Source organism: Stegodyphus dumicola, chromosome X1 (assembly GCF_044657685.1).
Source record: "Stegodyphus dumicola isolate Sdum_Otavi_A_Nest chromosome X1, ASM4465768v1".
NCBI lineage: Eukaryota > Metazoa > Arthropoda > Arachnida > Araneae > Eresidae > Stegodyphus > Stegodyphus dumicola.
The window spans coordinates 22,373,340-22,436,851 of record NC_140780.1 but is presented as its reverse complement, the minus strand read 5'-3'; the positions used below and the strand labels follow the sequence as shown (position 1 = coordinate 22,436,851).

General features: G+C 33.2%; 2 protein-coding genes and 1 non-coding gene across 5 annotated transcripts; all 3 read left to right on the top strand.

The window, feature by feature from the left end:
- Positions 1-6,983: 6,983 nt before the first annotated feature.
- On the top strand, positions 6,984-7,056 carry TRNAT-CGU (transfer RNA threonine (anticodon CGU)). The gene has a single exon. It is a non-coding gene; the product is annotated as a tRNA-Thr (tRNA).
- A 10,105-nt stretch (positions 7,057-17,161) lies between these two features.
- On the top strand, positions 17,162-17,953 carry LOC146993102 (uncharacterized). The gene has a single exon (XM_085807705.1). It carries the CDS (start codon positions 17,162-17,164, stop codon positions 17,951-17,953), a length of 792 nt encoding a protein of 263 aa, XP_085663831.1.
- A 7,446-nt stretch (positions 17,954-25,399) lies between these two features.
- Positions 25,400-62,245, top strand: LOC118198319 (steroid receptor RNA activator 1-like). Of its 3 annotated transcripts, none has more exons than XM_035369969.2 (6): positions 25,400-25,559; positions 38,054-38,194; positions 38,868-39,082; positions 46,013-46,112; positions 56,505-56,566; positions 61,960-62,245. In XM_035369969.2, exons 1-6 carry the CDS (start codon positions 25,541-25,543, stop codon positions 62,029-62,031), a joined length of 609 nt encoding a protein of 202 aa, XP_035225860.2. In that variant the 5' UTR covers positions 25,400-25,540; the 3' UTR covers positions 62,032-62,245. The 3 variants fall into 3 exon arrangements, with proteins under 3 accessions (XP_035225860.2, XP_035225859.2, XP_035225861.2); XM_035369968.2 differs by having other exon boundaries at positions 25,401-25,559; positions 56,505-56,575; XM_035369970.2 differs by lacking the exon at positions 25,400-25,559 and adding an exon at positions 26,289-26,309 and having other exon boundaries at positions 56,505-56,575.
- Positions 62,246-63,512: the final 1,267 nt, after the last annotated feature.

Genomic DNA, 63,512 nt, shown 5'->3' with positions numbered 1-63,512 from the left:
ACTTTGTTTCCTTTGGAGATGGTATATGGAAAGTTTCTTATTATAAAATATTATGAATATTATGAATAGTTTATATATTATGAATTATTAGTTTATATAGTATATTATTAGTTAATATTAGTTTATATATATATCGGTTTTTGTCTTGGGCAGTTCTTAAAAATTAGATAGCGCGCGAGAAAATGTTAGACTATGAATTTAGAATCCCACATATACACACACATATATATAACAGCGTGTGTGTGTGAGTCTGTGTGCTTGTGTGTATGTGAATTATTCATTTTAATTTTAATTAATTAATTAAATTAGTAATTTTAATTAAAATTTAACCAATTACAACATTTCAAATTTATAACGGCTCCCAAGAATCTCCTATTCATTTTTTTTTTAAATTTCCATTTTTTATTCTAGAAATAGCGATAATTTTATAATAAATATTTCTGATGTGCGTCTTCTTCAAATTAATCCCTGTTAAAAAGGTTCTTATATAACACAAACGATGCAAATACTTACATTACATTAGGAATGGAAATTAAATCTTTTATCCAATCATTATCAAATCAAAATTTTTAAATAACCAATAGCAATTACGCGATACGATTCCCCTCTATTGTCTAACAACCCAATTTCCCTGTTCTTAGCAACCCAGGATCCTCGATTTTCTTATGCTTACATTTGTCCAGCTGTAAAGCATTTTCTCCCTGCTTGCTGCATGCTCTTCATGGTGTAATAACAGGAATAAGTCAGCCGCTTATTATGTTCATTTTTCTAGGAACCGAAACAAATATTTACTACTCAATAGAGAAACCACCGTTTATTAAACTCAACTCAGCCGCTGCTTCTTAAGCTCAGATTGCCAAAAGACTGCTACTTCAGAGCTAGAATATGTTATTTATAAAATCTTTTCGTAGTTTGTTCATTTAACGAATTGAGAACAGTGAATTTATTGTTCAGGTATGAAGTACTTCAATAAAACGGATTTGCTTGAAACGTTTCTACTCCTTCCGTAGTGCCTGTACCTGTGAGACACTGTTTTCACAATTCTTTGTCCGCAATGGACTTCAGAGAGGCAGAATTTCATTTTGTTGTGATTAACAAAAACAGTCCTCTACAGACATTGCAATTGAATAAGAGAGCTCCTTCTCGAATACCAGCTGATATGAGGTGGAAATGAAACTTCTCTATCCCATCTTTTAAATTTCTACATTCAAAATTTTCTCTTTCAGATAGATACATTATATTCACAGAGTTATTAAAAAAATTCATGAAATGCTCCTGAGCATTGCCATATGTTAAAAGCCTTTGAATGGAAAGCGGTAATGGCATGAAGAAAAAGCAAGGAAAGCATTGGTCATGCTTGTAAACATGGAGGGAAAGATGGTTTGAACGGATAAAGGTTAATATTTCTGCTGGCTAGAGAAATAAATTTTGAAATTTGAATACATCATTGGAAATGTAAATTTTAATTTGCTTTGCTTAACTTGTAATATATGGAAATGCTAAACGAAAAGGAACGGCCAAATGGCCTGAAAGAAGAGAGTAAATTGTTAAAAGATGTTAATGTTCTTGGTAATTGCAGCCAGAGGAAAACCACACTTAAATTGGGGATTTCCCAAACAGCAGTGTGCAGTTTATTTAAACTGGGAATTATAATCAATGAAGAACTAGTAAAAAAAAGTGCAGATGTCTCGAGCGAAAAAAAAAAAAAAAAAAAAAAAAAAAAAAGAAACATTAAATCGAAAGATGTTGAAATTGCTTTTCTAGAAAGGTTTCAAGTTATAAAGCTAAAAAATGTTTCTATTTCTAGGTCTTTTTCCACTAATTTCCTAAATGCTAGAACATAATTTTATATCAACTCTCATATGGCCCATACATTGGAGAAAAAGAAGCCTAACGTTGCTTGTGAAAAACTGGAGGGTGAGAAAGCAGAAGCGGATCATCATGCAACTGAAAACTGGATACAAGACGTTTTACTTGGACTGCTAAATTGATACAAGCCACACGACATTTATAATAAGATGAAACTGGACTACATTGCACAGCATTACTAGAATACACATTAATATTTAAAAGTGAAATAGCAGTTGGTTTAAGAAACTGAATGAATAAGCTACTGTGTTATTAATATGCAATCTGGACCCTACAATTAAGAAGACAGCACTGATGATCGGCAAAAGCAGAAACCTCGATGTTTGAAACGAATCAAGAATTTGTTTCTAATTTACGATAGCAATAAGAACTCAGAGATGATAAATAGTAATTTTACTGATTTTGTTTTGAAATGGGACAATGAATTGAAAAATGAAAAAAAATTAGCTTTACTAGTTAGGTAACTGTATAGTACACAAACCTTTGATCTCTTTCTGAAAAACATTAATTGTTTCTTCATGCAGATACATCTTCTAACATTCAGCCTTTAAATTTAGGATATTATAAAAGTTTTCAAATGTCATTACAGAAAGATGTGTAGTGAATGATGAACAGAACTGGATTTTGTTAACATGCAAGCACTTTGAAGGAAATAAGTAAGTCGATATTTCTTCTAGAGGCTATACGTATTACATTCAATGCAGGGAGTTAATCTATTAAAAATAAGTTAAAAACTGTTTTCCAAAATTTGGCTTTATATAGAAGAACCCTCATAAGAACTACAAACTATAGCTATTGTTTCAGACATCAGTGAGGAAAGATATGAAAATTGATTTTTAGAATATGTGTCAGTTCACAAAAATACAGAGATAACGTGTGTAAAAATTGACTAGGAAAATGATAAAAGAACTGCAGAAACTGACAACAAAAGAGATACAGAAAAAAATGATGTCATGTCATCATGAATCAAATCTAGAAAAGCACTGTAAATTCTAAGAAAAATTCTTTAACTGAAAGGTGCTGATCAAAAAAGCTGTTAAAAGTTCTACGAAATTGAGAATACAGTTGAAAAACAGTTATTGAAAATATGAAACAAATACAGGTATAATAGCTGTTTGTAAGAGAGAAAATTATATCAAGAACCTAATTTTAAAAATATTTTTATTTAAAAAAAATAATAATAGTGAATTCAAAAACTGCATAAATAGTTTAATTTTAGTATTAAATTTATAATTTTTGAATTAATTAATGAATTAGTTGAAAGTTATTATTTTATAAAGTTTAATAAATTCAAATACTTCTGGAACGCAAGTGATAGCGGTGGGTATTGTATACGATAACCCAACTACATGAGCGAAAATCGAAATAAAACTAATCAGTATTTCCCTCGTAACTTTCAACTTACTGGAGACAAAATGCGCCTTTTAATGCTCCATAGCTAATCAATAATATTCTATAATATTCAATACAATAAATTCAGTAATTAATAACATTCAAAGTGAGGAGAAAGTAATGTGATGCAGATTTCTTTACCAGATGTTTTTCAAAACCGTTTTCTTACCCCACTCGGTTTTCGCTCTTGTAATCACACGTGGTAAGCAGATACAGAATATTACTAATATTATAGCTTAAAGGCTATACAACCAATTGTTCAGGGGCGTAGCTAGAGGGGGGCAAGGGGGGCATCTGTCCCCGGGCGCAGGATCCAAGGGGCGCCAAACTGATGGTACGGCATTTTAAAATTAAATGTTTTCCATCCTTGGCAAGCAGTAGGGGGCGCGAAATCTTCAGTTGTCCCTGGGAGCTGAAAACCCTAGCTACGACTCTGCAATTGTTGAAAGCCAGATTAGGTGAAACATTAAGGGCATGATCTGTTTTGAGTAAACTCTCTGTTCTTCTAGGAGTCACTAATGTAATCCTAGGTTATTGTGTCATTAAAATATTGTGTCACTGAAATATTGTGTCACTGAAAATAAAGTAACATGAAATGATTCTGAATGTTCAGGAAAAGTAAAACTTTACGAAGCTTAATTTTGAAAAGAAAAAACAATGAGGGCAACGAAACACGTTTTGAGTCACTAAGTCTAACATTAAAACAAAGACATTGATAAGAAGAGCATTTTCCTTCATTTCAAACTGCATCTCTATTAATGTCTCATGTTTAGACTTTCATGGATTTCTTACTGAGACACATTACTATAGCTAAGAGATTTACAAAGGTACGGGAGTTTCATTGAGAAAGCTGAAAAGACCTATTTTTAGTAAACGTTTTGGTACTGAACGTTGGTATAATGTACTACATTGATCAATTTCATAGTATGTAAGATTTTCTGCTCAGAGTGAGTTTATCCTCAAAACAAAGAAGCTTTACTTATTCTTGCTGTACTTTAAAATAAGCCAGTATAATAGATAAATTTTCCTTCGCAACTTCTTTTCGCAAAAGAGCCCTTATTCAAACTCAGAGATCGCTTACTAATAAAACATTTATGAGGTATTTTCTCCCTCCTTTCCGCATACCTTCGTGGTGTAACTGAAAGCACGCTCGACACTTATTCGGAAAGTCCGGAGTTTGAATGGCAAAGGCATGGCACATTTGTCACTTTCCTTAATTGATATAACCTAATGACTCTACCCATTGCTTAACAACATCCATTTTTTTTCCTCTGATACTATTATAAAAAACATTTTCAGTTATTATAGAAAGCAAAATGCTTGTCCGTGGATGGAAAAATAGGAAAGTTTTATGCAAATCTGTACTTTTCTACTGATGAGTTCAACCTCGAACAGAACTTTTTACAAGGTTTAAAATAAATGAAAATCATAGCTTTACCCTAGTTTTGATAATTATGTCTTAAATTAAACAAGAAATTAATATTTAAAATGCTATGAAAGAGCATTTTTTTCCTAAGAGTAAAATATTTTTAAAAATTCAAAATCTACCATAATTAAGAAAAGAACACATATATTACCTTCTGCAACTTTTCCTGTTATAAGCTTACCAAAATGTTATTTTTGAATTGCGTCTACATATAACTTTTGGTTTTTCCAGAGGTCATACTGAGCCGGTTTCTCATCTGTTTTTCTAGGAATAAAAAGTTTTTTTGTTATGTGTTACATACCGGTAATACACTCAGACATAATCTGGAGTTCATTATGTTCTGAAAAGAGAAACTTCCGTTTCAAATTGGAACTCTAATCCTGTTATCTTTCTTGTAAAACCTAGGCAATAATACACCTCACCGTAAAAGTGGATTAATAATATTTGAGTACTGGGTGTTGCTTTGAAGTTTTTTGCATTAGCATTCTGTCTGCAGTTGCCATTGTACATGGAAAGCATACTCAAACAGCTGCTTGAAACACTGGAAACACAAAAATGAGTAAGCAAAACAGATAAGAGCTGAATACAGTGTTAAAGGCAGTATTTTTCTGAATATAAAGTACCATCTGTAAAGAAAAGTAATTATAGCATTAAGTCTGAAAGCAGAAATGAAATGAAAAATGTTTTATTGGGGTTGAAAAAAATCTTATTTCATGCTGTATGAAATATACTAAATAAGTCAGCAGGTCAAATTGCTGTTTTCTCTCAAGAATGTATCTTACCATTCATCATACATTATATTTTTTGCTTAAGCTGTGTGATATACAGCTATGATTTCAATGATTTACTTTCATTCTTCGGGTAAATTTGTTCAAACTGTGTAGATTTCATGACGTTAAATATTACTTGTCAAGCAAGAACATTTACATATGAAAGTGAAAGAATACTGGAGCTTCTTAAGCAGTATCAACAAACAAAAACTTAAACCTTTTATGTTTTTTGTTATAATTCACTTGTTGACATATAGAATATAATGACTAATTACTTATTGTAAGTATCATGGTCGGTGGCAGGCATTTTACCGCCCGTTGAAATCGCGCTATCTCTGAGCGTTTTAAATTCAGTTGCTAAATTCTACTGCTCAGTGCTTCCTTTAAATTATAAATTTTTTCTTTCTCTAAATTTGCTGTTCAGGGCTTCTCCAAATTTTAAATATTTTGCCGCCCTTAAATTCTTTCGGTGTGGCTGCATTGTTTACACCGGCTACGACGTTCAATAAGATTACTCCATATTTTAGTCTCAAAACAGCTGGCCTTTTTCTGCATAAATTTCGTATAGGCAGCTAAACTGATATGTGATTTTGTGCCTTACTTACGGGGAATCCGAATTAAATTTTGGATTATTTAATTTACATTTGGATGAGCATGTTAACTACACCTGTTATAAAGTCATAGCATTTTTAGCAACTTCAAAATTTTCTTTGTAATTCAAGATGAAAAATCCTTTTCTCTAAAACTTCTTAACTCAGGCTTTCTCTGAATACTTCACTAACTTTGAAGCTTTACAAGTAGAAAACTTCTTCTAGTTCAGTTGTTAAAAATAAGAAGCACTCGTACTCTCATTCGTAAAATTTATATTTTCGTAAATTAAACAGATGCTCTAAGAATCACCAAAGGTGTATTACTTGTGACTTCAGTCTTTTTTCGTCACATGAAAAAATGTCTGGCCTAATATCACTTTAAAGAAAATAATAATGAAAGTTACAAGATCTGCTGATGAATAATAAACCGAAATTCATTTTTTCTTTCAACATAGTTCCCATATTTAAATATAAATCGTTAATTTTCATATCGCACCTATTTAAAGCTCTAAATAATTATTATTCCTATCGTTACTCCTGTATACTCGTGCAAAACGTTAGCTCACTAAATATTAAGAGTGTGCTGAAAAGTCGTCCTATCTAACTTCTCAGTTACTCAGAAAAAAAAAAAAAAAGTGAAAATTATTTATTTAAGCATATAAGGTATTTCTCCCTCCTTTTTAGCATGCCTTCATTGTATAGTGGTCAACACGCTCAACGCGTATTCGAGAGGTGCATGGTTCGAGTCCCGGTGAGGGCATCGCTCATTTTCACCTTTCCTGCTTCGAAGTAACCTAATGTCTCTACAGTGGCGCCCGAACTAAAAGGTGGTGAATGATGATACTTCACCACCAGGATTTGGCGACTGGGTCCCCTAAAACCCCAGTCACCCTTTAAAAGGGGGTATATAAGGTATTTTTTGTGCCTTCTTAGCATGCCTTCGTAGTGTAGTGGTCAGCACGCTCGACGCGTATTCGAGAGGTCCGTGGTTCGAGTCCCGGCGAGGGCTTTGCTCATTTTTCATCTTTCCTGCTTCGAAATAACGTAATGTCTCTACAAACCCGAGAGTTTTATGGTTTAAGACCTTCTATAATAACTGAAAATGTTTCTTAGGAGAAAACATGGATGCTGTTATCTGTATATTAGAAATCTGCACAGGTAAACTCATAACTACAAATGCATAAAACTGCAATAAGCTGTTTGCCTTTAAAGATACAGAAAATTGGAAAATAATCGATTTGTGGCAATCGGAAATCAGAACGAAAAAAAAAAATTATATTAAATGGCGTTTTAAAGCAAAGAAAAAAGGTAATAATAATTTTTAGGATTTTGGTTTCCAGTTTAAAATTTATTTATTTATTAATCCCATCAAGAACGAAAATAGTTTTCACACACATGCAGTGATCAGATTGCCCGTTCAAGAGGCTGTACTGGCTGTGCTGGCTTATTCTATTTTGAATAAATTGCCGCTGATGTCAGTTTCCTCCTCTTATGAACCGTGTTAAAATGCTTCTTAGGAAAACGTCAGTTACCTCACTGGCGAACGATGTAAAAATGCCCCTTAGATAGAGATCTGTATCTCCTGCTTCAGAAAAGTTTTGCAAACATTTTCTTGTCACCGCCATTGTTTCTTTGACTTTTTATTCCAGCGGTTTGATCACAGAACCATAGTACAATGACAGAACTAGAGTGAAGAACGGTAGATCTTTAATCTAGGTCTCCCATTTAAATGCATCCATTTTCTGTTCTACTACTTTAGCAACATAAAGAAGCGTATTAACATGATCTAAATCGGCATCAATATGAACCTCTTTTTTGTTTTATTTAGTTAGCTCTATGGCATCCTCTTCTGTTCTAATCACATTTACTTTCATCTTAAGCAGCCTGCAATTAAATGCCGTTCTTTTTTAAAACATTTTTACTATTTATTCACATTCGCTCCTTTCATGTATTTGATTACGGCATCAAAGAAATTATGTTAATAATTTGAGCTACTTTTTAAGCAGAATTAATAAGTTCTAACACATCAGACATTATACTATGCCGTTATTAAAATTTAAGTGTTTTAATTATTCAGAGATCCACATTTTGTTATTTATTTGCTGTATTAACAGGTAGAAATAATCATTTTCCATCACTCCATAATATTTTCAGATGTAACGGAGCTTTGCCCAAAATTAACGCCACTTTCCTGGTTTGTTTTAAATTTTTAATTAAAACTCCCAGACAAATCAGCGAAAACAAAATTCTTCGTTGAGGGCTTTACGAGTTACAAATATTTCCAGAACAGATATCGTATACTGACATGCTGACACTTTTTATATAGTATTTCAATTATGTAGGACTGCTGGTTCATGGTGGGTTTTCTTTTTTTTTTTTCCCTGACACATTAGCACGTAGTTTCCATCGTTATACTTTTTTAATTTAATGTTTAAGTGAATCTTCGAATGTTACTGATTACAAACTTAACGAAAGATAATAAAGATCCTTCTCATTAAGTTATAAATATTCTTGAAATCCGAGTCTTTTACTAACAATGACAATTTTTATAATTATTGAGTCATAACATTCCCTCTGACGGAATCATTTTCATCTCACAAATCTTCATAAACAATATTTTATTTTGGATACAAAATTCTCTAAGCAATATCTGCTGCCGATTTTCTGATTTGAAATCTCTGAACGTATCTAGTAACTTTTCTTGAAAATCTATAACATTGATAAAAAAAATTTCAGGATATGATGCCTATTAAATCAAGCCAAAAATGAATCAATAATTTCTTTAAACAGCTATAATATTTCATTGTTTGGAAGAAGCCAAAACGTTTCTTCTTCTTCTTTTCAACACCAACTAAGTTCTGTTATTTCGTAGAGCAAATACGTTTTACTTATGATTTCTGAATATTTTTCTTAATGCTTAATCTTCCACTTATGAATAGAAATTATACTCATGTTTATATCATAAATCATAAAACTGTTACCTCTCGGTATTAACATAATGAATAAGTAAACTATCTCCTGAATAGTTTTGTAAACATATTTTTTCTTACATATCTCAGGTTATTAATAATAATACGTATTAGATAAAAAAAATTACCCCGAATTAGAACTTGAAATATTCTGCCTTGTTATTTCGTCTGTCAGTCACCTTATAAGGTACTTCTCCCGCCTTCTTAGCGTGCCTTCGTGGTGTAGTGGTCTTCATTATGGGCGCGTATTCCAGAGGTCCGTGGTTCGATTCCCGGCGAAGGTGTTGCTCATTTTTCATGACTTCTGCTTCCAAAAATGTACCTAATGTCTCTACAGTGGCGCTCGAACTAAAAGGGTGGTGGATGATGATTCTCCACACCCAGGATTTGGGCGATTGGGTCCCCTAAAACTCCAGTCGCCCTTTAAAAGGGGGAGTATATAAGGTATTTCTCCCGCCTTCTTAGCGTGCCTTCGTGATGTAATGGTGTGCATGCTGGGCGCTTATTTCAGAGGTTCGTGGTTCGAGTCCCGGCAAAGGTGTTGCTCATTTTTCATGACTCCTGCTTCCAAAAAAATACCTAATGTCTCTACAACCTGACATGGAAAATTATTGGTTTTTATTTATTTGATAATGGCAGAACACGACAGGGCGAACTGCCTAAGGGCAAGGATACTTTAGTGAAGGACTTTATAAGGGAAGCTAGCTCGTAATCTCGTTACGTATGGGAAAAACCATGACACGATGCGCATAGATAGTTCCTACACATACTGGTATTTCAGTCCGGGTTCGAACCAGAGTCGAACTGATCAACGGCCGTGCCACTCTGTCAGTGGTATGAAATGGTCCCCAAGCGATAAAAGTAGTTTTGTCTACTTTGTAAAGGGGCTTTAAAAACATTGAGCAGAGTGCAAAATCCCTGAAATTTCAATGATAATATAAATCTATCGACATATGCAGTGAATGTTATTAGCCAGATAAAAAAGTCGCTTTTTTGTAATAAAGGAACGCTTGGTGCTTACTCGTTTACGAAAACACAGGTCTAGGATTGTTTAGCTCGGAATAAGGATGCCTTCAAGGAGGATGTCACCAGCAGGACTGTTGCAAGATTGCTGAACACTGGTAGTTCGACCCAGGTTAAAGTACAGACGAACATTAGAGGTTGCATGGGAGGTTTCGTGGCTTTCTTCATGTGTAACGTGAATATGAGCTAGTTTCCTTAGAAATTCCTCCGTCAATGCATCTCTTCCCATAGATGGATAGATAGCTCTCGAATAGCTTTATCTTGATTAATTAATGTAAATTTCGTGGAGAACTTTTGGAGGGAAAGTGGCGAAAAAGCCTATTAAGCCTGCTTATTCTCTAGTATTGGAACGTAGGTCGAACTGCTTATAATCTAACGAGATGGTCGTCTTATCTACATGGCAACTGGCATTAGTAGTGGCCAATGACGTTAAAGGCAAGTGCCCGCCTTTGAAAAAAAAAATTTCTGAGATTAGTAATTTTTTTTTATTATTATTATTATTACATGAAGACAGCTTTGATTTAATTACTGCGGTTTTTCTCTAGTTAATTATTTTCTGAAAAAAAAACTTTAAAACAGTTTATTCAGGGTTCTGGGTCACATGTTTTACATATAACTGTTGTTCTGCTCTGCAAACCTTTTGCAGAACAAACAGCACATCTTCGTCTTTTCTGTCTATCAAATGGGAAATGGGATCACAGATACTTGCTTTGATACTTTCGATTTGATAGAGATATCACTGATAAGTTCGATAGAGAACATTCATTTGATAGAGATATGAACTTTAAGATCAGCATGATGAATGAGTTCTCAAATCAGATTCATCCCCAAAAACTTTATCATTTAATTCGATACTGTTTATTTTGCTTAGGATATATGCGCTTAGCTCTCAAAGATCAAACACATGAAAAATATAGCTTTCTCGTCTGCTTCAAAATTCTTCTACCAAAAGAATAGTTGTTGTCCATGACATCACTTAAATTCACATGGCCCATGTTATCATTGCGACTTGCAGGCAATTTCGGGTTTTAACTTCCCATTGGATATAACCATTAGATTATATATATTAGACAACACGAAAACATCACGCTTATCCAGCGCAGAGCTGACGTCTCATTTGTAAAGCGCGCAGTTGTTTCCCCTCTATTCAATTTTTCTTTACTTATATCTGTTGGAAAATGCTGCCTATTCGGGCGAAAAGATCCACATACATTTATTTAGTTTTTATTTGGTAAATAAGTAAAACTTTCTGACGTCGAAAAGAAATTATCCATAGATAAGTTACGGCCTTTGTTTTAAATAGTTTCGCGCATTTCTTTCACGACATTATATGACACTAAGAAATTAGGATCCTTAGATTTGTCTTTAGCAAGATCTTTACATCATATGTATATCCTTCCTTATTAGAGACGTTGTATAACTTTATACTCTCTGCTTGTGCTTCTTTGGAATAGACTTGCAGTATTTTATCACAGTAGAGAGACTGTAGAATTGTCATTCTGTACAGATGTGTGTTAATGCAAAGATTAAGGTAGTAGAGATGTATGTTAATGCAAGGACATATTTTTATACCCAATAATTTAATTAGATTAGAAAATATATCAGTGTATCACATATACACAGATTACAAAAATAAGTATCAGGCGTGAGTCGCTGGACGCAACCAAACAGTATTCACGGTGGAAATCCACGTTAGTAGTTAGCAGGAAAGTAAGAGCCGATATTGCGAAACAGAAACGAGTTAAGACCTATGCTTCCCTTACGGCTGCAAGAAAAGTGAACTGCCGAAGGCCAATCTCAAATTTAGTCTTTTAGAAGAAAGAAAAAGGAAGAAAGATTGAGGAGAAATTTTTTGGATCTAACTACTGCTTCAGAGTCTCCATAATGTCCCCCCGTCGAGTGCCGAAAGTATGACGAAAAATCACAAATATCTAGTGCTGATGCACACACGTCCTCCCGACCGTGTGACGAGTTGTGGACTACTGGGAAAAAGTAGAAGATCAAGGGAAGCAGGAGGATCCGGAGAAGCAAGAGGATCTGAAGAAGCAGGATGATTTCTAATCACATGGTCAGATGATTCAAAGTTTCAAAGATAGCAAGCTTTAGCTGATCGATTACTAGAATTGTTTTCTTTTCATGCCCAAGAACGGTGACACATTTATTGCTGCGTGCACAAACTTTGAGGCACTGTTGTATGGAAGAATGAGCAGAAATTTTGCCACGTCATTACGTCCAAAAACGTAAGTGTATGCACGAACGCCAACGCTCAACGCCATATGCATAAACGAAGATGATGTGTTGTGGCATGATGTAAGAGTCGAAGAAAGCGTTTTCATCTCTTTGTGGCAAGTCTGGGGCAAGGACGATGGCTCAACTGGAGCAGAGTATGGTTGAAAGAACTCAGATGGATCATGCCATAAAATATGCGGTGGATAGACCTTGGAATTTTTTCTTAAAAGAAGACAAGAAGCACTAGAGTAAGTAATGTAGTCCAACAAGTTTTATGATACTTAGTGCTTTTAGGGCACTGTGAAAACGTTCCATCAGACCATCCAGGCGGATAATACGACGATGTACGAATTCGATCTATCCTTAGCATAAATGTTAGAGAAGAGAAATGGTGCGATTGGAATTGGCTACCTTGAGCAGTTGTTATTGTTGATGGTACACCAACCCGTGAAGCCCAACCGGAATCTTTCTTGTGTGGTTATTTGAAAGTCTGGAGTAAGTTGTAATAACTGTAATTTCGGAGAGCAGTTTGAGTTCTCGTTGAGATGTTTCAACTCATTATCTATAGCCTTACGAGTGAGCAATAAGAGTGACATCTAGTGGCACATTCCTATCGATGTTTTGAATGCATGACAGCATCTGCCACGTCAATGCTGGACGCCTATTCTACGCCACGAGAGTTGTTTTAAGTATTTTTGGCCGCCAGATGTCGCTTGTAGGGAAAACCAGCTTCGGTCAACATTGCATATTCTGTGAGTACGGAATTGGTTGAAAACGCGGAGAAAAGGGTTACAGCGTCGTCAATCAGGCTTGGGCAGTTGACTGTAGAAGTTGATCACGGTTCTGTATATGTTTAAACCGCTAGTTTTTTTCATATTTGAACGAAGAATTTAATGGCAGATCTCTAAATCTGCATAGAATTTATAGGAAACATGATAATACATTTTCTCTTCCCGAAAATATCTTTATTGCATACTTTAGACTGCCAAAATTTATTGTCATAATAATATGCATTGAGCTGAGAGAGTATTTAGAGTCACACTCAAAAAATAAGAATGTACTGAAAGAAAGATAGATTCTCTTTTTAATGTAAGAGAGTATAATTTTTCCAGTTTCTCGTACGGTCTTTTTCTAACACATATTTTTCATCAAATAATAATAATTTTAAGACATCCGAGAAAAATCTAACATATTTATATTCAACAAACATTAAATTAATTTTAAAATATAACAATCGAATACCTTAATAACAATACTGTAAACCCAGTAACTAATATTTTTTAATATTAAGCGAAATTCACATTTCTGATATAAAATATAAAATTTTTGTAGCTATTATGATACTTTTATAAATTATTTTATTTGCATTCTTATTAGGATTTAAAACTAATTATTGATAGTTAATATGACGTTGTTAAATAAAATGTTGATGTCACAAGTTTAAATTAAAAAACCCTTAATAATTCTTGCCCAAGTTTCGCTCTTTATATTTTTACGGGGGATAAAATAATGAATCTGTTTAAAAGACAGAGTGACCATATTTCACTACATTCATGCGTCACCATAAGAATAAATGGTCACTGTATCTTTCAAATTGATTCATTACTTATTACTAGTAAATTACTAAATGATTAAAACTTTTAACAGTGAGAGATGCGTGAATTTTAAAAATCGATTGTGATCATTTGATATATAATAAACGAGACTAATAGTAATGAATTATAGAAATATCAGCAGATTTCAAATTTTGTTATTTAATTTAAATGATATCTGCCTTCAAAATATTTTTGTACATAATATATAACTGTATAATTTATTTTTAGGTACTAAGATTTTTTATCAAGATGATACAAGTTACTATGACTATTATTATATTAAAGTGTAACAATATTATAAGACTGATGGTTTCTCCATGAAATAGCATTTTTTAATCTCTTGGTATTAAAAAATAACATGCTGTTTGTTGTTACAATTTTCTGTTTGGTATTATATGTATACATACAGACATGCATGTATATATAACATTTTAATATGTCAGAATGATTTAACGCATTTTAGTTGCGCATTTATCCTCTTTTACAAAAGGCCCACCAGCGGCCGAGCGCTGAAGTCGTTGAATACTGGTAGTTCGGTCCGAGGCTCGAATCCCGCGAACAGGCTGGCTGCATGAGCGTTTTCGAGGTTTTCTCATTGTGTAACGTATATACGAGCCAGTTTCCCTTAGAGAAAGTCCTTCCCGAAGGTATCCCTCCCCTTAGGCAGATAGCCCTCGAGGCTTTGCCGTAATCTCATAAAAAACCAGGAAAAAAACCTCTTTTACGAAAGTGCTGATTATCCCATATTTTGTAACATGATGAGACAATCATATGCGCAAATAATATGTGAACTTATATATTGGTGTCTTTCTATTCATTTGCACAGCCGGAGAAAAATTTAGTACAATTTTGCAATTTTTTATTGGTTACCTAATATTTTTGCTTTGAAAACGAAATGGCTTACCTTTTTCTCAACTGATAATTTCATAAAGATTAGTCAAAAACATAAGTGGCTACGTAAATGAATAACCATAAAAATATTGTCTTAATAAACATATTTATCTTATAAGGTATTTCCCCCGCCTCCTTAGCATGCATTCGTAGTGTAGTGGTTAGCACGTTCGGCGCGTATTCGAGAGGCCCGTGTTTCGAATCACGGCGCAGGCGTTGTTCATTTTCATCTCTTCCGCTTCGAAATAACCTATTGTCTCTACAATCTGATAATAAATAATTCATTTGGAAAACTAGAGAATTCAACCATTTCATTGTCGGAACTCGAATCACAGATCTTCCAGTAGCCAGTTGAATATGCTAACCATTTACACCACAAGAGTATGGATGAGGGAGGGAACCATAATGTGAGAAATCAGTGGGCTAATGTCGGAATTAAAACCACAGATATCCGTTCGCCAGCTGGATGGGATAACTACTCATACTATGCATAGAGAGATGCAAGTCCCTGAAACCATTAATATAGTATAAGATCACATGAACAATATGTCGTACAACAAATTTCCTTGAAGTAACTAATATATAACAAGCCAATCCTATATATTATCAACTTAAATTCATTGGACTTCTTAGACCCCGTGCGATTATAAATACATAAAATAATTCCAAATTATTTTATCTTAATATCCTAATTGCTAATTTTATATACCATTTCATTAAATAATACATAACTGTTATAATTTCAGGTTTTTTGCTTGTGGATTATATCGCTAGTTCATAGCAAATGGTTTTTTTTTTTTTTTTTTTTTTTTTTTTTTTTTTTTCCCCACCAGTCAGTCAGCCTAATGCGGGCAGAATTTCTTATGTTATATAGAAGGACGGTCCTTTTAAATTTTTTTCTAAATTTTTGCAGTTTATTCTAAAATGCAATCTCCAGAAAAAGTTCCAAATATTGCAATGCTGTTACGATTTTTTGTCACAATTACCGTAAGCGCTGCTGCTTGTGAGAAGAATTTTCTAAATAAAAATCATTTAAAAAGTATTGTAGAACAAAAAATGCTTATTTTACACATAAGAAGTATTTAAACGCTATAAATGTTTATAGAGTAGTAGCTAGGCTGTTCAGCGCCTAGAGACAACTGAAGATTTCTCGCCCCCTACTACTTGCCAAGAATGGAAAACATTTAATTCTAAAATTTAGTAACATCAATTTGTCTCCCCCTGGATGCTACACCCGTGTACAGATGTCCCCCAGCTCCGAATGTTACGCATTTAAAAAATCCTTCTTTCTGCCTACATTTATAGAAACTGGAGCAATCAATTAGTCTTCTACGAAGTCATAGAGGGTTTTGAGAACAAAAAAGCAGCAAAACAATCTTGTATTTTTAAAATATTGAAATTAAAATTTTTCTTCAAAAATAAACGTAAATTCATTTCCCTATATGTCATGTTTTTACTTATTTTTGTATATCAAAAAAGGCCGTAAATTCAAGGACCGCTTCCAGCGACAAAATCTCTAGCTACGCCACTGAATCAGCTAAATGATGCGGAAACGCGCTCAAATAAATACTCCTAGAACTTTAGCCGTGCACTATAAATTACATCACTTGTCTTTACTTTGATTGGTCTAAAGCTGAAGACTTGTCCCCTCTCACTGTCCAGGAGCCAGATATATGCCTAACATCTGTGATGAACTAAGTTACGTAATTTAAATGTTTATTTAGTCGCGGGGAAACAGAATCTGATTTTGAAATGAATGCATAAGTTACAGGTCGATGGTCAGTAAATATAGTGAAGTGTTGCTCTTCAGAATTTTGTTTGAAATAGGTTACTGCTCCATAGCTTACAGCTCTCTGACATACGTGCTGTACTTTTGTTCAGTGGGAAAGAGCTTTCGCGAGAAAAATTCTAAAGGCTGGTGGCTGTTAGTGTGTCGAATGTTTAAGATAACTCCGATGGAAGCATCAGAAGCGTAGACTATATACTCAACATTTGATTAGGAGAATGATAATTAAGAGTTGCAGCTATAATAAGGTCGTGCTTACATTTTTCAAATGCTTTATTAGATTATTCATTCCAAGGAAGGTTTATCATTTTTCTTTGAAGCTTTTAAGAAGTCGTACAAAGGAGCTTGGTATCCCAAGATTCTCAAGGAAAGAGCAGTCGTCGAACGCGCGCGATTGCGCACGTGTGTAGTTTGGAGGTGAAGATGAAATAAAAATTGTTAAGTTTGAAATGTTGAATCTAATTTGATCTTCCTAAATAATTATCATAGATTCTTAACAATGGTGACCCGGCCTTGCAGCAACCAAGCGTTATTGTTTTAAACTAATATTTGCACGGAAAAAAAAGAAAAAAATTTCTCTTTTTTTTACGTATTACTTGGGACTTAGCCACGTGACTTAAAATGACTGAAGGAACAGCAATAATCGGAGCAGTAAAGATACCTGTGTACAACTTCGCCGATCCTGCACTATGGTTCACTATGTGCGAAGCAACATTTGAATTCGGAACACCGAAAGCGATATCGGAGTCTCGCACGAAGTATAATTACATTGTTTCGCACCTGCCCGCCGAAGCCGCATCAATTGTGAGAGATGTGATCAAGGCCCCCAACTCCACGGATCCTTACAATCACATTAAAACTGAGCTAATCAAGCGGTGCGGAGAATTGACGCATCAAGAAATAAAAAAACTCCTCGGCGGCGAACAGTTGGGAGATCGCCGGCCAAGTGAACTCTTACGCATAATGCGACGACGCGCTGAGTCATACAGCGTTTCCGATGAACTAATGCTCGAACTGTTTTTACAGCATCTCCCGAGTTTCGTACAGTCGATACTCGCAGCGATCACGCCTTTAACCTTGGATAAAGCTGCGGAAGTTGCGGATCGTGTCATCGATGTATCACCATCTCCTGTAGCGGTAAGTGCCACAAATATTTGTTCTGCTAATACCTCAGACTCCATTGAAGAACGTTTATTCGCAGAGATAAAAAAATTGCACGTAAGAACCGATAATATCTCGCGTGATCGTCGCCGCACTCGTAGTCAGAATAAATATCGCGGCCAAAGAGAACGCAGCCCCTCTCAAAATAAAACAAAATTTGATACCTGTTGGTACCACCTTAAATTTGGTGAGAGAGCTATAAAGTGTACCCCGCCCTGTAAATTTTCAAAAAACGGCCCAGGCGAGGCATAGCGGCGACTACAGCCTTGCCCTCCAATTCTCGTCGCCTTTTTGTTAGAGATGCGCGCACAAATGTCAACTTCCTCATAGACACGGGTTCTGGCGTATCTATAATTCCAGCAACAGCATTGCAAAGGCGAAATCGCATCCAAATGACCCTTTCAGCAGCAAACACTACACCAATTTTCGTCTACACTAGCCAAAATCTCTCCTTAGACTTAGGTTTAAGACGCATATTCAGATGGACCTTTCTTGTCGGCAGTGTTTCAACCCCTATTATTGGTGCAGATTTTTTGTATAATTTCAACTTGATGCCTAACCTCCACACAAAAAGATTAATCGACGGTAACACTAATCTTGGCTCTAAATGCAGTTTACGAGTTAGTGCAATACATTCAATAAAGACAGTATCTGGCGACAGTATATACCATAGATTATTATTAGAATTTCCAGAAATCACAAAACCACCCCGTGCTGACCAAGAAATTAAGCACACAGTAGTGCATCACATCTAAACCACAGGACCTCCCGTCACTGCTAAAGCACGACGTCTTGCCCCAGACCGCCTACGAATCGCCAAAGAAGAATTCCAAAATATGATAGAATTAGGCCACATTCGTCCTTCAAAAAGTAACTACGCATCACCTTTGCATATGGTCCCTAAAAAGGACAGCACGGAATGGCGTCCTGTAGGAGATTACAGAGCCCTTAATGCACAAACGATAAAAGATAATTATAACATTCCTAATATCTTAGATTTTACTTCTGAACTACATGGCTGCAAAATTTTCTCGCACATTGATTTAATTAAAGCCTATCATCAAATCCCTATACATCCTGATGATATCCACAAAAGTGCTATAATCACCCCCTTCGGCTTATTTGAAAGCTGTCGCATGCAATTTGGCCTATGTAACGCTGCAGCCACATTCCAAAGATTCATCGATGAAGTTACTCGAGATTTAAAATTTGTTTATGCATTCGTAGACGATATATTAGTAGCATCTAAATCTGAGGAAGAGCATATCTCGCATCTAAGAATACTTTTTGAAAGATTGCAAAATTATGGCCTTAGCCTTAAACCTTCTAAGTGTGTTTTTGGTGTTTCCTCAATAAATTTCTTAGGTGTCAAAGTATCTGAAGAAGGAACAGAACCCCTGAAAGATAGAGTAGACTGTATTTTGAATTTCCCTAAACCTACTACCATAACTCAATTAAGACGCTTCTTAGGTCTATTCAATTTCTATAGACGTTTCGTTCCTAGAGCAGCACACATATTAGCACCCTTAAATAAATTTTTAGAAGGTATCAAAAATAATATAAAGAGCAGAAAACCTAAACGAAACGACCCCAAAGAACACTTCAATGATCTGAGGCTAGCGAACAGGCATTTACAGATGCCAAAAATGCACTAGCTACCGCAACTCTTCTTCGTCACCAAATTCCAGGAGCCAAACTTAGTGTTTGGGTTGATGCCAGTGACCTGGCAGTTGGTGGTTCCTTGATGCAACTCAACAGAACCAACTGGGAACCGATTGCATTCTTCTCTGTTAAGCTCACCAACAGTCAACAAAAATTCTCCACCTATGATCGAGAACTATTGGCCATTTACACTGCGGTGAAGAGATTCCGGCACATGTATCATTTTCACTGATCAAAAGCCTCTTATCTACGCCTTTAAGCAAAATCCAGAGAAGTGCAGTCCGCGCCAATGGCGTCAACTTGATTTCATTTCTCAATTTAGCACTGACATTCGTCATACCAGTGGTGTTAATAATAGCGTTGCAGATGCATTATCCAGAAGTGAGATAAACAACATCTCAAATTCCTCATTTCTTGATTTTGAAGCCTTTAGTCATGCTCAGAAAGCTGATGATTTACAAAATCTGCAAAACAGCAATCATTCACTAGAAATAAAGTCCATGCCCAGCCCAGTGTCAGCAACAGAACTCATCTGTGATGTATCAACCGGAATTCCAAGACCTATTGTGCCAGCATATTTTCGTAAAATAGTGTTTGACCATTTTCACAACCAGGAACAACAGGATCTTGCAAATTAATTTCTGCTCGCTATGTTTGGCCCAATATGAAAAAGAATATTAAAGACTGGGTAAAAAGTTGTGATGCATGCCAGCGATCCAAAGTTCACGAACACACAAAAGCACCTCTGGGTACATTTGCTACACCAGACGCACGGTTTTCTCATCTGCATGTGGATTTAATCGGAACCTTGCCTCCTTCAGAGGGCAAAATGTACTGCCTCACCATCATCGACAGGTTCACCAGATGGCCTGAAGTGATACCCATCGCTGATATGACAGCAGCAACAGCATGCAGAGCCTTGTTCGAAGGATGGACATCCCGCTTCGGATGCCCATCTACCATCACCACAGATCAGGGTCGCCAGTTTGAGTCATATCTGTTCAGTGAGCTCACACAAATTATGGGAACAACAAGAATTCGTACTACAGCCTTTCATCCCCAAGCAAATGGCTTAGTAGAACATTTTCACAGTCTTGAAAAATTCTTTAAAAGCCCATGAAAACCCAAGATGGACTAAATCATTACCAACAGTTCTCCTTGGCATTCGAGCTGCTGTTAAAACAGACATACAAGCATCAAGTGCTGATCTTGTGTATGGAACTTCACTAAGACTTCCAGCAAATTTATTTTCCCAAAGTGCCCAAAATACAACTCCATCTTATGAGTATGTGCAGAAACTCCAGGCACAAATGCAGCAGTTAAAGCCATTTCCCAACCAAAATCACCAAACAAGAATCTTTGTGCACCCAGAATTGCAAAAGTGTACACATGTTTTCCTTCGTGTGGACAAAATAACACCACCGCTCACTAATCCATATACAGGTCCCCACAAAGTCATAAGTCGAAGCGACAAAGTTACAAAAATATCCATAAATGGCAGGCAAAGCAATGTTTCCCTAGACAGAGTGAAACCTGCATTCATATATAATGATGAAATACAACAAATTCCTCATGAGCATGAACCTAAAGTCCCAGGAAATACTACTGGAAACTCTGTCAACAATTCCAAAACCACAAAATCTGGACGAATTGTGAAATTTAGCAAGAGACTCATCACAGAAATTGGTTAACTTGCTCATAATTACTCTTGAGTTATTCGATTTTCAATGTTCATCATATCACAATTATTCTCTACAAATTTCAGAACTGAAAAACCTTTATTTTCATTTATTCATGTCAATTAGATTTAACCTGTATTACTTTATTTTGTTTTCTACTTTTATTTAATTTCATGTATGTAAGTGATTTCAGCAACTGACAACCCAGCATTCCAATTCCCTTTTGTTTATGCTATGTATGTGTAAATACTGTCGTTCTCTCACTTCGCTTGTTCACTGGGGGGATACTCTTGTTGTGGTTTATCTTATTTGAAAAAGTCTAAAAAAATATCCTACCAATTTAACCCCAGAACAGCCGAAAGATGGCAGCACATGATTACAGACCACAAAATTCTATCCCAAGATTCTCAAGGAAAGAGCAGTCGTCGAACGCGCGCGATTGTGCACGTGTGTAGTTTGGAGGTGAAGATGAAATAAAAATTGTTAAGTTTGAAATGTTGAATCTAATTTGATCTTCCTAAATAATTATCATAGATTCTTAACATACTTTTTGTGTCCGGAAAATGCCAAGTGTTTCCATAAAAAAATAAACAGGCATACAAAATTGTTAATAACCAGTATTATAGGATTAATTATTCATTTAATAATTAATTTAATCGCTTTTAACCTATTTCATGTCTAAATTTTCTACACAGAAATCCTCTATTTAATTTTTATTATCTTTTCTCAGACAATTTTCGAAGAGAAATAAATTAATTAAAGTCTTGATTGTGCAAAACACATCTTTAAAGCTAAATGTATTCTAAGAAGTACAAAAATTGTAAACAAGATTTTGTACCCCCTCCAAATCAGTCATTTAAACTATTCCAACCGTTCAGGAAAACGATAAACATTGTGAACATAAATATCTGCCTTTTTTTATATATACTTTAATAAAAGGAAATATGTTCCTTCTTTTAATATATAAGTTACCGTGAAAGACCGAATTTGGAGAATGTCGAATTTCACCGGAGAATGTCAACATTCACCAAATACGTCGGTGAAAGATCGAATATTGCATTACATTCTCGTACATTCGGACCGTCACCGGTGTATGTCGACAATTACAGATATGCTCTGGTGTAGGTCGGAAAGAGAGGAGTATATGTACACGCTGTCATTGCAAAAGGAAGCGTTCCACAAATAAATGCAGTTGTAAAAGCAAGGGACTCTTGTGCAATTCAAAGTGTCATAATAATATAAATAAGATTTGAATCACATATTTTAGCAAGTTTTTAACTTCTATTGTTTTCCTTTCCCATTTTGAATGTACTGTGCGTTTTTAAGTTCTTATATTCTTATTTTAAGTGCGTTTTTTTCGCGACTGAATTACGGAGAAGAAAATATAATATTCTTATATGTTCAACATTCACCATTAGTAGAAGGAGAATGTCAACATTTACCGGTGTAAGTCAGAAATAAGAGGATTTGGAAAATATTTCGGACATACACCAAGCGACTATGTGAATGTTGACATTCACCGGTGAAAGTCGACATTCTCCAGATTTCGGTGTTTCACCGTAACATATATAAAAAAAGGAACCCATTTTCCTTTCTTAACTTTTGAAAGTCGCCAACGCCTAAAAAATGATAAGCTACGCCAAGGTAGTAACCCGCCTTTAAAAAAAAAGATTCACTACAACATTTAGACACCTCGCGGGAGTAGAACAAGGAACTCCTTGGCGTAGAATCCGTTCTTTTCGATTGTGTTCAAATGACGGATCCGACAACTCAATGCGCATGCGTGGTTAATGTTGGTGCGAATAGCATCGGCCGTTATAAGGGAACTCAAGAAGGAAGCCGTTGTTTTTCCGTTAACGCATTTGTTAGATCAAACCGTGTTTACTCAAACTATTGGATACCTGACGAAAGCATCTGCAATACCTGATTGAATACTTGAAGTCAAATTTGAATTTAAAAAATCATCAAATAATCCGTGGTATTGCTATGTAAGCTAATTATAAAACTCCCGTGACACACAAATGGGACGAGGGTGGATCATAATCAGAAAAGGCCACAAAAGATGTTTTACATCCTAAACATATGAAATTTACCATTAATTTTCAATAACAGTACATAAAAATTTAGGCACACTCAGTGAGATACCTCTCTCTCTCTCTCTCTTTCATTTAGAGCTCATTGGATAGAAGTTAGAAGTGGACTGGTTAGACATGAACTGTATTTTTCACGCTTCTATTGGGAATATTTATCTACTGAAGTTTTAGAAGTTGGTCTTTTAATAGCTAACCATAAACTTTTCGTACACCGTGACACAGATTTGCAATGGAGTTTCATTTTAATACAGTTTCCAGTGTCTTAGTGCTTAACTTTGATTTCTCTTGGCCTCGCCCTGTAATCTGAAACAGAAAAGTTTCTTTCGAACAGTTGCTTTATTTCGTGGATTCCGGGAAAGATTAAACTCTAGAATACTAGAAAAATTTCATGACCTAGGCGCCTTTCTGTCATTTCACAGAAATGCTATATCCAATTATAAGAATGTACTTTTTACTCCATTAATCATATACTATATAATAGCATTATTATTACAATTTTTTAGTTCTGCAGACATCAATATCAATCGAATAATCCAATTCCTTCCTTATCCAGGCATTCATAATACTGGTATGCAGATAAAGATTATGAACAGTATTTTATGACTGACTGGTAAACAAACAAGTCAAAACAGAAGCAGTCTTGCAGACTCCTTTGCTCCTGATGAAGAGAGACCTGTGCCTGTGTGCCTTCGAAATCTATTGAGTTATTGCCAAACTCGTTGTTGCTTTGCTAATTTTGTGATATTTACAGGTTTATTACACCTGGATAAAGCAAGGAGGTTAGAATAGAAGGAGGGAAGGTTCAACTCAAACGGTGAAGCTTGGCGGCCATGTTACTGTTATCACTGTAACTTGTGCAAGGAAGTCTGTAATTGTAACATTTTTCTCCCTTTTCTTTTTGAAGCATGTCAGCTTATATTGCATATGGATGCACAAATAGATTTTCAAAAAATATTCCTGGGATTACTGTTCACTCGTAAGTATTGATTTTCTTTTTTTGTGTGTGTGCGTAATTTCATAAATATGTTAAAAAATATCACAATGTCATGTTGTTTTCTTTCCAGATGTGAAAAAAAAAGACTTAATAATAATCGAAACATGTTAAGTACATTTTAATGTTTTTGCTTACAGCTGGTATCTTCGTTCCTTAACATACAATGATATGTGCTAGTAATTAAACTGTATGATTTGAACGCTTAGGTAAATAGTTTTATAATTTTCATGAAAAGTAAGAAATCAATTGTTACTATTTTTATGAATTGTAAAAGTGTTAAAAAAAAGCAACGCTTTCTTTATGCATTAATTATTATTCATTTTTAAGTTTTGTGAACTGTTACGAATATAATTTGTGCATTTGATCGAGATAAACTGTTCAGTTGTTAAAATGTTTTTGCATAAGCTTACAAATTTCTGGGCAGTATTGCGATAAACGTAAGTAAAATATTTACACAATTGAACATGTGAAAAGATATATCCAAAAATTTATATAGGTACATTTCTGTAATTCAGCTTAATTCAAGGTAATTTCTTTGAGATTTATAAATATGAAACGCGCATAAACTGAAATCATTGAATTCACATAAATCTGGTTTATTTTATTAATATTTATTTGCTTGTTGATATAAGGTTGTGAAAAAAATCTATTTAAAACATTCATTTAAAAAAAAGCAACATGTTACCATTTTTTTAGATAATTATCTGCTATTAATTTCAGGTAAAAATTATTCTAAGTGATTCTTTAATAAATTGTAATAATATTGCGAATAAATCAGAAATATCACTTCTTAAAGAAACAATTGGAAAGTATACCCAACAAGTTGATAATAAAACCTATACAAATTCTTGAAGTTATGCAGAAACATCATTTAGATTTCGAACTATATCTTAATGATTTTCTGTACTTAGTAAATTACGGATATCATCTTTATAACTTTAAAACAAAAAACTAACAATAACGAAGCATTTCATTATAAATTTAAGATATTTTTACTGGAAAATCCCTGCATTTAACAGCTGAGAAACACGTACGTTTCACTACCGTATGGCAAATATTTTGAAGTTACAAACATGGACGCCGCTTATTCCGTGGAGCTTCATTCCCCGATAGTGGAAGAAACTGCGATCCCTCCCTCCTTCTATTCTAACCTCCTTGGGATAAAGCCGTCTTTTTTTTTCTTCCACAAAACTTTCCTGAGAAATGTCGAAAAAACTGTAATGTTCCGTTCAAAAATAGTACGTTTGGTCAACCTATTGTTAGCGTAAGTCAGTTCCAAGTCCTCCGTTCGCTTTTTAAATCTATCTACGAAGCCACTTGAATTTCTTTTGTCTTTAAGGGCAAATTTGTAGAGTTTTAAATTTGACGTGGCGGCGAATTTAGGTTTTTGTATTCATGGTCGTACAGAAAGATGGAAAGCAATGAGAATGGTATGAATAATATTTTAACAGCTGGGAGTAGTGTAGATAATTATGTGCATGTGAAGTGTGAAACTTGAAAATATGTTAGTACAGAAGCATTTTATCTTATATATCTGATTACAAGGCGCTGTAAAAATTCGTTTGATTATTTCGTCCAGTTGTGTGGAGAAATAAAGAAATAATCATTATAAATTAAATCTAAATGAACAACCCGTCAGTAGTCGTATGTAAATGTGTGAAGTTAAACTCTAAATTTTTTCAGTGTATATAAATTGTAAATAAGAGCTGAAGATACGGCAGTCTCAGAACAAAAAGTAGAACGCATATTCTTTTATGTATGCTCGATTTAAAATTTTCTGTTTTGTTGTCACTTCAATTTAAAAGATGAATGATGTGACTTGATAACACTGAAAAGTTGTAATATTCTTATGCTCGTGAAACTCTTATCATGAACCAGGTTCAATTATTGGGAAACATAAGGATTAAAGTGTGAAGTGTATATCTCATTTGAATTATGATGTTGCCGTAAATTTTCTGTTTGGAGAGTGAGGATTCATTGAAGGGAAATGTATATGGTACAGAGATATTTTCGGAAAATTCATGATTGATTGGGAGTTGTTTAATAGTATCTGCTTTTCTGTAGTGTTTCCTTTCGTATTGTTTTCTAAATTGATGCAAAGCTGTATCACAGACATAATATTTGTTTCCATTATGATTCTAGCTCTGGCAAATAGGGTGCTCACAAGACTCATCTTATGGGTATTTAAGCATTAATACTTTCTCTTTGTTTTTAAGAAATCATATGTAATTTCATTTGCACACTGTAATGGTGCTATGATGGAGAAGCTGAATTATCTGTATTCATTTTAAATTTAAAATCCTATGAAGCTTCATACAGTCTGGGCTAATTTTTTTAAAAACTTTTTATTATTAAGAATAACGGCAAAATCTAACATTTGTGTTTCACTGAAGTAAATAGAATATTGAATTAGATTAAATGTAAAATATAAGTAATGGAAACAAAACTCCATTTAAAACACAAATTAAGAGTGTAAATTTCTGTAAAATACTTGAATCTGATGTTGTTGTCTTGTCTATGATGAAGCCTATTCAAATAGTGCCATGGGTGAAAATGCTAATCCTGGCAATCTTCAAAATGTTATCATCATAGAGGTCCGGTGTCTTAAACAAGACCCCAATTTTTAACAATTCAGCAAGGATGGCTGGACAATAAAAAATGTAGACTGATCTTTGGAATATGGTAACTGGTAGTTTGGCGACATTTTGGAGGCGATAAAGGTTACTACCTAGGACTTTGGTAATAATGTGAGAAGTACTGAGTTCCGATTACGCATTATTTTGTGTGAGGGAAATGAGAGATCGTGAGATATGTCATGTGACATTAATGGACAAATTACAGTTCTTTAATCGGAAAAGGGGGGAAATCTGGAAAAAAATCTGTCAATTTTGTATTTAGCTTTATTCTGTGTTGTGCGAAACAATGTTGGTTAATTTTTGGATCCCATGGCCCTAACTAAAGTGAATTTGAAATGGGTATTTAGTGGGATTGAAAGGGGTAGTATTAAGTGTTTTTTTAAGGTTGTGCGAGATAGAAGTAAAGATGTTTTATTAAGTTATTTATTTTACCTGGTACCTTGCTGTGAACTATAAGTATGATTGGTTGATCTTTACATTATGGTAACTTGGTGCTTTTTTGGCGAAAATTTGGCGACCAACTCTCCTACAGCAACCCTCTATTTTTTTTTTCCTGTCGCCATTTTGTGTTCACGAAGTAAAGACATGTTTCTTTTCTTTTTATCTACTGAACACTTCTTCCAACAATCTACTAGCCGAATTACACTTATGCTAAAAATTTTATCTAACAAAACTGCTTAATCATGACAAATATTCACTGCAAAATTGGGAAAAAGTGCACAATACCATACTCCTTACGCGTTTTTCAAAATAACACATACACATAAACCATGTACACGCCGACTTATTTTTACTTAAAAAACATCCCAGAATTGCACAAAAATGGCATTGCGCACACTCTTCACTATATCCATGTACACTGCTTTTTTCTCATAAATTAGAAAAATTTCACGAAAATACATGACAATTTTCTCAATCTTTAAACCCGGTAAAAAGAACATGTATGAAATTACCTGATCGCGAAAAAGTATTTACCCTTTCCAAATATAAACATTTCCACATATAAAATAAATAAAATATCCAAAAACTTTTACCTCTAAATCATCTATTATATTATAAACGTCACCAACGAATTCATACCACAACCATTACAAATACTTAGTGTCAGATATTTAAATTATTTCCATGCACGTTTACTTCAACTAAAACGTATACCAAATTCCTACAAACATAAAATTCACAAAATAACTATCATTTAATTAAAATATAATTAAATTCAAAAACACTACTTAAAATATAAATAAGCACATACATTAAATTAATAAAAATTAGCTTACAATCCTAATTACTTTAAACTAAATCATTGCTAATAACAATTTTCCCAATAATACCAAATTACTTTACTTCCACCTTACATTTAGAACAATGCATAAAAATAATATCCTCAAATAATGAAAAATACTAACTTACCTAATCTTCTTCAGAATCTTGATTATGTGTCCGATAAACTTTTCTTTAGTTACGGCCATGGGATCCAAAAATTCACGAACACTGTTTCACACAACACAGAATAAACCAAATACAAAATTTCCAATTAAAGAACCGTAATTCGTCCATTAATATCACATGACATATCCCATGATCTCTCATTTCCCTCACACAAAATAATGCGTAATCGGAACTGAGTACTGCTCACATTATTACCAAAGTCCCAGGTAGTAACCTTTATTGCCTCCAAAATGTCGCCAAACTACCAGTTACCATATTGTAAAGATCAACCGTATGATTTTAAAGATCCTGAAACAGGCGCACATACGCTTGCTTTTTATTTAGCGGAGGAAATAAGAAAAGTTTATCGGCCACGTAATCAAGATTCTGAAGAAGATTAGGTAAGTTAGTATTTTTAATTATTTGAGGATATTATTTTTATGCATTGTTCTAAATGTAAGGAGTAAATAAAGTTATATGGTATTATTGGAAAATTGTTATTAGCAATGATTTAGTTTAAAGTAATTAGGATTGTAAGCTAATTTTTATTAATTTAATGTATGTGCTTATTTATATTTTAAGTAGTGTTTTTGAATTTAATTATATTTTAATTCAATGATAGTTATTTTGTGAATTATATGTCTGTAGGAATTTGGTATACGTTTCATTTGAAGTAAATATGCATGGAAATAATTTAAATATTTTACACTAAGTATTTGTAACCATTTGTAATGTTTGAGGTATGAATTCGTTGGTGACGTTTATAATATAATAGATAATTTAGAGGTAAAAGTTTTTGGATATTTTATTTATTTTATACGTGGAAATGTTCATCTTTGGAAAGGGTATATACTTTTTCGCGATCAGGTAATTTCATATATGTTCTTTTTACCGGATTTAAAGATTCACAAAATTTTCATGCATTTTCGTGAAATTTTTCTAATTTATGAGAAAAAAGGGTTGATCTTTGGATTATGCTAACTTGGCGATTTTTTGGCGACCAACTCTGTTACAGCAACCCTCTGTTTTTTTTCGCCACCATTTTGTCTTCACGAAGTAAATACATGTTTCTTTTCTTTTTATATACTCAACACTTTTTCCAACAATCTACTAGCCAAATTACACTTATGCTAGAAATGTTATGGAACAAAACTGCTTAATCAAGCAAATAATAACTGCAAAATTGGGAAAAAGTGCAGAATCGCAAACTCCTTGCCGCGATTTTCAAAATCGCACATACACAGTAACCATGTACATGTCGACTTATTTTTACTTAAAAAAAATCCCAGAATTGCACAAAAATGGCATTGCGCACACTCTTGACTTTATCCATCTAAACTGCTATTTTCTCTCAAATTACAAAAATTTGCACAAAAATGCAGGAAAATTTTGTGAATCTTTAAACTCGGTAAAAAGCACATATATGAAATTACCTGTTCGCGAAAAATTATATACCCTATCCAAGGACGAATATAAATAAAATATATATAATATAAATAAAATATCCAAAAACTTTTACCTCTAAATTATCTATTATAAACGTCACCAACGAATTCATAACAAAACATTAAAAATGGTTACAAATACTTAGTCTCAAATATTTAAATTATTTCCATGCACGTTTATTTCCACTGAAACGTATACCAAATTGCTACAAACATATAATTCACAAAATAACTATCATTTAATTAAAATATAATTAAACCATGTACACGTCGACTTATTTTTACTTAAAAAAACAACCCAGAATTGCACAAAAATGGCATTGCGCACACTCTTCACTATATCCATGTATACAGCTTTTTTCTCATAAATTAGAAAAATTTCACGAAAGGCATGAAAATTTTGTGAATCTTTAAATTCGGTAAAAAGGACATATATGAAATTACCTGATCGCGAAAAATATATACCCTTTTCAAGGATGAACATTTCCACGTATAAAATAAATAAAATATCCAAAATCTTTTCCCTCTAAAGGTACTATTCTGTTTTGAGTGCCGTAAGAAAATTGCAGCGAAAATGAATGCACCAAATCTAGCAAACGCGCCCATTTAACACCACGCCAAATTTAGCGTACGCATTGATTTCAGATTGTGTAAGTTTATATAGTTCTATATTTCTTAAGACGCCATTGAAATGCTAGTTTAATTTTTAAATCCTTTATTGATATCCTATGGATTTAACAATTTGGGAATTGCCCATGACGAAAACTCGGCAATAGAATTTTGGGTAAAGTGCAGAATCTCCCACTGCTTGATGCGTTTTTAAGAATTGCGCATACTCGGTATCCATGTACACAACGACTTATTTTCACTTAAAAAAAAAATCCCAGAATTGCACAAAAATGGTACTGCGCACACCCTTGACTTTATCTATGTACACATCGACCTATTGTCACTTAAAAACTAAAAGAAAATTGACAAAAATCCAATTGTTTTCAACCCTTGTAAAAAGTGGCAAACAAATAACTGAGCGATTCTGCACTTTACCGAGAATATTTTCAAAGAAAAGGTATCATTCTTTATAGAAAATTATGTTTGAACAACCAACAAGATGAAATTATGCTTTAGCGATAAGTCGGTAGCGAAATAGCAATGCAGGCATCTATTCAGTTATGTTTAGCAATTTTTATATAAATTATAATAATGATCTGAAATAAATATTTACTCTTATGCTTCCATTCAGTCATGCTTAGCCTTTTTCATATAAATTTAATAATAATAAAGTATTATATGAAATTAACCTTTCATCTAAATTAAAACATCAATCTTAGGTAGTTATTTACTATTATATTATACTTCTTTTCTTGCCGCAATTATTAGGGTTGCCATAATTCTTTTTGGCAGCATTGGCATCAACAATAATTTGGCGATTTTCTACGGCCCTCGAAACCGAATAGTACCCCTCTAAATTATCTATTATAAACATCACCTACCAATTTCTAACGCAAACATTAAAAATGGATCCAAATACTTAGTGTCAAATACTTAAATTCTTTCCATGCACATTTACTTCTACTCAAACGTATTCCAAAATACTACAAATATATAACTCTCAAAATCATGATCATTAAATTAAAATATAATTAAATTAAAAAACACTACTTAAAATATGAATAAGCACATACATTAAATTAATAAAAATTAGCTTACAATCCTAATTACTTTAAACCAAATCATTGCTAATAACAATTTTCCAATAATACCATATTAATTTATTTACTCCTTACATTTAGAACAATGCATAAAAATAATATCCTCAAATAATTAAAAATACTAACTTACCTAATCTTCTACAGAATCTTGAAAGCATGGCGGATCACAAAATGTCCATTTTCACCAGATTTCTTGCACCGCCATTCAAACTTATCTGTAATATCCTTCCTTTCACACTATCTCATTTCATACCCACATGTTGGACATTCATACTTATGCGCAATTAAGCAATTCTTTTCAATTACACATAAACGCAATAAAAATTTCGGATTTACTTTATATAGGACCATGGGATCCAAATATTAAACAACACTGTTTCACAGAACATTGAATGAAACTAATGCTGTACAGCAGATATTTTTACAAATTTACCCCCTTTTCCGATTAAAGAACAGTGATTCGTCCATTAATGTCACATGACATATCTCATGATCTCTCATTTCCCTCACACAAAATAATGCGTAATCGGAACTGAGTACGTCTCGCATTATTTCCAAAGTCCTAGGTAGTAACCTTTATCGCCTCCAAAATGTCGCCAAACTACCTGTTACCATATTCCAATAATCAGCCGAAAAAAAGCAGTGTACATGGATATAGTGAAGAGTGTGCGCAATGCCATTTTTGTGCAATTCTGGGATGTTTTTTCAAGTAAAAATAAGTCGACGTGTACATGGTTTAGTGATATTTTAATTAAATGATAGTTATTTTGTGAATTTTATGTTTGTAGGAATTTGGTATACGTTTCATTTGAAGTAAATGTGCATGGAAATAATTTAAATATTTAAGTATTTGTAACCATTTGTAATGTTTGCGGTATGAATTCGTTGGTGACGTTTATAATATAATAGATAATTTAGAGGTAAAAGTTTTTAGATATTTTATTTATTTTATACGTGGAAATGTTCATCCTTGGAAAGGGTATATACTTTTTCGCGATCAGGTAATTTCATATATGTGCTTTTTACCGAGTTTAAAGATTCACAAAATTTTCCTGCATTTTCGTGCAAATTTTTGTAATTTGTGAGAAAATAGCAGTTTAGATGGATAAAGTCAAGAGTGTGCGCAATGCCATTTTTGTGCAATTCTGGGATGTTTTTTTAAGTAAAAATAAGTCGACATGTACATGGTTACTGTGTATGTGCGATTTTGAAAAATGCGCAAGGAGTTTGCGATTGTGCACTTTTTCCCAATTTTGCAGTTAATATTTGTCATGATTAAGCAGTTTTGTTACATAAAATTTCTAGCATAAGTGTAATTCGGCTAGTAGATTGTTGGAAAAAGTGTTCAGTAAATAAAAAGAAAAGAAACATGTCTTTACTTCGTGAAGACAAAATGGGCACGGAAAAAAAAATAAAATAGAGGGTTGCTGTAGCAGAGTTGGTCGCGAAATTTTTTCCAAAAAATCGCCAAGTTACCGTAATCCAAAGATGAACCAAAATGTATGCAGTTGGCAGTAACAGAAAGGATCGTAGTATCATACTAAACATGAAATGGTAGCGTGGTATAATACAGTTATTGTCGTTTCGGTAACATAAAGTGACTTTTTTTATACTGTTTGTTTATTTTAATAAGCTTGTGACAAAGTACACAAGGACTATGGTAAAATGGTAGCCTGGTACAATACAAACCTATTGTCATTTTACTAACATAAAGTGACTTTTTCAATATTATTTATTTTATTTAACGTATGGCAAAGTACACAAGGACTATCTCTTAATATACTGCTAGTTTGAGCCAGATTTAAACCTGTGAAAACGGGCTTAATGTATCTGCGTTTTCATTCTTTTAAACTATATGTAACATGGTTGCGAGGTGGTTTGCCTTGGAAAGTTTTTTACGAAAGTGTACCTCCTCTTAGGTAGATTGCATTCGTGTGCTTTTTCTGTAATCTAACAAAACAAACCAAACCTAATCTATTGAAGCCTGGTAGTCAAGGCAAGTCTTCATGAAGGACTTTTTAAATAAAATTTGTTCAAACTCGTATTAAACATGGACAGCAAAAATCCATGAAAACTTCTATGTAGACAGCCTATTCATCAGCCTGCTTCAAACTATGAGTATTCATAGATTTTACTGCTTGGTTGCTGGTGACCTTTTTTAGTATCTATATAAAAAAATCTTTGCAAAGCAATCGCGAAAACACAATTATTACTGACTAATGGATTAATTAAGTTTGGAATGTGAGGAATAACTGTAATTCATGTTACTGCTCTCTGCACTGACATTTGGAGGGATATTAATTTATTTTCTAAAGATTGAATATTCTTTTAACAGTAATTTTTTTTTTTTTTTTTTTTTTTTCCACAGTATATGTTACCCTTCCCTACATTAACTGTTTTTTAACTTGCACTCAATTAATTTTGAGAGCTTTTGTACCAATTTATTTCTTTCCCAAAAAAGTTTCAAGAAGCACATATTTTATCTGTAGATTTTAAAACTGTTCTATTTCAAATCTTAATAATAAAATTTTTAAAACAAATATTTATATAAATTCTTTCGCCATGTTGATTTATTCGATTTAATTGACATTTGAGTAGAATATCTTCCTTTCAACCCTCGAATTTTTATATGTAAGTTCGCGTTTCTAGTGAACACGCAGTGATACATATATGTACAAAACTGAGGCATGCTGAAAGCATAACATTTCAAAATGCAACAGAAAAGCTATACCATTAAAAACACCCATTCTTGAAATACAAAGGCAAACAAAAAAGCTAATTGCAGCATTTTATATTTATTTGTATTCTTGACAAATCAGAAATTGTAATAAATTTTTAATACAAAAATAAAATATTTAATTATGTAATATATGATTTATTAAAAAGTACATCTTCCATTACAAATCTGATTTTTTTCTTTGTCTACTAAAATTTGTTAACGTATTATAACAATGAACGATTCAGTTTGACTTTCATTAGTATAAGGTACCACAAGGCAAACTGTTATAAAATGAACTATTTCATTCACAAGCTTGAAGTCACCAGAAGGATGCCTGCTGTCCAACAATGATACTGTTACAAAATTCCAGCTGCAGTAAGATAGCTTCTCCACAAGGTGGGTTTAGGGTTACCAGAAAATGGCAAGGGTTGATGTATTTGGTGCGAAATCGCCCATTAGATGACAATGGGTGATAAAATTGGCAATATGCCATAGATGACTGGAGAACTGTCTAGAACGAATTCTTACCAGTTTCGCCCAGAATGGTCTTGAATGCAGCCCGAAAAGCTATACAGTCAAATACCAAAAATCCATAACCTGAAATCTGCATCGCGGTGTGCAATGAACTGGAAGTTGATCTGTCAGCACTATCCTTATCTTCAGGGCAGATGTTTTTATTTTATTTGGCTTATAATTCCTTACTAAATGTAGTATTTCATCTTAATGTACTCTGTCTTTGATATGATTTAAATCAAATTCCTCGTCATCATAAATATCACGAAGATACATCAAATAGTTTTCTGGTTGCAATTTTCTAATTTCAGCTATGCGTAATGTATGCTTTACACATGCGCGTGTTAAAAGAAATGTTTAATAAAGTAAACAAATAAATATTGAGCTTTTTTTTATAAATTTTTATACCCTTTAGATCATAATTGCTCTTTATTTCATAAATTACGGTTTCATATTTTTAATTTTATACTTTCTGCATGCCATCTTACCAGATTTAAATTGATGATCTATAATCCGGAAAAACTGATAATCCAGAATTGCCGAAGTCCCAACGAGTCCGGATTAAAGACTTTTGTCAGTAATACAATATTTAATATACAGTCAAAAGTCGTTAATTCGGACACCCATAATTCAGAATGACCTATAATCCGGACCTCAAAGCCAAAAACTTTCTGCGCATGCGCCGCGTTGACGCATGTGCATAGGCGTTTACGCGTGCGCGTAAGACCTTTATGACTGCGCATATGCGTGTGCGCGTTTAATGTATAACGCATGGTATATAAGCTAAAATTATCTATTTCAGTTAATGTTGATAATTGCGTTGTTCCTTAATCTTCGAATTGGATCCGGCTTATTATTTTTTGCAGACTGTAAGAGCAATTTTATAAACATAAACTTCAACTTTTGATTATGTCAAATAGAATTTCCGATTCTGGAGCTCCCAAAGGATCGTACAAAACGAAAGTATGTTTCGATGTCCATCAAACAAAAAGTGGAATTGCTGCAAAAAATGGATAAAGACATGAAGAATGGGACAGAGAGGTTAGTGAAAACGAAAAAATTTCGATTGACCAGTTAGTCGGTATTTTCGGCACAGCAATTAACGGGACTTGAACAGCGGAACTTTGTAACTGAACAAGAAATTATGTCTGTTTATAGAATTAAAGAAAAAGTATTATCACATAAAACGAAGCAACTTAAACAACTTACATTGAAAGAAATGTTTAATAAAGTAAATAAATAAATATTAAGCTTTTTTTTTGTAAATTTTGATATCCTTTAGATCATAATTGTTCTTTATTTCATAAATAACGGTTTCATATTTTTAATTTTAGAATTTCTGCATGCCATCTTACGAGATTTAAACTGATGATCTATAATTCGGAATCGCCGAAGTCCCAACGAGTCCGGATTAACGACTTTTGACTGTATATCTATATAAGGGACTCTGAGTCGGTCAGTTTCCCTACTGACTCCACAGCCCTGCAGCTGCTACTCCTCGGTTTAGAGCAGAATCGTATGGAATTGCGACACGATTGTGTATGATACAAGGAAAAATAAAGAAAAGTTGTTAAAATTTTACAGCAACAGTGATTCTAACACCGGAATCCGAAACCGGAAATCTTTGCATAAGGTGAAATGGGCAAATCCCGATGCTGTGTACATATAATACAGTGAATAATATAATCAATTTATATATGTAATAATAATTTAATGCATATAAGTTACTACAATAATGTATATAATAATTAAATGTAAATAATGTGCCTTATTTATTTTGCACTTTTAGTCTGAATATTGTTACGAAATGTAGAGATGCGATGAGATAGCTTCCCCGCAAAGCTGTTTTAGGGTTGCCACATTTGGCAAGAAATTGCCCATTTGGTGACAAAATTGGCAATATCCCATGGACGGATGGAAAACCTTCTGGAACGAATTCTTACCCGTTTAGCGCAGAATGTTCTCGAACACAAGCCGAAAGCTATATAAACCCTGCTGATTTGCAGTCAGTGTGTGCCTCGTCTAGCAAGCTGATAGTCATTGAGCGAGTGTCTCGTAAGTCTAGCACTGAGTTGGTCGTCGAGTGCATCGACAGATTCTTTAAGTGCATCGTCGAGTTTTGTCTTAGACTGTGCTGAGTCGAGAGCTATACTCTTATGTATCGTCGAGTGCATCACGTGGAGAGTCTCGAGAGTACATGGAGTTCCGAGAACAACCAAGCAGAGTTGGGAGCTGTACTTGGGTGCTTTGCATTGAAGCTGTCTCCACCGTTATTGCCTGACAGTGTGAAGGCTGTGTCGCTGAACGTGTCAGCATGTTTATAACAGTTCAATGACTGTAAAAGTGATTTTGGAGCTATCTGATTAATATTGGTAGATAAAGTGTGTTTCGATACTTCATCAAGTGCCGTCATTATTCACTCCAAATCTACGAACGTGAAGGAAGAAAATAACGTAACAACTGGTGTCAAAAAAGAAAAACGCAACAATATTATGATTTATCCTTTCTGTCCTAAAATCCGCACAACCTCTGGTCCCAAGCTTTGCGAATTTCTGGATTTCTACTGTATAAACCCTGCCTGCACGTGGAGTAGCAGTCAGTCAGTGCCTAGTCCATCGAGTTGATCGTCAGTCTAGTCTCGAGTTGTCCTCACCTGTATCATGAGTTGGTGCATCGTTGTGGCTATCAAGTGTATCATCTAGTGCTTCGCAAGCTGTGGTGTGGAGAGTTTCGAGAGTATATAGAGTTCCGAGAACGACTGAACCAAGTCAAGAGCTGTATTGTGGTACTTTGCCGTAAAGCTGTCTTCACAACAATAGTCTGATTGCTTTAAAGCTGTGCTGCTGATTGTTTCCACGTGTTTGCCATTTTGACGACTGTAAATGTATTTTTGGAACTGTTTTGAGTAATATTAGCTAATAAATTGTGTCGTGATACTTCATCAAGTGCTATCTCATTATTCACTCCAAATCCACGAACCCGTACGTAATAAAAAACTCGACAATACTTCATTCACAGGACTCTTCCATAAAGTCCTGTTTTCAACAGACTTCAGACTCTTTTGAGAGCTTTGTGGCAACTGACAGTCATTCGCATAAACCATGGAGGTAGAATGTAAGAGAAGAGGCCCTTTCATGAATTTCATAAAGCTGTGTATATCATTAGAGCTGCCATTCCTACCTCTAGTTATGCTAATATTTATGTTTGTCATTAAATGCTGCCCTATTAACTGTTAAGTACCAGAATTAGCGTGCTTTTATAATCAAATGACTCCCCCCAGCTACTTATAACTATTTTCAGGTTCTTGGAAAAGAATAATTTTAGTAATGTATGTGAGCTTGTCCCTTGTCCACAGATAAAGATATTTTTAACGTAATTGGCAAATGGTGAAAACACATGTTGTTTCTGAGCAACTGTGTCAAATAAGAGTTTAAGTGGGAATTACATGTTTATTTTTATTTATTTTCTTCATAGCACGCTCTTGGAATGATCCTCCTCAACTGGGTTTTACTGAAGCTGCAGGACAAAGAACAAAAAGAAATTTGCTAACTAAGCGAGTTCCTTTTCCACTGAGTGAATTGCCACAGTCTACTAAGCAGCAAAGTTTTCCTGTTGGTAATGATTTTGAAATTTGTAGAAACACTGAAAATAAGGTATCTGACCTAAACTGAAAATAAGTTATGCGTTGAATTAGAAAGATTATGTTTTTCGTGAGACTTATATTTTTAAATCTTAAAAGTAACATCATCTGATTTTAATATTTTATCTTAGCTCTTGAAATTGTTTTCAGAAAGACTATTTTATATATGCAGTTAAAATAACTAATACAAGTTCTAGTATATTTATATGTAGGAAAATTTTAAGTAACTGGTGTTTTATAAAATGTGCAATTTTTAACTTCTATTTACAGTTTGTCTGGAATGTGTCAGACTTATTCTGAAGCTCATTAGTTCTATATTTTAATTGTTCTAGTGTGTACATTATTTATTTTGTAATGTTTTAATCAAATTTTATGTAAGAATATTTACCATAGGATAAATTAAGTAAATAGTCCATTTACAAAAATCCTAATTCTACTGCTATAATATTTGACTGTTATGCTTAATTATGTACAGCAGTTAAAATTTTATTCAGAGTCTATGCATGTGTAACAGCAGCTGCTTTGAAAAATTTTATGTTGAAATTTTTATGGTATTACTGTATTTCATTTTATTAATTACCTTCAAGCACATTTGATGTTCTGATTTAAGCATGTCACATTTATTTATTCATTTATTTATATATTTAGGTGAACAAAAATGTGATATTGATGCTGTTAAAATTTTTAATACTGAGAAAATTACTTTTGCTCCTGATATCAAAGAGAATGCTGATGTTGATAAAAATGTGAAAGAAGAGTCATCACATTCTAGCTTAAATATTAATGAGTCTGATGAAGAAATATTAGCTTTTGTAACTACAACATTGAAAAATATTTTGCTAGAAAATGCAGAAAAATGTGAGGTAATGTAAAATTAAAAAAATTTTTGCATTTATAGAATATTTTTTCCTTTGACTTGTTCATTTGTTTTTATCTATGAACAATATTAGTTTACTTTGGGTTTTCAGTAACCATAATAGTAAATTTAGGCAAGAAAATTAAAAATACAAAAATTTTGTCTGTAATAAAAGACTGCCTGTAAGAGAATGCATAAATCCGTTAAGACATATGATCAACAAAGCTGTCAATTCAATACATTTTCATGTAACTTTATTTGAGAAATGATATGCCCAGTTAAAGGTACTTATTTAATGGTGGCAGGTACATCAATATTCTGAAGTGAATGCACTTCTGAAATTAAATTTAAATATAGAACTTATTGTTATGCGCTGAAGTTAGAGAACTCATATTTAGGGGGGTTGTTACTCAGGAAAGTCCGTAACAATGTACACAGAATCAGGGTTGGTGTTAGGCTTTGTACCAGCTGGTTCAACTTCTGCCTCTCTTGATGTCTGCCACTTGGAGCGGTTGCACAGTGCACAGACTTTGCGAGACATTAATTACAGCTAAGAGTCTTAGTATGGGAATGGTCTGGTTACAGAAACCCAAAAGAAACCACAGATTTAAAACATCAAGGATTCATTTAAGTAGCTATAATTGTATATCAGTCCTCAGTGAATTTGAGCTGTAGGTATGTATTCAGGTTTCTAATGCACCCCTTTGAGGTATTGAGAAAAATAACAGTACCAGGTGGTTATAATTAAACTTTCCCTATAAACAGCATCCTACAGCATGAACTGGTGAACGGAATGGAACAAAGTTTTGCATATGGGATATAGATGAGATGCGCTCACGGAATTTCTAAACAAAATTTTTAGTTCTAAAATGTCCACCAGAGGGCTCCTTTTCGGGAAAAACATGAAATTTAACACAATAAACGAGCAAAACAGAATGCAGAAACAATATTTACATTTATTGACTAGTTTCACCTTGTCATCAAGCAAAGGTAAGGGAGAAGCGAAAACAGTTCAGTTTGCAGAAACAAGAACAGATTAAGATGAAACTGCACTAGAGGAGCAGTTGTTAATCGTGTGTAGGATGATGTAGGGGATGTTCCATGTGACCACCCTCATTCACCTGCAAAATTTCAAGTCGATGGACAGCGTGTTCAACAGCAGATCATAACTGATCAGTTGTGATCAATGAGTTGTGAGGATTCGCACATGAAGCGTTATGGTGTTTTTTAAGTCATTCAATGTCGCAACACCTCCACAATACACTATTTTTTTTTAAATAGCCACATAACCAGAAATCGCACGGAGTTAGATCCGGCGAACGTGGTGGCCGTGGATTAGGAAAGGAGCGACTAATAATATGGTCCTCTATGAAGTGCTAGGGCAATAGCCCGCCTTTCCTGTAGTTGCGGCACAACAAACGTCTGCAGTATGTCATGGTACTGACGGCCCTTAACAGAACATGTGACTGGCCTACGTTCACCAATTTCCTCAAAGAAGAATGGCCCAAGGCTGAATGTTGCCATGAATCCACACCAGACAGTGACCTTTGAAGACTGTAGGGAAATTTTTGTGTGGAACCGCGGATTTTCCTTATCCCAAATGTGTCTGAGTACCTTTTGGACGGTGCTGCAAGGATAGCCTGTCTGTCAAGAAACTGCACGCTCGCTACTGCCCCCAAACTCTGATGTCTGTGTGTAGGTTCTTTATACGACGAAATTCACGAACTGCAGCAGAAGCATTCTTCTTGTTTTTGTAAAACAGCTTCACCAATAACGCACGTTCAACTAAAAAGACCGTCATTAGTACAGCTGGAAACATCGACTTAAACATGCCAATGTCTGCAAACGTTTTATACCCTAACCTGGTTTGCACAAAGTTTTGTCTCTTACCAAGCATGCAAATCTCGACATTTTTCTCCTACAACTGACAGCTTTTCATGGTTTTGCATTTTATTACTCATAATTCTTGTTCTGGATTGTTAATATTGTTTCTGTATTCTGCTTTGGTAAATTATTGTGTTAAATTTCATGTTTTCCCCCGAAAAGGCGCCCTCTGGTGGACAATTTGGAACTTTTTTTTTTCAAAATCCTGTGAGCACATCTTATGTATAGCCCATATACAAAATTTTGTTGCATTCCTTTCACCCATTTGCACTGTAGAATGCCGTTTATAGAGGAAGTTTAATATCTCTCGGTATATACATTTAATTAAAATTTTAAATCCTAATAAGCCCATACATATCATATGTTTATGTAGAATTTGTTTGTTGAATGCATTTGTTGGAATTCTCAAAAGTTACTATAAATTTCAAGCTGCCCCCCCCCAAGGATACCAGCTTACAAATGTTGTTTTCATCTATATATGACTTAGTTTTTATCTGCATGACACTAAGGTTTAATTAATTTTTAACTTTATGGTACTTAGGTTGTTTTCTGTTGACCACAAAAGTTGGCAGATTCTTCCAAAGTTGTACTTATCATTTTAGTGGAAATATAGGGTGCGGCAGCTTTCATAGCATAATTTGACTTGCGTAGCACAATGATGTACTGCATGAATGCGCGCCATCTCGTGCCGCATTTGTGTACTAATGAGCTGCCATTTTGAGTGTGACAGTGATATGGATCGTTGGAGCGCACAGCATCGTGCCTTTGCTGTTGAAAGTTATTTCAAGAATAACTACTCTGTTATTGCTACCCAGCGTCTATTTCGGCAACATTTTAACTTGGGACGTCATGTTAAAGTTCCAGCTGGACGGACCATTGCGACAGACATTTCCAGGTAATTTCCCGTTTTGGTGACACTTCCTGGCCGCCTCGCTCACCTGATCTTTCATGTGCCGACTTTGGGGGAACCTGAAGCAAGAAGTTTTCCGAACACGTTGTGCGACCATTCCTGAGTTGAAAGATCGCATCCGAACTGCCGTCGGCAATGTCCCAGGGAATTCGTTAAGCCAAGTTATGGCAAGCTTCCAACGCCGCCTAGATGAATGAGTTGTCCAGAGGGAGCATCATATTCAAAAATTCATTCACGCAATGGACAATGACTTACACATTAGTAAATGACAAAGCTTTAACTATTAATTAACATAAGAGGTAATAAATAAATTACAGTTACTGCCTTATGGTGTGCTTTTAATATCCTACTATGAACGCTGCTGCACCCTATATAAACGAACTTTATATACGAGGGGTGATCCAAAAAAAAGTTTACAAGGCAAATGAAAAAGTATTTATTAACAAGATACAAATGGGAATCAAGAGACACATCTGGCCTTCACTTTTCCATATAGTCGCCAAACCTGTTTAGGCATTTGTCAGAACGTTCGACCAACTTGTTTATCTCGTCTTGGTAGTAATCAGAACCCTGCTCATTGAGCCATTTCTCGGCAGCTGTTTTCACTGCATCGTCTGAGGTGAACCGCGTTCCGGATAAGTATCGCTTCAATACCGGAAAAATGAAATAGTCACTTGGAGCCAAATCGGGGCTGTATGGGGGTGATTCCAGACCTCCCACTTGAAACTTTGCAGCAATTCCTGAGTTTGGCGAGCTGTATGGGGCCTGGCATTGTCATGCAGAAGAATGATGCCTTTGCTCAGTAATCCAGGCCGTTTGCGTCGGATGGCTTTACGCAATTTCATTAAGATGGCACAATAACGATTGACCTTAATGGTATGGACACGCACCAAATGCTCGATTAGGATAACACTAGTCGTATCCCAGAAAACGGTTACCATCACTTTATCGGCAGAGTGTCTGACCTTAAACTTCTTCCTCGTCGGTGATCCAGCGCGTTTCCACTCCATCGTGGCTCTTTTGGATGTGGGGGTGAAGTGATGAAGCCATGTTTCATCACCGGTAACGATGTGATCAATGAAGTGTTGGCCGTCTGAATGGTATCGCTGAAGAAATGTGAGGCTGCACATCATTCGAGTGGCCTTATGCTCTGCGCAAAATGCACGTGGAACCCAGCGGGCACAAACTTTGGAATATCGCAACTCATCGGTTACGATATGCTGAACGTTACCATAACTCAGGTCCAACTCTGAGGCAATCTCATGCACGGTTACTCGTCGATCCCTTTGGATGATTTCTTCAACACGTGGCGTGTTGATATCCGTCCTTGAAGAACTTGGACGGCCGCTCGCTTCCATATAGCGGTTTTCCCACATGCTCCCTGCCCGCTTGATAAGAACGACACCATTTCGCTACCTGTTGTCTACTCATTGCTTTGTCCCCGTATACCTCAATGATTTGTCTGTGAATTTCGGATGCAGCCACATTCTTGGCCCATGAAAATCGAATTACAGCTCATACCTCTACGCGAGACCACTTTTCTAGATGTCGTGCCATTACTGCCACTCATAAGTGTCTGCGTACTGACGCTACTTACTCGTAGAACCGCTGTAGGACAAATAGCGCCATCTGTCAATCACCTGAGTGGAAATATTCGCTCCACAATTATTACGTTTCAAATGCTTCTGCTTGTAAACTTTTTTTTTTTTAATCAACCTACGTATCTGGGTAATGAACAAATACAAGTTATGGATATAGGCTTTAAAAAGCTTTTAAAAATATGAATTCAAACTTGCATCAGTTATGCATTTTCAAATAAAGTCTCCTATCATGCTGATTAATTTTTTTTTTTTTTTTTTTTTTTTGAAGAATCCCATAACTTTGAAAATAAATCCATAGAAATAGAAAAGAACCCATAGAATCCATAGAAAATAGATTCCAAATTTCATTGTTATTTTCCATAATGAAAAAAAGAAAAAAAAATGTTAGCTTTTATTCTCCTTTACTAAAAGTAAACTGGCTTATTGAAGATTAATTGGAGTTACATAAAACCAAGACAGTGTTCTTATGAGTATGTTGTGACATCATACTTATCCATAATTGGTTCTAAATCACACTGTATAGTGACATTTTTTATTGGTTGAAAATGGTTGATGAGAAAGTATGTGAGTATCAGTGTTCATTAAAACTGAGTAATCCAAGGAATTCACTTTCTCAAATTTTAATTTTTCTGAATAGCTAAATTAATAGTACTGGTAAACACGTTATTGGTAAATTTTTGCTGGTGCATCACCAGAGAAATGCTGCAATGTAGACTTATCTCAAATAGTATTTACAGCTTTGTGTCAATCAATATAGTCCTGTATTAGTGCTTTTTTGAGATTTCTCCTCATAGTTCGTTTTTTTGGTAAATTAGTTGATTTGAAATGTTATATTTTATTAAAGAATTATATTAATTTATATCTTTTCTCACATTTGTGCATTTTTCGGTTTAAAAAAAGGTTGCTGTTTGTAGGCATATTTCTTCACATATATTATTTTATGCTTCTTCAACATTTAATGAATTTTTTCCTTATTATGGAATCCCCACCAGTGGTGACTGATTAAGAGCACTCAGCAATATTTCAAACGGAGGTGAATGAGCTGGCTCAAGGACTTTTGCTGGCTGAATGAGCTGGCTTAAGACTTTTGGAGGCATTTAAAGCATTTAAATGATTTTAATGTCCCCATATATATTTATACTCCCCCCCCCCCCATTTCTTCTCTCGGTCTTAATTTAGCTTATATATTGTGTGGTAAAACTGGCAATGGACAGTTTTGTGGTGTGTTCCTATGTATCCTTGAGTCCTTAAATACCTTTTTGTAGTGTCAGCTTTCCTTGATGACCTAAGCTTTTGCTTAATGTTTGTTTTTCTAGTTTTTCCTCATGTGTAATATAAATACGAAGCAATTTCCATTTAAAAGTCCTCTATGAATGCATCCCTTAGCTCGATAGCTCTCATGTTATTTGTCGTGTTCAAATAACCTAATCGAATTTATGCTTTTTGACTTTGCATGTTTCTTTCACAGTCTCTGGATTAGCAAACCATCTTAGAATTTGTTCAGTTAGCTTGTTTTTGCTGATATAAATGTCAATAAACAGAATTAGACTGAATCTGTGTCTAGTTCTGCTCGTTTGACATTAATACTTTTACCTTAGTAATGCATGGAACTATGTTCCATCTCTTGTGCACATAGTGTAATGACAGACACAATAGCAGTGCTATACAGTAGACAGTGTACTTATTCATGTTTGAAGGTTGACATGCCTTATGTTATACTTTGCCAGTGTATATCAGATAACTACTATTTCAGTTCCCATAATTAGCCATGGGTGAATAATTCTCTGCAGCTGTTCATATGATTTCGGTTTGGTGTACATAAACGTATTTCCATAGCTGCCAACTCTCCCATGTTTACTAGGAGGCTTCCTGATTTTCACCTTTACTACAGCAGATCATCTCAGTAGATAACCGAATTTCCGAGTTTTTAATTTTTAACTTTAAGTGAGGAAAATGTTTTATAGAAATAAATTTGTTGAATAATGAAACTTACATTATTCAAATTTTGTTTCCCTGTGCTAGGTGTTTTCAGTGTAATCTATTTTTATTAAATTTTATTTCATCTGAATTATCTTGATCTAATGTAGACATTTGTAAAACTTTTAATGAAAACTTAAGCAAGGTTTAATAAGTTAGCATTTGTATTTATTTTTGTTATATATGGTACATTGCTACATTTATCCATACAATAGTTTGTACATTAATTATTAGTTTTAATTTCATTGTATTTAAAAATGCTTTTAAAATAAAAACTTTCTCTTCATACTTAGGATTTTCTCTGCATAAAAATGTAAGACAGTTATAGAGTAAAATAAGTTAATCATGTTATAAATAGTTCAGTTACCTGAAATGAGCATCATAAAGTGAATTTAAATTAATGTAGAATTATATTAAAATGGCATCATTGCATAGCAAGAAAACCACGCAGTTTTCATATGAGAACCCCCTGTTTTTATATATGTCCAATGTTAACAAGTATGATATTTCAAAATTTAGAACACTGCCCGTTTAAATCTAAATTTATGTAGATTTTTCTTTGCAGACCATGAAGGAAATAGATCATAGACTAGACATAATGCAGAGATCCTGGAATTCAACAATTAGTAAAGAAGTGAAGAACATGATGTTCAAATTAGCAAAAGGTTTGACTTATTCATATTGTTCATTATAAATTTTTGAATATAATTGTTTAAGACATTTATTTATGTTTACGTTAAAATTTCTATGTCAAATAATTTTATATCATTTTAAAATTTTCATTTATATATATTCTGGAATTTTTGAAAGGGATATGAAGTTATTTAGTGTGCCCTTACAGAACCAGTTTTCTGCATTTATTAAATGCTGTTTCCTAACACTAATTGAAATATTATATCTACTGTACATTAGTAATTTTGTTTGATGTTTGATTTTCTAATGGAACAGATTCTATGAATGTACATTCTCCTTCCGTGCAGCCTATCCAATATTTCTTGTCTATCTCTTGGCATAAGTAGATGAAGAAAATATCATCATTATTTTGCATATGTCCAACATAAATTGGAACTTAGCTTCCATGAATCCATCTCTTCAAATAAAGATTATCTGTTATTCTTGGTCATCTGCTATCTGGTTTTAAAAAATGTAGCTGATTTTATACATTAAAAATATTAATTATGATTAATTGTTAATTCCACATAAATAGTAAATAAAAATTACTAAATATGAAATTTTTGATCACCCAAAGGAAATTTTTTGAAAAAAAATAGATTTTTCAAAAATTCCAAAATGGTGTCACAGTGCCAAATGTGGCACAGTTTGTGTTGACATTTACATACTTTTTAATGCAAGTTTATGTCAGTTTCACAACACTTTTTTAACACTGGAAACTTTTAAATGGCTTAATTTCTTTTCTTTTCTTTTCTTTTCTTTTTTTTTTTTTTTTTTTTTTAAATATATGTATTGCTTGCATGTTGATGCAATGTATGATAAATCTAGTTGATAGAAATAGTTTGATTACTTTATAGGTACTATTTTCTCAGTGTTTGAGTCAATTTATGTCATTTATCTATTTGCCTGTTATTTTATGTTTTTGTTTTAAGAATTGATCATTTAAGAAATATTTCAAAATTCTGTTGAAGTTGTAATTCTGTTGTAGAAGTAAAATATTATGTAATATTGGTAAAGGAAACTCCATATAGTAAAACATTCATTGTGATTTAATTAGTTTAATTAAAAAACTCCAATGTCTCTGCAGATTTTGCTGGTATCCTAATGCTTTCAGAAGATAAAGTACACTTTATGAAATACTTATTGTACTTTAGTACCAATAAGTATTTTGATGAAGAAATGATCCAAAAGTTGAATTGAAGTCAATGAGAGAATGTGAAAATTATAAAAGTTGATTCATTTTTGAATATCTGCATATTTTGCACATTGAGACATGTTAATCTTTGTTTTCTCTAATTGTGGTGTATTAAGTACTTAACTAATTGCAATTTTTGTGCTATAGAGACCATATAAAGAGATTTTATATTTTCAGAACATTCATGTCTGCAATGTTGAAATTGTTTTTATAAAATTTCCTGCCATATTTTAAGAAATTTTGTAATCATTAAGTACAAGTCTGGGATAGTATTTTATGAACTAAAAGTTGAAATAGGTTTTTTTTAGCCTTCTTATACATGTTTCCATGAAAGATGTTTTAATTTAATATAAAATTTGATAACAGATTTCTACCATGTAAATTTTCATAGATCAAAATGTGAAACTCATTGATTTTTAAACAACTGCAGTGAAACCTATCTAGGATGACCAGCCACAATGCTAAATTTCCAGCAATCATCTGAGAGATTGCCTATTTCTGCCCTAATATTGATGGGAAATCTGCGAGGACAGGTCCAAGGGTCTTCCACCCCTCTTGAGAAACTTACTTGAGAAGACTTTTGGCTAGCCTGTATTTTAACTGCCCATTTGATGCAAAGACAGTATACATTTACAAACATCCAAGTTTTCTCAAGATTTGAACTTGAGCCCATTCATACGGCAGCCAGCAATATGTTACAGAAAAGTATTGAATTAGAACTGTAGTGTATCAGTTTATTTATGGTGTTTTGTATCATTAAAGGAGTTCCTCCCTATGATTTACCTGAAATTTTACTTTTGTTCTGGGACTTGTTATTTACTCTTTACTTTATTGCTGTTACTGCTTCAGAATATTTCAGATTTTGTGGCTTACATTTTTGGCCTTTGGGCCCGTATACTCAAATTATTACTATATACTACTTCTACTACTACTTGTATATAGAGGCCTTATTTTTAAGCAGATAATTGTGCCCATTTCTGATAAATTTAACCCTTATTAATCCTAACAACAATTTAGTTTGTGTTAATTTATCTGTTATTCCTAAGTGGACCAACTTTTAATGCAGTTAAACTTACTTTTGATCTAATTTGTTTTGCTTCATTTCATAGTCCATTAATACCATTGAATTAACAAAACTTAGGAAATAATAATAAAAAAATAAAGTTTTTAAGAAGTAAGCTTTTATTTAAAACTCACAAAATAATTAATGAACACACACATATATATAATTACAAAACATTTTTTTAAATAATTGAAAATGAACTGAAAAATTCTTGTACCTGCAAAAATAAAGAAAGAACTGTTATTAACAGAATTTCTGCTTTTCACAAAAAATGGAGAATTTCTCTTTTCACTACAAATAAGAAATTTTCTAACCTTTATATGTCTTACCAAAATTTCATTAAAATACTGTCAAATTTAGATTTATAGCAAAGAACCAGAAACTTCAAGAATAATTTTGTTAATATTTTTACCAATATACTTAAAAACTATTTGTAATATAGTTTTTGAACAAGTTAAAGCCGACAATAACTTCTGCTGGATTATTAATGACAACTTGAAAATCATTGAGGAAGTTACAAATCTCAAAATTTACAATAGTAACTGCTTTTGAAAACCTCTACATGTCTCTGCCACTTAAAGAAATCTATGAAATTCTTTTAGAAGTGACAGAAATTTTTCCTGAAATACTTCATATTCTGGATTTACAAAAATGGAAAGAATTTCTACATGTTTCGCTTTACAATAACTGTATTAAACATTAAAAATTTCTTTGCCTGCAAAGCAAGGAATTCCAATGGGAAGGTCATATTCCACTCATCTTTGTAACTTATTTCTAAAGAATTCAAATTCCTAAAGAGCCTTTCTGATAACGATTTCAATAAATTTGAACACACTTATAGATATAGTGATGACGTTATTACTTTCAACAATTATAATCTCATCAAAAAAAAAAAAAAAAAAAAATCAACATCTCCCCAAATTGTTTAAAACTTAAGGCCAACAAAAACCAAACAGAAATAGTTTATCTTGATCCAGTATTAACAATCTAACAGAAATTAAACTTTTCGTTAAAAGAAAAGATTTTAATTTTTCTACTAATAAACTTATAAATTGGAACTCCAACATATCTAGAAAAGTTATTGCAAATACTATTTTTAACTAAATTAGCAGAATTAAAGAAGTTTGCACTGAAATAAAAACACAAAAAGAAGAAATTCTAATTCTCACCAAAATCTTAAAAGAAAAAATTCCTTTAAAATTCATTAAAAGGCTTTTTAAAAAGTCTGGTGTCTACATCCTATAATACTTTTTAAAAGTATGAATTTTTTATTTGAATGTTCCAAAAGAGACGGATAAAGAAGGCTCTTTTAAAGGGTTTATAGGATTTTATTTTTTATTTGTTTATTTTAATTTTTTTTATTATTATTTTTCTCTTGATTACTATTCTGTTATTAAACAAGGTCCTCCTAGTATATTCAAAGTTGTCATGATAAGCCCATGACGTGAAGACATTTTTCTTTTTTGACACTAGTTCCTATACTTCCTTTTTCAAGCTTTCTTTTACCTTTTTCTGTAATTTTAAATAAAAAAACCTAAAATTCAACTTTATGGATTTTCTACTCATATCTACAAAACAATTATTAAAAACATTTTTACCACTTTTGGGGCACCTTTTTCGGTTTACTTTTTTTTAAATAATAATTGATTTTAAAAATTTAATTAAAGTTTTACACTGAATGATAGTCTTTATGCACATTTTTTAAAAAAAGAGTCACAATTTACTTAAATTTCATTTTAATTTAGTATCTATTTCTTTGTCAAAATTAAAATTTCCATAGGAAGTATTAAAAAGCTTTTTTGGTTTTAAAATTCCATCTTTAGTTCCAATTTTTAGCCTGTTGAGTGATTGCTTTCTTGCCAAGGTATTTTTGTTTTGCCAATGAAGAAATTGGCAAACCTGTACATCACTACTGTAACGATTTTATTTATTAGTTCCTAGAGGATGCCCACAGGGGTCATGCCTTGGACCAACACTGTGGAATATAGTGGCAAACTCGGCATTTCGTCAGTTTGAGAGCGTAGAATACGCTCGAATCATAGCCTATGCGGATGATTTTATGCTAGTTGTGGCAGGAAGGAGTAACCTCGAAATGAGATCTCAATACTGTCTTGATCTGTTCTCCCAATGGGCCAGAGCACATAAGCTTCAGATTTCGGCAGAGAAAACTAAAACTTTGCTCATAGGACGCAGCAGGCAGCTAAGACGCAACCCAAGCATTAAACTCCATGGGATACCGGTAAAATGTTTCCTCCAATTGAAATATCTTGGGCTATTACTCGACAACAGACTTTCTTGGATGCCACATGTCAGGAATCTTAAGACTCGGAATTAGCATCCTAAGCAACAACATGAGACGCATGACTTCACATAAATGGGGTATCTCATCTAAGCTACTAAAAATTTGGCATAGAACCATTACAGAAAGAGTAATAACTTATGGAGCAGCAATCTGGGGTGGCGAACTTACCTCTCATATGAAAAGATCCCTGCTCTCTATTCAGAGACAGCAGCTACTTCAAGTATGCAGGGCCTACCGTACCACGTCAACACTAGCCCTACAACAACTAGCAGGAAATTCCTCCCCTAAATTTGATAGTAGAAAGGGAGGCAGCTATCGTAAGGGTTACCAGGCTGGGTCAAATTTCAACACTCTGGGGTCATAATTATCACCACTCGGACTACGAGGAGCAAAACAACTGCAATAACTTTCAACCTGCAGCTTTCAATCTCTCTGACGGTATCAGTACAAACGACCAACCAATTCAGAGGTACAGTAATAACATTTTCACAGATGGCTCCAAAACTGAGAACGGCACGGGCAGCGCCTTCTGTAGACTAGAAAATGGAGTTGTAACATTCGAGTGGAAAAGGAAATTAGGCTCGAACAACTCAGTATACCAAGCAGAGCTTCTAGCTATCAGTGCTGCAATTAGATATGCGAACACATGTCAACAGGAGAAATCCTCCATACTCAGTGATTCGGCATCAAGTCTGGCGGCTATCGCAAGTCAAAACAGCCGGAGTCCATTGGTATACAGAATTCATAAACAGCTTCTGACAATGCCTATTTCGCAAAGACCCACTTTAAAATGGGTTCCCGCTCACACAGGGATTCAAGGCAATGAAGCCGCTGACCTACTGGCCAAGCAGGCAGCCAACTGCATGGATATATGAGAAAGACCAACTAAACTTCCTTGGTCTCATATTAAGCGAACAACTTTGACAAGTCTGCTACAAAATTGGCAAAGTAGATGGACAGAGGCAGAGGTAGGACGAAGGACATTTCGCTTACTGCCAAAAGTTAACATGGAAATAAAGACCCACTGTGCTAGCCTAACACAGTTCTTGACAGGTCATGGACCATTCCCAGTATACCTGAACAGATTCAGACTTAGGGATACTCCTTTCTGCGAATGCGGAGAGGAAGGCGACACGGACCATTATTACTTCCATTGTGTACAAACAAGAACCTGGCACTTGAAGAAACCAGCGGACTGTGCCTGGGCAATGTGGACGACTAACACACTCAAAAACAGAATAGCCCTTGATAAAATAGAGAAAATCTCAGGACACTGCCTAAGCAGAAACAACCGTGGATAATATTATAATGTTTCAAAAGTTCAGAACTTAAAGCAGATAACCAGAATAACGCTTAGTGCCTTGCAGTTAACAATATGTAAAAACTGTTATTAGTTTATAATATTCAACCTTGTTACTCTGGAGTCTTCCCCGCCGTGATGGCATATAATTCCGTTTGGTTCATGTCCGTGGTCGGAAGCCATCATAGCGGTGCACTCACTCACTCACTCACTCTAAATGAAAGTGCTGGAAGATTTTTAATTACTTCTTGTGAGTTTTAAATTAAGTCTTTTCACTAAAGTTTTATAATTTCACTTACGTTTTAAATTCCTTGGATTATGTGCTATTTGTTTAAAGGTAAAATTCTGATTTGAATTTCTCACTGAAGTATTTTATTATTTGACTAACATTTAACATTCTTTAAATAGAATACTCTTTATTTAAGGTACAAGATTCTAATTAGAATTTACTTCGTTTTTCCTTGCTTTGGGGAGGAGCCAGAATTTTCAGGTGAACTATGATAATTAAAATACACTGAAATGGTTCATCAGCTAATTCTGGATACAGAAATGCAAGGATTTTTGTGGAAGAGAGATTTCAGTGTTCCTTGTCCTGACGAAGTCACATTAAAGTTGATTAAAATCCTTTTCTATTATGCTCGTGTTTCTTTAAATTTCTTTAATATTTTGAATTCAGGTATTGCTTGTTTGAAGAGTTTTGGTTTTAAAATTTTTTTTCTTTTTTAAATGTTTATAGGATTATTTGAAATTTATTACTTATGAATTAAAATTTTTGGGCTTTGTGAAAAATTAGTTCTAAATTTCATACTTTATATCTTTATATAGTATATATATATATGCACATACACACCTGCCACTTACCCGTTTTTTATTTTCACAATTGTTGGTGGTTAAGTTACAGAAGTGTTTGAAATAATGAAAATATTCATGTTTTGGCGATGTGAGGTTTTTAAAAAAAAGTTAGTTTTTGACAAATAACAAAAAATTTCTTTGTAAATCACTTTCTATCTAAATTTATATCTAATCTGTTGTGCATTACTTGTAAATTAGTATAACATTTTTTGGCATTGTTCAAAAAAGATAATATTCTTTTAATTCAGTTTTGCAAATGGTTTTTAACAAGTAAATTTACTTCTCTCTCTTTTTATGCCAAAGTGTGGTTATTGAGAATTTAATACAGTGAGTAATGATAACCTTCGTATTGAGTATGCATATAACATGTATTTGCTCATATTACGTATCCCGGTTCCTATACTTATGTGTTGGAAAGTTTTACGCTCATTATGAAAGAATTAGATTATAATAAATTGGATTCCCGTATCACAAAAATTGACTGGGCTATTTCATTTTTAAATTTGTAATTTTTGATGTCATTTTCAACTTGCCTTGAGCGATCGGTTATTCCAGTTAGGGTAATTTAAGAAAATAATTTTAAATGAAATGCAGCAAAACGTGTATAATTTAATAAGCTGTAAAGGTAATCATGTGGTTTCCATGTGAGAATTTTATACTTTGCATGTTGCTCAGACAGGGCATAATGAAAAATTTACTAAGAGCTTACTAAGACCAAAGTGAATAATTCAAACTTTTTTTTTGTCAATTGAACATATAAGGTAAGCTACACAATGTGTTGAAACTAGAATGAAATTTTTTCTGTGTAAGAATAGTTTTCCTGCTGGAAATATGTTTCTTAATTTGTTTAATACTTGAAATATTTTGTTGATACCAAAATTAAGATATTTTGATACCTAATTAACTAGCAGTTTTCTTAGAGAAGCATGTTATAAATTATCACTCAATTTTTTTCATTGCTCAAAAATGTTAGTTCATTTTAAAGGCTGGGTTAGAGTGTCCACTGTATTATGTTGTTTGGGTACTACAAGTGAGTTATATAAAAAAATATCTTACAATTTCATTCTCGTGAAAATATATTTATGCATATATGTAATGCTGCTGCATTTATTTTTTAAACATATTCCCGTTTACATAGAATAAATTCAAAAATTAGTCTTATAATTAATAATTAGTTGCACTTTGAAAATATGTAGTAGAAATATAATAGAAATTCACATACAATACTTATATAAAATCGAAATAATCTTGGTCAATTAATAATGGTAACTTCTAACGCTTTTGTAAACTGTTTTCAAAGCATGTTTGAGAAGTTCTATTTCTAAATGCATTCACTTGTTACTCTAAATTTATGACTAGGAAAATTATTTATGCTGGCCTTAAAATAACACATCAAATTTTTTATTCTTTTGTTTCTAAATAATGTAATTAGGTAGTAGCTCAGTATATGTTTATCATTAATGAGTAACTAAGTTAATTGTGAAAAATATCAATACATCATTAGCTAAAAAAGAAAATTTTAAATTTGGGGGAAAATACCTAGAACTGAATATAATATTTTGGCATGGTTAAATGCATATAAGCTATTTTTTATGTCTGTAGAGGCTGTGTGTCATTTATTTGTCTTTCTGGTGACTTTGCCATTCATTAGAAGCTTTGCAACTTCTGCTTCTGTTGCAGTGCTAAAATTTCATATTCTGATGCTTTGACCAAGGTTTCTCCTTGGGTGTTTCTGAAATGTAATCTAAAATTACTGTATTTATAGTATAAAGTTCATATATTTGGAATTTTGTTTGTTTGTTTGTTGTTGTTTCTAGAATTTTCTGTCTGTGTCTGCTTGTGTATATATTTTCAATTCTTTATCACCTTACTATACATCACAATGTTCTACACTTATGTATCATAGTTCTGATTAGTGATCTTTATGTTCTTTAAACTATATTAATAGATTGATTTCATATTAGACTTTAGAAATAAAATAAACAATAGTGTTGTATTAGGTTCAACAAAAAATAATGTAAAACTCTTACCTCATGCATCTTCATTGATGCCAAGTGTTCCTGGAGCCACTTGGTAACAACTCTTGACGTGTGGGGTGTCATACTGTCCTGCTGGGAATTTCCAAGTCCGTCAGAATGCACGGTGTACATGAATGGGTGCAGGTGATCAGACAGGATGCTTATTTATCCGTCACCTGGCAAAGTTGTATCTAGAATGGGTGCAGGTGATCAGACAGGATGCTTGTTTATCCGTCACCTGGCAAAGTTGTATCTAGATGTATCAGGGGTCTGATATCTTGCCAGCTGCTCACAAACCATACCATGACAGAGCCTCCTGCTGCAATAATCCCCTGTTGACATGTAAAATCCATGGATTCATGAGGTTGTCTTCATACTCGTACATGTTCATCCACCCGATACAGTTGCAAACAAGACTCATCAAATCAGGCAATGTTTCCGGTCATCAACTGTCCAATGGCAGTGTTGGGAGGCTGAGGTGAGGCATAAAGCTTTGTGTCATACAGCCAACAATAATATACGAGTGGGCCATCGGCTCCAAAAGCCCGTATCAATGATGGTCCATTGAACAGTTCATACACTAGCACTTGTTGATGCCCCAACTTTGAAATCTGCAACAGTTTGAGGAAGGGTTGCGTGTCTGTCTTTTTTAATGAGTCTTGTCAGACGTCGTTGGACCTGTTCTTTCATGAGCTTTTTCTGGCCACAGTGCCGTGGGAGATTTAATGTTTTACCAAATTCCCGATATTCACAATATATTCATGAAATGGTTTTATGCGAAAATCCAAATTTTATCACTACCTCAGAGGTGCTATTTCCCATCTCTTATGTGCTGACTATAACACCACATTCAAATTCACTTAAATCTTGATGACCTGCCATTGTAACAGCAGTAACCTATGTAATATTTTGCCAGATATTTCTAGTGTTCTATAGGTGCTGCCGATTGGCAGGCTTTACTGTGATCAGTTCTATACCTCTGTTATTTGCATATGTACACCTATACCAGTTTTTCGGCTCTTCAATGTATTTTATACAGAAGTAATCACCATTCTGGGTATGAAATGTAACATAATAATAATAATGTTCTTTTGCATATCATTTGTAACATTTTTAGTGTTGCTCAAAAAATTAATAATTTTTAATTCAATTATGCAAATATTTTTTTAACTAGTAAATTTGCTGCTTTCACTTTGTAAGTCAAACTGTGATTTTTTAGAGTTTAATACAGTGAGGCATGATAGCCATCATATTATGCATATGAAAATTTGTTTATTATTATTATACAATGTAATTGTTATTATATTTGCAAACTTTTTCTTATTTTGAAAATTTATGTAGAACTAAATGGCACTCTTGATATTATTTTCTTAAACAATTATATTAATTGACTTTAATTTACGGCATTTAATATTTTGATTGTGCTGATATAGGGTTGTTATACAAATTGTAAATACAAATTTAAAATTGTTTCACATGACAGTAAGAAGCATTCTTGGAATTCTTTAGAATTTTCATTTAAGAGTTTTTAAAGTATTAAGATGTGGTATCTAACACTGAAATTGATATCATTATTGTGAACATAAGGAAAACTCTTATGATTTAGCTTTATAGGTTTAAATTTTATCTCTCTATATATTTATTTATCTTTGCAGAATTATCCAGGGGAAATGTTGATGCTGCATCCAAAGTACATTGCATTTTAATGGTTGAACATGTGCGGGAAGTAAATATATTTTATATTTTTTTTAAATATTTCTGATGAATTGATTTTTAAACCTTTCAGCTTTTGAGAAATGTTTTGAATTAAAGGCATCTTTAAAAAGTGAATTTTTATTTCCTTTAAGTTTATGAACCAGTGACCAAATGGACAGATCACTAAATATTAGTAGTTCATCCTATGTACTCTTTCGTGAACAGGCTGGTCATAGTTTTGTCATAGTGAAAACAAGCTAGTTTTCTTTTAAAAAGTTATTTGCAAAGGTATCATTTTCTTTAGGCAGATAGCTATAGTGTGCCTTCCCATAGTCAATTAACTTACGAATCCCAAGTTTTTATGCTGTTAGTATGTGCCTAAAGTAAGGAAATGAAATAAATTTACAAAATAATTTTAACTTAGGTTTTAATAGTTACCATGTGAATAGATTTTGATGAAATGTTTGTTTTTATGTATGAATTTCTTACACACATTAGTAATTATGGAGAAAATATGTAAGTTTTGAAGTAAAAGCATTTTCACGTCTATTTCCACAACTTTTTATTTCTAGCATAAATTCTCTAATAGCTCTCCTATTATCCTTGGGACATATACCTTAAATCTAGAATTTTTAGCTTCTTGTCTTCATGCATTTTCAAATACAAATCTAAAGTTCAGACATTGTAATTCTTCATAAAATTGTCTTACTTCTTTATTCATAACTACTAATTTGTAAATTATATGAACTTACTTTGATGAATAGAATTATATGAATTTAGCACTTATGTGAAATCTTTATAATGGAGTTCATATGTCATACTTTTAAAAATTTCATATACTCTAGCTTGCATAAAGAATTATTATTGTATATGGTAGCATTTGCTGTAGTATGCTTAACCACTTGTGCTACGACTAAACTTCACTGTTGCGGTGCCGTGCGCTGTAATATAACAAGCAGTCATGCCGCTCCGCCTCTGCGAGTGCAATCCAGACCTGTAACTTGAGAAATAAACAATCTCGTTGTTAGGCAACGTGTGCACCACATTATTTTCAATTTTGCGATAAATGCCTATCGACGTGGTGTTGACGTCGCTCGCGGTTTGAGACAAAAGCATCTCGACGTGCGTGGCACGTCTTTTTAGCGCAAGTGGTTAAATCTGGTATTTCATCTTTCAGTTGTTAAAAGGGAGATCTGTATATCATAAAAAGAAACACATACTCTTGGTTAGCAAGGGTACATTCGTGTTAAAGGAAAGAGAAACTGCATAAAGAAACATGGTCACATATATAATAATTCTGGAATGGGCATGGGAAGCAAAACTGGAGAATAAGTTTCTTTTAATTGCAGTTTAAGAATGGGTTTCAGTCAGCAGTTTTGCCTATTAGGAAGTTTCATATTATTCTTTGTTTCATTACCTTTTTGGTAATTTCATTTTTGTGCGTGAATTACTATAAATAAATAAATATTCTCATTTCAAAGAAATGGTCTTACTTTCCCTGTATGAGTAAAAAGTATTTCCTTCCATTTCTGATCTACTTCCACAAAACACTTCTGCATTAAACTGTTCCATGTGGAAATAAATATATGTTAACTGTGGTAGGTCATACATTGAAGGTCTGCTTTTTTATACTTCCATTTACTTTGTTATTTTTCAACACTGAAATTTCTGATACTCCTTGATTTCTGTAAACTTATGGGATTTTGATCATTTAGCAGTACATGCTAATTTCATATATTATTTTCATTAAATGTTATATCTGTTTTGTTAACCTTATCTAACAAAAAAAAGATTAACTTATGTGATTTTTCAAACATGAACACTTACACTATAAAACTATTAGCTGTTGCAGTGCAGGATTGCATTTGTCATTGGCCTTTGCCCAAGTTCTCTCACAGTTTGGGGAGAGAATTCCTAGGAGACAGACCCAAGGGTCTCCTGCCAAAAGCCACTAAATGGACTTTCGATTTGCTATGTATTTTGAGTTCTCCTATGCCATGAAAATGCTATACACTTCAAACATTTAAGACATTTAACAAACTTAAACATTTAAACACACTTCTCTGGGATTCAAATCTGTGCCCATGGATATGGTAACCACTGTCACTAACCACTATACAAGCCAGGGTGGCACTGTCAACTAGTGGTTTTAGGGAGAGATAATTTTTATTTTTTCTGAATTAATATACAGAGAAAAATGTGATGGAATAAAGTGACTACGGGCATTATTTACTTAAGTGTTGGTTCTGGACATACATTTGCATATTTAAAGTTTTTCAAAATAAACGAGGGAATTCTATTACAACTTTTAAGATTCCTTAAATGTTAAGTTTTTATAATGGCTTTAGAGAGCAAAAGTCCAGTTAGTAATACCACCAAATTTAAGAAGCAAACTTAACCTTTTTCAGGACAGGACAGCCATTTTATTGGCCATAGTATTCCCTGTTTAAAAGGAGGGAGATGCCCATTTTAATGGCCTTGACCCCCCCCCCCAAATTTTCTAATCTGAAAGAGTCAGAGTGAGCTGTCAGGTTTGATGATACTGAAGACTTAACCACTTAATCTCTTTCAAAGGTCTTTGTATTATGGTCCAATTTTTCGTGTGCGTCCCTTTTTATCTTTGTAATTTCAGAATTCTGCATTTGTAAAGCATAAACAGAGCCTTGCATTACTTTGGAATATTCCCTTTTTTTTTTTTTTTTTTTTTTTTTTTTTGCGAGATTTCTTGGAGTAATTTTACTTTGTTTTATTGCAGTATGCTGCAACGGAAATGAATATTGACTGGAGAAGAAATATGAAAGTATTGTTATAAGAGTTTGTGAAATGCTAAAATATGTAACATTATAAAACCCAGAACAATAAATAATACAAGGTATTCAAGACAGCAGTTAACTGTGCTGTAACTTCTTTCCCATTTTTTTTCCAAAATTGTGTACAATACAGTTTTTCCCTTCCAATATAAAATTATTTCTGCTATAAAAATTTGCCATAATTTTGATAATACAAGTAAAATACGTTATTTGATAATACAGGTAACGTTTTTACGACTAAAGCACCCAAGACAAACTTTCATTCAAATTACCATTTGCTACCCGAATGGCGAAGATCGCATGCTGTTTTTACCCTCCCCTTAAAGTACACAATAGCCTAAGGTGCAGTTTCCCAAACTGCAATAGTCTTGTCCAGAAAGGATTCTTTTATGGTTCCTTATCTTTAGGTTAAAGTGACTTAATATACACACAGGCGCTAATGGCAGCTCCTTTGTTAAAAACTAGAAATACTTTGGAACTTTTACAGCTCTTTGTTCGCTAATGAATTGGGGAAAAGAATCTTTTCTGAATCTCAAATGGAATTTCAGTTATTTAAGCAAACAGGTTAGTGAATGATTTGGCCTTCTGAGGGTTAAGGGTGTGAAATTAGTTATTAGAAGAAGGACAAAGGGATTTCACGAGTAAATCTGGTGCTTTTCAATGTGTTTTGTGCTATTAAATAAGTTAATATATTAGTGAATTAAAGTCCTTTTGTTGTTCTTGACCAAGAAATAATTTTACTTTCTGTTTTTTAATAAACACATAAAATGCTACTTGTTCAAATTATCCTCCTTCCTAATTGTTAAAACAAATATATTATTCCAGAAAATAATTTATAACTTCTTTTTTACTGTTTTATTCTGCTCATAATTTTTAAATGGAACTTAAAATAAATTAGAGGCACTTTGTAAATAAATGAATAAATATAAATAATACAGTGTAGTCATTTTTGATTAAAGCATCACATATTCTAATTTCTTGTCAGTTTTTTCCCATAAGCATTACATTTTCAGCCAAATTTATAATATTTATTTAGACTTGATATATTAACTTTTCTGCAGCGTTTAAATTACAACTTTGCTGTACAGTTTAAGGTTTTAATCATTTCAGTAATGTTAAACTTTTAATTTTTAACCAGTACTTGCATGGGAAAAATTTTATATTTCGAATATTTTTTATAACAATTCATAGCTAAACAAAGTAAAAATTACAGGGAAAGTTGGTAGTATGTAACTTTACTGTGTACTTTAACATTTGCATTTTTTCCTCCTTGGCTAAGGAAAGCTTGAAAGTATATAACTTTTCTGTGCACAATAACATCTGCATGGTGTTTTTTTTTTGGCTAAGGAAATTTCGAATTTTTGTAAATTTAAGAAAACAAGTTCATGAAATATATGGGAAACAAATTTATGGAGACTTCATTAGTCTAAAGACTAAAAATATCTTCAAAATAAACAAAACAGTGAGGAGTTTTGTAGCATAACTTAAAAATATAATAAAATTGAATTTTTGTTTACATTTTTATAGACACTTGCATAAAACATTTAAAAAAGAAAGCTATGTGCTTTAATATGGAGAAATAAAATGATCTTTTTATCTTCTGTATACCACTGTGTAGTTTGATTTAGAGTCAGTTACACCTCTAAATTTTTCCCCCATAAGGGAAAGCAGTTGAAGTTTAATTGATAATCTCCACATTTCCCTTCCTTCTGTAAAGTAAAAGCCCTGTTCTAATCATGAATTACATTACATGCAAAAGCCATTGCTACAAATAGCAACGGGCTTCCTGAAAAGGGGGAACAATAGATACAAGAAACTCTGTCTTTTTATAGATCTTATAAGTGTTTGAGCCCATAAGGTTAAAAGCTGTTCCATAAATTTGGTTGAAGAATCAAACTTCTGCGATAGGTATTTATTGGTTGGAAAATTGATTGTGTCAAAGCATGCAAAAGTTATCTAAGAGAAAGGATGTATTCATAAACGTCTCTTTAAGGAAAACTGACTTCACTCAAGTCACAGACAAGTAGATCATTGGAACCCATTCAGAAAATACACTTTTCAGGTGTGGGGAAATAAAATGGTCACTAAAAGTCAGTCTTGGTTAGAAAAAAAAACAAAATGATAGCTCAAGCCAATCTTGGTTTAGTTGTCTTTTCCAGTGAACTGAAATTGGGATAATCTAACATAGCATTGGATCTAACATAAAAGCATTGGATTATGATAGTTTTAGAATCGCTTTTATGTAACTGTTGTCAATATTTTATCTGTTATACTTAAGGATTTACCTTTGCTGGATAAGTACTAAAGAAAGTAATAATAAATAAAGTAATAATAAGCATAAGAAACTGTCTTCTTTTCTGTGTATCTAAGAAAGAGTTACCTGTACTTGAAGACATATTTTTGTAAAATAGAACAATTTTGTTTGTGAATTAATTAACTGAAGCAAATGAAATGACTGTGAATTAAAGCGAATTCATATCTTAATTTTCCCCTCCTATTTGATTTACTCAGCACAAATACACTTTTTGCATCATTTTTATTATAAGTTCCATTATATGAATAAATTGGCAAAATATGCAGCTTTTAATTATATTTATTTTTATAGGTTAAACAATGGATGGTTGGTGTGAAACACATAATTGAAATTGAGAAGCAGAAACAGAATCTTCAAAGTTGAATTTCTGCTTGGAAGTGATATGAACTTTGAATATTTCAATTTGTTTCTGATGTGATAAAAGTTATCGCAAAAGTTTTTAGATAAAATTTTGTAAATATGTCATCTTTCTTCTTATTTAATGTACAGTGTTAAAATTGTATGTTGATTATGTATTACTTTCAGTGTGCATCACTTTTATTTATACTGAAATAAAGTATTTATCTTGAAAATGGAATTTTAGATTTCTCTGTTAATAGTAGCACATATGTGAAATGTATTCATGTCTACATTTTCCATGTAATGCCTGGTATCCATAAAGAATAAGTTCAGTAATTAATTTATAAAAGGAGTGGAGAAATATCAACTATCTTGCTTTCCCAGTAGTGACCAGAAACTAAAATGAAATAAGATGAGAATTATTTTATTCCCATGATGTTCTTATTAATTGCAGATGAGAAACTTTCTGATTAGAGAACTAAGCATGTTTTTATTTACTACTATCTGTATTATAAAATTTGTTTTAAATAGATTGTAGATCCATGATTTAACACTTTTTGCCTTCAAATTTTTTAATAAGATTTCATCCCTCTTGCAGCCTCTTTTATTCATTGTTCAGACTTGACCTGGGGAATATGTTATATTTTCCACCATTCTTTTAGTTCAGGTGCATAAAATTTGTGGTTTATTGATGATTGTTTCTTCCGTTGTTCTATTTAAAACCAGTCTCACTTTTTTATCGATATGCAAAATTCCATTCTCATATATTAACATTGGAAAATAGATTTATGATTAAAAAGTGAATACATTTTTTTAATAATATCTGTAAAATTTTATAAAATATTTGGTAAGAAATACGCTGAGATGAAATAAATTTCATTTGTTTTTCTTTGAGGAAAATGAACTTGTTTAAAATTACTTCCTTAATATACACATATAAAATTTGGTTTGTTTTTTGAAGGTTATATCATGATAAATTTTTAGAGTCAATACATACAGCAACGTTCACATCTGCATGTCTTTTTATGTATGATACATTTTGGACAGAAGATGTGTTTCAAGAATGTTAGGTTTTTAATCCACTTTAAAGTGCACCTGTCAATCATTCTGTTTTATAATCTATGTATCCCATACATTGGTTGTAGTACAGAATGACTAGTATTTTCATTTCAGCTGTGCATATTACTTAGCATATCAGCATTACATAAAGTTGTCCTAAGTACATAATATCGTTTCATTTTTTAATATTAATAATGCCACTGGAAAAATTCTTATTATTGAAATGGATATTTCCAAATAATCTCATGTTAGATTATAGAAAAGTTCTGACGACAATGAAGTTATCCATATGGAATTTATGGTTTTTGCTATTTGTACTAGAAGGTGTTGCACTTACCATAGTAAATAGTAGAAATATTTGCATTTTAATTGCTTAACTTTTAAATAAATTTGCACATATGCGATACCAGATTTATTTGAAATGTTGGCTGCTAATTACTTTAAAA

What these genes read in the sequence shown, in the direction of transcription:
- LOC146993102 (XM_085807705.1), top strand. Translation starts at nt 17,162, where the DNA reads ATGACTGAAGGAACAGCAATAATCGGAGCAGTAAAGATACCTGTGTAC.
- LOC118198319 (XM_035369968.2), top strand. An exon ending in GCAGCAAAGTTTTCCTGTTG is followed by an intron (nt 38,195 to 38,867) that starts GTAATGATTTTG and finishes TTATATATTTAG; the next exon opens with GTGAACAAAAATGTGATATT. An exon ending in GATGTTCAAATTAGCAAAAG is followed by an intron (nt 46,113 to 56,504) that starts GTTTGACTTATT and finishes TTATCTTTGCAG; the next exon opens with AATTATCCAGGGGAAATGTT.